This window comes from Peromyscus maniculatus, chromosome 7 (assembly GCF_049852395.1).
Source record: "Peromyscus maniculatus bairdii isolate BWxNUB_F1_BW_parent chromosome 7, HU_Pman_BW_mat_3.1, whole genome shotgun sequence".
In the NCBI taxonomy this organism is placed as follows: domain Eukaryota; kingdom Metazoa; phylum Chordata; class Mammalia; order Rodentia; family Cricetidae; genus Peromyscus; species Peromyscus maniculatus.
In genome coordinates this window covers 43,456,135-43,527,606 of record NC_134858.1, presented here as the reverse complement: position 1 = coordinate 43,527,606, position 71,472 = coordinate 43,456,135, and the positions used below count along the sequence as shown (strand labels likewise).

Here is a 71,472-nt window from a genome sequence, read left to right as displayed (position 1 = left end):
CCTTTCTCTTGGCATAAAAGATGATTTGCTCCTCAAGGCAACTCAGTAAGGATGGCCGTGAGACTGCCACACGGCACCGAGGGAAACGAGTTCAAAGAAAATATTAGTGTCTTACGTGTGACCTCCTGCCTGCCCACCTTCTCCTTCCAGCTACGAGGCACCACTTTCGAGTGTGCAGGATGTGCGATGTGCAGCGCCACAGCACATGGCCGTATGCCACACAGATGCCACCACCTGGAGTTGTGCAGTGCACAACCTGTACGCTTACAGAGTCCCTGCTCACTCGGTGCCAAAGTCCATTTTTACCCACCTGTATTACCAACTCTGGTAATCATAGTCTTTTAAGTAAGAGCTCCTTAGGGTCAGGAAAGATTTCCTCTTTGTATCCACAGAGAGTCAGCACACCGCCTGGCACATAGCAGGTGCACAGTAAATGGCTGCAAGATGAAAGGCTATCGAAGACGAGCATGAATGTGCTCATCAGCTCCCGAATCACCGTGTCTACAGAGGCGCCACTTGAAGCCTGAAATAGGTGGTGGGAAACAAATGAAAGGAAGAACCACTGCTTTGCACAGCTGGCTGCCAACTCACAAAACTCATTAACCCAAGAGGTGGCATTGAAGCAAATACTAATGGGTCCAGGTGTGTCTAGGAAAGTGTGAGATTCCTGCACCGGAGTCTATGGGGGGAGAGTGCAGCCACAGGCTGGGACTCTCTGGAGCACCCATGTATTCCAGCCACGGAACTGGGAGGAACATACAATGTTACTAACCTCTTTAAGTCAGTTTCCTCCCCTGTAAAGTAGAGATCCAGTTACCTACCCATTGTCGATATCGCTATCATTAAACCAAATAATATATGTGAAACACTAGTATAAGTCTAGCGTAGTGTTGGTGTTCAAAAAATGCAGCCATCTCTAGAAACAATAACAAGATTATTAATGAGTGAAATTAAGTTTGCATTTCACTTTTAAAATAGTTCAAAAAAATTGCATCTTATACCAAGAAACCAGGTTTAATGATTCCTTAGACAACTCCCTGATGAAAACTTTGAAAAACTGCCTTTTGGCTTTGAGAATTTTATAGAATAGAACAGTTTGAGTGTGTGTCTTTCTCGTGATGTTCGGCCTGGGCTACCTGAACAAAGAAGCGCCATTATGATAGTCTTGAGTCTCCAGCATGGCCCAGCTTGCAGCATTTCTACCAGAAATTTCCAAAGGCCAGAAGTGTGTCGGGTACTAATGAAATACTCACATAAGACTTCTACAGTCTACAGAGTGTGGGTATATTGTGATAGATGAACAGCAGGAAAATGGAGTCATATTGTGAGAAGCCAGAACTCAGGGAAAACCATCCCCAAATGTCCAGCTTAGTCTTGTTTAAAATCATCTTTCTTATAAACCTTAGAGGCCTGACCTCCCTTGTACAACTTGAAGGACGTAAATACATCTTTTCTGCACCCACAGACTTCAAAGGGAAAAGAAGAGAGAGAAGGAGGGAGGGAGGGGAAGGGAGATAATAGAGAAAGAGGAGAGGAGGTGGGAAGAGGTGGGGAGGTAAGGAGAGAGGGAGAGAAGAGGAAGGAAAAGAAGGCAGATAGAGGGAAGGAGAGATGGGGAAGAGGAAAGAGAACTAAACATGTGAACAATGGAAGGAAGGATGGATGTTAAAAAGGTAGATGGAGGATATGTGGGTGGGATGGATGATGGACAGGCTAAATCACTGTGATATGATTAACACTCTAACAGGCTTGAAAATGGCATCTGGTTCCAAAGTCAGCTCCACCATCACAGGACACTGTGGCACCGAAGAGACTGATCTATCTCTCCGGGCCTTTCTCCCTACTGTAGCGTGGTGTTAACTAAGCCTTATGAGTACCTGCCTCAGAAGACTTACCGTCAGCTTGAAGAGAACAAACACAGGGTGCTCACTTACTCACGAGCAAAGGTCTGCTGAGCTCCTACTGCACGTCAAGTGCTGGTCTGAGCACTGGGACTAGTTGTGAAAGCACAGACACGTCCACTTTCACAGAACATGCGTTCAAACTGCAAGTGTGGAGAAAGCAGAGTGAGACAGCCATTTCACTGACCTTCGGTCTGAGGTCAGCGTTTTTAAAGGGGGAACACTTGACAACTTAAAGTGACAATGGTCATCACACAGACAAGATCATTTGAAAAATAAGACAGGGATAAGGAAGTGAGCTATGGGTTTCTTGGGGGTGCAGGAGCGTTCAGAGAGGAGGAACTGGCCAGTGCAAAGGGCCTGGGGCAGAAACACGCCCAATGTGTCCACAGTACAGGGGAGCACAATCTTCCCCCAGTAGAGAACTGTGAAAATGCTCCTTGAGGGATGACCCCTTCGTAGTCATCATGTAGCCTCCTATAGGCCAGAGGCATGCAACCCTGTCCCCAAAGTCAGTGAAGTCCACAAGCCTCAGACCAGGCCTGACCTGACACCTCCTCCCCATCTTACTCGCCCTGTGGTATCCTTCTCTTTCTCTTCCTTCTCTTCTTCCTCCATGTTCCTTCTCTTTTTCCTCCCCTCCACTTCCTCTTTCTCTTCCTCCGTTTTCCTTCTCTTCTTCCTCTTCTTTCTCCTCACCCATTGTCTTTATTAACACCATCACCGTCAGTAATAGTATTAATCAATAGGCCACTCACAGCATTCATGGGATCTTAGCATCAACTACCTCACTCTGAACAATAACTAAGTCGGGTGCTACCACCATTCAACCCAGAAAGAACCCAGGAGGTGTAGGATCATAAAGCTGGCACCTGGCACAGCAGGGGTGAGTCACTGTAGCCTGACTTCACAGCCACAGTCTTCCCTGTCTGCAACTGCTTCCCTCCTGCCCCCTGGGAGCCATTGTCCTTCTTTATTCTGCTTGTCTGAAAATGTGGGCCACAGAATGCAGAAGAGGAAGAATAAAAAGGCAGAGTGGGAAGGACAGGCAGCCAGGCATGGGTTTGGGCCATGTGTTGGGCCATGACACAAACTGTGTACCGATGCGCATCCAAGTATAAGCATGAGCAAGTAGGTAGACCATAGATAAATAGATGAGAGATAGACAGATAATTATTGATAGTTGGTGGGTAGGTCATAAATACATTATAGATGTATTACAGATTCTAGATAGATTGATTGGTTGATGACAGATGCATAGATGATTGATACATAGATAAATGGGAGATATATAGATTATATATATATATACATTATATCTGTGTACATATCATATACACAGATAGATGATAGATACATAGAAAATCAATAGATAAGTAGATAGAAGATAAATAGATGGTAGAAAAACAACAGGTAGGTATATGATTGACAAATAAATATGTGACAAATAGAAGAAAGACATATGATTGATTGAAGATGAATTGATAGTACATTTGATGTGGGTGTGAATGTTGATCTGGCAGTGACCAAGGTCACCATGGTGGAGAGAGAGGGCAGTCAGGTAGGTAGCATGACAGAGCCTGGCCTTGTCTCTCATTATCTTGCAGATTCTAGAAGATCTTCATTGCCTCATTCTCATCTGGGAAATTAAGGTGAGCACCTCAAGGGGTTGTTCTGGGAATTAAACATGCTCAGAAAGTGTAATGGAAAATCAGCACTTTAAATTATAAAACACGTACACACAACCACCTCATCCTCAGCCCAGACATGGCCACGTAGTGACCAGAGTCTTCAGATTGAACTTTGGCTGGACATGGTGGTGCACAACTATAATCTCAGCATAGGAGGGTCAGGAGTTCAACTGCTTACTGAGTTCCAGACCATCCAGGGCTATAACAAGAAAGAAAGCGTTGATCTATAGACCAAAGGGTTCCCTACCTTTCCTCAGAGGAAAATGGACACCTTAGAAACCTAAAGTCTACCTTTGGAATTAAAGCCAGGCAGCTCTCGGGAGTACCCATGGTTCTCTGATGGTACCTATAAATACCCTATGAGTACAAGCAGCTCTCGGGAGGACCCATGGTTCTCTGATGGCACCTGTGAACACCTCATGAGTACAAGCAGTCTCAGCTGTAGCTAGAGTTTTCTCCAGTCCTGCCTGGCCCACGGTCAGGACAAATCTCTCTCACCCGCCAGTCCCACAGCCACTCAGACCCAACCAAGTAAACACACAGAGACTTATATTGCTTACAAACTGTATGGCTGAGGCAGGCTTCTTGTTATCTAGTTCTTCTATCTTAAATTAATCTTTCTATTAATCTATACTTGTGGCTTACTGGTACTTTACATCCTGCTCCTCATTGTGGCAGCTGGCAGCATCTCCCCCCCCCCCCCCCCCCCCCGCCTTCCTGTTCCCCCAATTCTCCTCTCTGCTAGTCCCACCTATCCTTCCTGCCTGGCTACTGGCCAATCAGTGTTTTATTTACCAATCAATCATAGCAATACATTCACAGCATAGAGAACATCCCACAACACCCAGCTGCTTCTCTCCCCCCCCACCCCCATTCGAGCAAGGAAAGGTTTCTGGGCTTTCTGCCACAGGGCTGGGGACACTACACTGTTCCCATGGGACCTGCAAGGTCTCAAGGGAGTGCCTTGCAAGCAATCCATGTGTCTGGGGGCTGCTTGAGGGCTGAGCCTCTACTTGGTATCCTCTAGTGAGGGGCTCTCACCTCCTTCACAAAGAGGGTGGAGAAATCGGGTGAAGAAAGCATCCCCTTTACACAAAGCTTGTGTTGTGACACTCACCACGGGCTGGCTCCCCACACATAGCCCTATGCCTGGTACACAGCAGACAGGCGATTTTCTTTTCTTTTTTTAAAGTACCAATGAATCTATAGTGTGTGTGTGTGTGTCTACGCATGCTCACACACACATATACATATGCAAGAGGATGCCCAAGGAGATCAGAAGACATCAGATCCTCTATGAGCTGCCCAGTGTGAGTGCTGGGAACTTAACTCCAGTCCTCTGCAAGAGCAGCAAGCACTCCCAGCTGCCCAGCTGTCTATCCGGCCCCAGCCTTGCAGTTTCCATGGAAGGAAGGAAGAAAGATGTCAGAGAAGGAAGGATGGCCATGCTGTGCTTTTCATAAATATAATACCTTGATTCCTTCACCCAGCCAAACAAATTTGCCAACCTCTTGGGGGAAGTGCCCCTGATGTCTTGGTCAAAAGCAGTGTGGGGGTCCACCCAGGGAATTGAGAAAATGACTCACTTCCCCACCCCAGCCATCAGCCCAACCCTTCCTCAGGGCAGTCCCACATCCCCAGGCATTCCTCAAGAAACCCACCCCTGTCAAGTATAAATAGAGCAAACTGCTTTGTAGTGAGAGACTCCATCTGTTAATTAGCAAATAAATCAGCCCCGTCTCACCAATTAAGAAAAGGAATCTTGGCCTGCAAAATGTGGCTTGTTCCCCTCAGTGATAATGAAAGGTGTTTGTCACAGGCTTTGAGGTGACAGTACTGCCTACTTGTACCTCATACAGCACTCTCTCTGTCTGTCTGTCTCTCTGCCCCTGTCTCTGTCTCTTTCTCTCTGGCTGCAGGTATGTTGGGGGAAGGGTCCTCACCTTTCACAGCTCTTCCTATTCTCCGACTTTCCATTCTACCATCAGCATCCCATGTCTTAGGAAGGGACAGTCCTGGAGCCCTTAAACAAAGAGGTAAAGCTGTATGGCTTTCCTGGGGATCCAAAGACCACCTCCATCAAACATTTTGTGTAGAGAATCATGAGAAAGGCAGATCCTGAGGCCCTACACTTGAATCTGAATCTCAGAGAGTAGCATCAGAATGCCATAACTTTGGCCCCCTCCCTAAGAGATTTGTACAGCCTCTCAATCACTGGAGCAAACAACCTGTTTAAATTTTATTTTTTAATTTTTATTTTACATGTATGGATGTTTTGCCTGCATGTGAGTCTTTGCACCATGTGTGTGCAATACCCAGAGAAGTCAGAAGAGGGCATTGAATCCCCTGAAACTGGAGTGACAGATGGTTGTGAACTGCCATGTCAGTGCTGGGAATCAAACCTGGGTCTTCTGGAAGAACAACCCATGCTCTTAACTACTGTTGAGCCACCTCTCTCTCTCTCTCTCTCTCTCTCTCTCTCTCTCTCTCTCTCTCTCTCTCTCTCTCTCTCTCTCTCTCCTTTATTTCTTGTCACTGACCAAAAAAAAAAAAAAAAAAAAAAAAAAGAGTGGAAGGAGGTGCTAGGTTCTAGTATATTACACAAGGCACAAAAGGTCCTGAGGGGAGGGAGGTAATCCTAATTTCATTTTGCAGGTAAAGAGACCAAGGCCCACACTACAGGTTGAATTATGTCCTGCCCCTGACATATATGACGAAGTCCTCATCCCCCGTATCAAGGGCACAGAGGTCCTTGGGTCCATAGAGCACTAGGGAACCAGGACTTGTAAACACATGGGGTCCTCTCCTCAAAGGAGTTACCAGTTTTCCACACAGACTGCTGGGACTGGATCGTTAATGACCTGGTGGCCTTTTTGCTATCTGTAGGGCCAGACCTCTCCCTGATTCCCCGGAATGTTAATCCCAGACTCATCCCTCCCTAGACCATTATCTTTAGCTCCCAGTTAATAGAACCCATCCTTAGTGGGGGATATCACATGTATTTTATAGCTTGCTGACCTCTATGCTTTCTTAGTCAGAGACCTCACTAGATTCTAGGCCTTTCAGCTGTGGAACCCACTTCATGGTCACATGTACTTTGTAAACCAGTTTCTATGTAGTCACACCTTAAGCTTTAATGTGCACCTGCAATTGGAAAGACTGTTGCCTGGAAACTTTTCCCAAATCGTACTGTGTTTTAAATGCACGCTGGTAATGAAGCCTCCTGGCACCAGACTCCCTAAGTCTGATCCAGGTTGACAAAGTCAACCTGAACTGAGTTTTCATTCTCACCTCTTTGCGGTTCGCTTTCCTGACTGAACACTTGCAAGTTCCCCCTCATCCCTGTACCTCAGAATGTGACCTTACTTAGAAGCTCTAGAAAGAGGTCATCAAGTTAAATGGGGTCAGTAGGATGATACTTAGCCATTCCAACTGGTGTTCTCCTAAAAAGGGATACTTGGGCCCAGAGACAAGCATGCACAGAGAGAGGACAATGTGAAGAGACCTAGGGAGAATGCCATAGAAAGATTAAAGTTATAGAATGTCACAAATCAGGAGAGAGATGCCTGCAGCACCTGAAGTTGGAAGAAACAAAGGCAGCTCCCCTTGCCTTGCTCCAGAGAAGTCAGATCGAGCTCCTACCGGCACCTTGACCTCAGACATTGACCCCCCAGAGCTGTGGAATTACATATTTCTGTTGGTCTAAGTCACCTAGCTTGTGTCACTTTGCTATTACAGTCCCAGACAACAGCCTACAAAAAGGACCATGACTTGGTCAAAGTCATGCAGCTAGATGGCAGAGATCAAACATGGGCTCCCTCCTCTTTCCTGGGTCCCACTCATTGGGCTACACTGCCAGATGGGGCAAGCCTGTGCTCCATTTGTATGTGATGGACCAGGCAAGTGACCACCATGAAGAAACCAAAAGGCTAAATGTGGGAACTATGTGAAGTTTCCATGTATTTGTGGCCTCTTCCCCTGTCAGAGCCCAGTTAGCAGTCAGAAAATACACCAGGGCCCCTTCCTACGGACCATTTCAGAAAGGCAACCTATGGTTGGGTTCTTGGGCTGACCAACAAAGCCAGCATTTGTGGGGAACCCAGACTCCAGAGATCTCCCACTTTGGAGCATCCATGAGGTCAGCTCTAAGAAGACAATGGCGAGAACCATTGGAGATGGACTGGGCTGTGCCAAGTTATCTTCTTGCTCACCTCCAACATCCGCTAGCATCTCTATATTCCCATAGGATGCAGGTTGTCTAGCAACAGCCATAGATCATCTCCCAAGCCTCTGGTCTAAAAGCCTAGATGAGATGAGAGAGGGATCCTGGCACCAGGGTAGAGAATCCCACAGGAGCTTGGGAATTCAGCACTCAGAAGCAAAGTGAGATTCCTTAGGTTCTCTTTTTGCTTCACTCATTGGAAAAGGACACACAATACCTTAGTTATCCAAAGATACACTATCAGGCAAAGGCTAAGGGCCTTTTAGGGGCCCCTTCAACCCTAACACACCAGTACAAGAGACACTGCCATCCACTGGAGATCTCTGCCATCAGCTCTGAGGGGAAAGAAGTCATCAGTGTCTCAGAAGGTCCTACCACATGGAAAATCATCCTCCCTTGAGTGACATAGACACAAGAAAGTCATTTGCAATGAGAGGGGAGAGAGAGAGGGAAGAGGGAAAGGAAGCAATCAAATTAATTCTAATGACATTGATAAGGAGATCTGGAAGCCCAGCCAATCGCTCCATTAAACTAATGACTTTGGGTCTTTTCTGTCATCACCTAGGGTCAGTTCCCCCCTCCCTTTCTGTGTCTCATGAGTGCTGACAACAGAAAACAGGAGGTTCAGTGGAGCTGAAACTGATGTCCCAGAGGGGAGACCCTCTGTCCACCCACCAGGTCTTAATGCTCAGTGGCTGGTCCTCTCGATGGGAGAGAAATGAAGCCCATCATGACACCTCAGACAGCAGACACAGATAAGGAGGCAAGGCACCTACTTCGACATCCTTTCCTTTCAGGTCCCACATAGCCCCATCCACATGTGCCATCACATCATATTGTCCCTGGGAGATAGACAGCAAGTGAGCCCTACTAGACACACACATCTGTGGGGGAAGCTTCTTGGGAACTCAGGATGATGGAAAGATACACAATTAATTTCACATAGATGCTCCAGAACTATACCACGTGCCCTGTTCTGTTTGTGTGAGTGTTGGTTTCTATTTTATTATGGTGAGATTCACATATGCTGAAATCAATCATTTCAAATGAAGAATTCAGTGATATTTAGCACATTTACAATGTTGCCCAACCACCTCCTCAGTCTAGTTCAAAACATTTTCATCATCAACAAGAGGAAATTCCATATCCACTCAAGTTACCTCCCCCGACTCCTCCTTCCTCCCAGCACTTGGCAACTATCAGTCACTGTCTTCGTGGGTTTACCTATACTAGGCATGACCATAGGACTGTATGAACTTTGTGCTTGACTTCTTCACTTTTCATGATGTTTTCAAGGTCCATCCACACTGTGTGAACCAGCTCTTCATTCCATTGTAAGGCTGAATAATACGGCATACACTTGCAGACACACATACATCACAGTTTACTTATGAACACATGCATTCAATCCACATTTCAGGTACAAGGCATGGTGGCACACACCTAATGCAAGCACCTGGGAGACAGACAGATCATGAGGTCCAAGTCGGCCTGAGCTTCATAGCAAATTCAAGGTCAGCTCAAGCTATGTAGCAAGACCCTGCCTCAAAATCCAGGACCTGGAGATAGCTCAGTGGTAGCACTTGCCTGGCACACACAGGCTCTAGGTGTAACTGCCAATATCAAAAACTAGATAAACTACTTTTTACCTGACTCAGAGCTCTCAAAATCAGTTTCTTCCATGGGTTTGCCTGACTTCTTTCTGCTTCCTTCTCTGATTCTTCTTCCCAGGTTGGACTTTAGCCCATCTTACACGTTGTGAGTAGATGTGTGTGCGCTACTCAGCACAGCTCCCAGACGACATCCTTTGCTGTCCTGAGCAATAATGGACCCTTTCTCCCATCAGGCATTCAGACTGTCTTCGGGTAAGATAAAGAGGTTTGATAAATAAACCAGACCTATTTCAACACTGGTTTTAGTTTTTCGATTCCAAACTCACAAATTCAGGAGAATTTGGACACAGCTCCTCAGTGTGAGCTCTCCTCTAGTATTTGGTACATTCAGTCTATGGGATGGAGAGGCAAAGCATGTGCATGTGAATCCTCTAAGTCTTAGGGAGAGCCTGTCTTTTAAATTGAAAGGCTCCATCTCTTTCAGTGTGGCCAGGATTTGACTTTGTCTAGTCCATCCTCTCTGGGTACCTGTTCCACGCCAGGCATGACATGTCCGGGAGGAGACAAAGATCACTAGACATTGCCTGACAAATGAGATGCAAGACACAGAGCAGGGACAGCAATAAGATGAGCAGACAGATTCTGAGTCATCAAAGGGTCCGGGAATACAGAGGACAGTTGTCTTCGAGCGGAACAGGGGAGGGAGGGGACTCAGAAGGCATTGCCTTTGAGGTTGGAGTGGGGTGACTAATGTCTGGCCAAGGGGAGAAGGGCTTCCTTAGAAAGACAGAAACACCGAGAAGGCATGGTCTGTACTCCTCCTGCTGAGTCCACAGTAGGAATACTTGGAGAGAGTGTGAAAGGCAATGCTAGAGACGGTCAGGTCACAAAAGAGCTTATGACACCTGTCCTAAGGTATTCACAGGTTTGGGACCTGAGGAGAAGCAGGAGTTGGGAGAACAAAGGCTGGAGACAGAGAGGGCATCGGGAGGCTAGGTCTGTAACAGGGGCCTCTTGACCTCAACCCCATCTAACTCCTATGAAAGACAGTCCCCAAGGGCAGGTGTCTCACTGGAAGGTAGTGAGTATCCCAATAGCATTCATGAGATTAATAAATGAACAGGGAGCTAATGGGGTCTGGGAGGCTAATGCTCTCACACCACCCCTACCTTAGCACCACGCTGGTCTGGACTTGACTTGACTCGGAGCAGGAGTCTCCTGGCTACAGGCTGGAGTCCGGGATGCTCTCTGCCTCCAGTGCCTGTTCATCCCATCTCCTCCCAGACACAGTGGCTGCTGCCCCAGCAGGGTCCTACCAAGCCCATACCTCCTCCCTGGGCTGCCACTTGTCAGCACCAGGCAAGAGAGATGCCAGCTTTGTCCCCACTCTGAAAGCCCATTCGGGGCTCTGGAAGATGAATTATGTTTCATTTATATCAAAGAAGCAATCTTGGAGCCCATTTGTGATCAAATTTGCTGTCAGAGAAACTTTGCTTTATCGCATTACATCTGATATCTCTTGGCTTCTTGTCCTTGAGACTATTAAAGTTTAATGTCAAATTCAAGATGAAATGAAATCTTTGCTGTATCATCTCATCAGGGTCTGAGCATTCCCCCTTCCATCTAAAATTTTTTGACAACTAATTACAATGGGGGTGGAAGAGAGAGACCTGCTCCCCTCTCATTTGCTGAAAACGCCATCATTTGGAGGGGTCGCCAATGAGCACCATGGCTTTTTGAGAACAGAACAAAGAGAGGTGCTTGTCTCCGTTCAGTTCATCTCCTCTGTCCCTTCACCCCAGACTCACATCCCCTGGACTAATGACATCAGTTTTCATTCCTAGCCAAACAGGGCATTCCTGCAAGGGGACACACGGTAAGGATGTAAGAGAACGCACACAGGACCAGGAAGTTGAGGAGAGCTTAGTTCAGCCCCTGCCTGCTACGTGACTGTGAGCAGCTCACTGCTCACGGGGAGCTTCCATTTCCTCAACTGTTAAGCTGGGGTTGCACTAGAATCGCTCTGCCCAGGGTAGAGTGGGGAGGGCGAAAGTCTGTAGCAAATAGAAGCATACATTCTCAACAGAGACTCAGCTTAAAGACTTGAAACACACCACAGGATCATGTCTATAGGTCTAATGTACCATCAGAAGCAACTGATTGCCAAGAACTGTAATTGTCTCTAGGAAAAATATCCATGAACACAGACTTCAGACCAGGACTGTGCTTTCCTCTGGGGAAGAGTCGGTATTTTGATGGAAACCCACCCAGACAGCAAAGGATCGTGGAAAGACCCAACAACTCACAGACCAAAATTTCTAAAAAGCAATGTGTGTGGGTAAGGGAGACACCCAGAAAAAAACAGGAGAAAAGTCTTTAAAAAATATTGATACTTCATTTATTCAATAAATATGTATTATGCATTTCTGTGTGCTCCCATGGTTCTAGTTACTTGAGATTCAGCAGTTAATAAAAAAAAAAAAAGGCAAAAAATTTGGCCTCCTGGAACCCAGGCATTAGAAGGAGGACAAATGGTAAATGTGATTAAGTAATGAATTCATTTGGATTAAAATGTAAATTCCTTTTACTTTTCTTTTTTTCTAAGAACGGACTCACTATGTGGCCAAACCTGGCCTCAAACTCACAATCTCAAGACTCTCCTACCTTCCGCTCCTGAGTGCTGGGGTTACAGATGTGTGTGTCACGGTATCCTGCTGATCCGCAAACTCCTGAGTGCAGTCCAGGCCTGAGGAGGCCACTGAGATGTTCTCCATTCCACTTCCTTGACAAGTCATTTGCACTGAGCAGCCACGTGGGGCTGGTCGATTTGCTCACCTCTCCGAGCCTTGATTTCCCCATCCATAAAGCAAGGACCACTAGAAGGCCTACCTGCCTCTTAGGGTCGCATGAGTTGATGTGTGGCAGACACCTGCGAGTTTACCCAACTGCTGGCCCTAATCATGTCCTTCCGGGAAGCTTTCCAGATGGATCGAGTGTAGACCAGCAGGAGTTAGAATCGGTGCTTGGAGGAGTAGCAGGTCTGTTAGGTGCATTTGCAAGCAGAGCCCAAAGAGAAGGAGAAGGACCCAACTGTCTTTCAAACAGCTACTCTGCTGGAAGCAGTGAGTGAGGAATACCTTGAGTGTGTGTCAGGAAACTTGTGCTGCTGTGACAACATACCCAAGCTGTATGAGAGGCAATGGCTTATTTGGGGTCACTGTTTCAGAAGTCTCAGTCATAATAGGCTCTGTTGATTTGGGGCCTGTAGCAAAATAGAACATGGTGTTGGAGTCACAAGGGAGCACAAGAGTGAGCTGCTTACCTCATGTCAGCTGGGATGCAACTATAGAGGATTCAGGATCTCGACATCCCCTTCGAGGGCTGCCCTCAATGACCCATCCGGGCCTCCCTCTGGGCCCCACTTTCTGAAGGTTCCACCACCTTCCAACAGAGACACAGCTGACTCAGCTTTCAACACCTGGGCTCTCCGGAGGCATTTAAGATCCAAGTCACAGCAGTGTACTATGCCAAGCTAGGCCCCTTCTCCAGGAATGGCTCCTTAGTCTCGTTCATTCACACATCCTGCTGGATAAACCAGCCTCAGACAGCATCCTTCCTGAGATGCAGCCCTGACATTTCACCAGCCAGCTCTACTGTTCCCTCTGGAGGACTTGGAACATCTCAAACGCCACTCTATAATCCCAGGCTCCAAAAGCTGGCAGGCAGGAGTTCTTACCTCGCCCTCCATTCTCCTGGGAAAACGATAATAATCCAATATGTTTGTGGAAGCTTTGTTTGAAATCAGAATAGCTGTGTGTCAGAGCCAATGACTACCTCTGCAGCAGCTCTGTAAAGTACACAGCAGCCTTCCATGAAACAGGGGAGCAAAGTGAGCCCCAAGACAGCCCAGCCCAGCAGCAAAGCCAGGGCACAGATGAATTCGATGGCATACAAATAGCATAATCTTAAGCACACACTATACTGATTCACGGGGTCAGATGTGTTCTTGAGAATCGACAGAATCCTAGAGAAGATTCCTTTTTTTTTTTTTTTTGGACAGAAGCTCTTGAAGGGTACAGATCACTGTGCTCCATTGTCCTTTGAATGACACCTACCTGTGCAAAGGTGACTTAAGCCAAGGAGAATGAGTCTTAACAAACAAACATCTCTGCCAAAGGGATTTAGAGTCACCTAGGAGATACACCTCTGGGTGGGTCTGTAAGGGTGTTTCCAGAGAAATTTAAGGGAAGGGGAAAGACCCCAAATGTTAGTTGCACTATCCCGAGGACATAGGGTCCTGGAGTGTATAAAAAGATAGAAGTGAGTGGAACAACAGCATCCATCTATTTCTGGCTGAATACGATGGGACCAGCTCCCTAATACTCCCACTGCCGTGCCTTACCACCATGAGGGACTGCATCTCTTCAAACCACGGGTGAAACAAATCCTCCTTTCCCTTCCGTTGCTTTCGCTGGGTATTTGGTCCCAGGGATGGGCGATGGGACTCGCACACCCCAGCGCTCACCGCCCTGGCCTTGCTGTCCCTTGCAGGGTGGACGTTGAGAAGTCCCTCCTCCCGGTGCTGTGGCCATTTCCACGGCTGCCACCGTCCTGTGTCCCTTGCTGCCGTTTCGCAGTCTTTGTTTTCCTTGTTGTGAATCTGCTCCAAGATAGTAAATCTGTAATGTTCCGAGAGTAGATTTGATTTCTGGAAAGAGACCAAACTTATTTAGAGCCAAATCTTGCCAATAAGGTAGACAAGTAGTTTATATTAAATTTTTAAGAAAACAGCCTCGTGCCTGGAGCTCAATAAATATTTGTTGACTAACAATGACAACAAAATGAGAATTAAGTACACGGTGTTCGAGTCTAAGGAAAAGAGACTCATTTTATTCTTCAGCTCATAGATCTTCTGAAAACAGTTCCAGCAAAGAAACTCCAGAAGTGGTCTGAAGAGTGGTGGGGTCACTGGAATAAGAGCAGCGTGTCAGGGGAATTCCTCCGGGAAGACAATCCATGGTTAGAATTCAAATCAACAAGCATTTAAAGGGACCCAATTTCACACAAGAGAAGGTGGTTCTAGTCTGTTTGGTATAACTACATACTAAGGAAATTGCTAAAGAGCCGTCAGGCCCTAGGTGGGGGTGGTGAGTGGAGGGGGGGCGAGTGGATTGGGGGGTGTTATGTGTAGGAGAAATGGTAAATACTGAAGACACAGAGAGACACACAGACTGCCAGGGAAAACGGATTGGAGAAGGTGCCTCGGGGAGAGCTCAAGCCTGTTAGCTGGAGGGTAGGAGAGACTGGTGGAGGAGGCGGCTGGGCCCTAAAGCAGAGCCGCCAACTTCTTTATAACATGGCACCCCCAGGAAATGACCCCAACTGGTGGCTCACTAAGACAAATAAACAGTGCAGATGTAGATGGGAAGACTGGCCTGGAGGGCTTTCCAGCAGTCCGAAGCCCACTTGCCACCCCCCAGATGGCCACGACTTCTTCTGCAATTGTATTCCCCACACACCAGCTGAGAAAACCCACGCTGAGGAAGGAGAAGGACTTGGGCAGGTGGGTACAGGGAGGTGCCTCAGGTTCAGGGGTGGGACACACAGGATGGGAGTGTTGGCTCTCTCCTGAGAGCTCATCTCCTCTCTGTAGGACGGAGGAGGAAGGGAAGGGAGTGTGGGTGAGTTGAGACAGGCAGGAACCAGCAAACTGAAGGCCTTGCTGCTGCTGTGCGGCAGAGTCTGAAGTTAATTCCATGGACGACAAAGATCCTTCAGAGTCACTAATAGGGGGCAGAGGGGTATATTTTTAAGTTTTTAAAAACTTCACACTTCTTATGGTTTACTTTTTAAAAAACAGCCATAAATAACAAGCTTGAAACACACAGATCCCCAAAGCTAGAATACAGGCCATTCTCTTGCTTCTAGCTTAGTGGGGTGCCCTGCTTAGAGAAAAAGGCCTGGGTGATTCAGGCATGAGATGAAAACCTCCACCCCAAGTTTTGTAAAGCAGGCTGTGAAACTAAAAAGTGAACAGCAGCCCGGGGCCCCCCCAGGAACAGACAGCAGCCTTCTTCCTTTGCGGGGCTTTCTTCAGCTTGTCAGGGGTCTGAGTAGCCATTGCTGTTGTCTGCCCCGCCTAAATGAGAACAAATACACCCATGGCTTCTGTGTGAGAGGGATGGCAGAACCTTAACACCGGGCTGCCTGCGCGGTGGAGGGGAGGAGTGCTTTTAAGATGGCTGCCGGGCGTTGCTATGGAAATGTAATTCCCGACCAGAAGCAAATCCCATTCAAAAGGCCAAGAATGGCCATGTTAGGTCAAAAACGGAACATGAACTGGGGGAAAAGATTGCTTTTCAGGAGAGCCAGACAATTAATTTAACAGAGGAACCACCCTACAAAGAGGAGAATTACAGTTACCTTACGGGAGGGATCTTTATTCTGTTCGAGTCCAGTTTTTAAAAAGAGTGTACAAGGGCGAAGGCGACAAGAGAATGTCTCCATTTCAGCCGAGAAGAAGTTTACACGGAGGTGGGGAGGGGAAGGGAGAGGTCAGGAGGACGGCTTCTTCCCCGCGGAAGATCTGTCGGAAGATCTGTGAGACCCTGAGCTGGGTGGCTGAGGAGAGTTACAGACCTGTTTTCCAGAGGAGGTGCAGGTCAGGCTCATGTCCGCCGACATTTCTCAGCCTCACCACCATTCTCTTACAACTAATCTACCTCACGTCCTCACGGTACCGCCTCCATCTAGGTACCAGTAAAAAATAATACGAATATGTGTAAGTTTGACCACAGGGGGATGTAGCTGCCCAGACAATTCACAGGCAACGCGTGGAAAATAAACTGGCAGCCCGGCGCGCTCCCTCATGCCCTTCTCCTTAGCGGCTGCTCTCTCTTCCATCCATCACCCGCCAACTCGCGGACCAAAACACATCAAGGGAAGTGAGGATCCAGTCAGCAGATATTAATTGAACTGTTATTAGGCTTGAGACAGTGTGAGGTGCCATGGGGGGGGAAATAAAAAGGTAAAGATTTTATCCCTGCCTTCAAACGGCTTGTCAAAAAGGAATCTCGAATGTCACACACAGAAGAAGCCGGTTGGGGTATCATCAGCCCAGGCGTGGAAAGAGTAATCACTTCCAGGAGTTCTGAGAAGAAGGTCTGCTTCCCCTGCTGGGCTGGCCAGAGAAGGCAAGACCATCAGCAGGGGTTGTTGTTGTTGTTGTTGTTGTTTTGTTTAACTGTAATTCAGAAAAAAAACGACATAAATTTCTCCTTCTAACCATGTTTAAGTGTACAACCCAACAGTATCACATACATGCTTGTCACACAACCCATGTCCAGAACTGAAATCCGAGACTCAATGTCTGTGGAACCAGTCTCCATTTCCCCTCTCTCCACTCTCCGGGTCCCCGCCCCCTCCATTCTACTTTGAATCTCTGTGAATTTAACCTCTCTAAATCCCCCATTGCTGTGGTTTCAACATACACTGTCTCCTAAAGACTCGAGTGCTCCCCTCCCCAACTGGTAGTGGTATAGGGGAAAGTTCTGGAAATGTCTGCAGGTAGAACCTAGCAGGACGAAGTGGGTCACTGGGGAAAGGGGTGAGTGAGCCTTTCAAGAAAGGTTTTTTTCCTTTGGCCTCTTTTTACTTATTTTTTTTTTCTCCTTCTTCCCCTCTTTCTCCCGTCATCCCCTCGCAATTCTGCTTCCCATCATGAGTTACCTCTGGATGGCCCCTCCTCCAGACTCCATCTGCCATGAGGTTCTTCTTCACCACAGGCCCAGAATGAATTAGAGCCAGGGACTAGGGATGGAGCCCTCTGAGACTGTGAGCCCAGATCAACTATGTCAAGCATCCTGTCACAGCAAAGAGAAAGCTGGAAAAGAGCTATCTTTTTGCAAGCTGCTTACTTCGCATATCTATCTTGCTGTAGCATGTTGCTGATTCTCTTCCTTGGGGCTAAGTAAAATGTCACCTTCTGGTTTTCCATCCATCGATCTGTGGACATAAAGGTTGCTCCTACACTTGGTGAACACTGCTGCTGTAAGTTGAGTATGTAAATCTCCCTTCAAAATCCTGTTTTCAGTCCTTATGAAAGTGTCCCCAGCAAGGCAATTGCCGAAACTAGCTGATTCTGATTTTGTGTTTTTGAAGAGTGGTGTTGTTTTCTACACCAGACCTACATTCTGTATTCTTACCAAATGGAACACAAAGGTCATAATTACAAATTTACCAACTCGTCCTCCTCCTTCTCTTCTCTCTCTCCTTTCTTCCCTCCATCCTGAGTATAAAATATTGTCTCACATGGTGTCTTAGTTCGGGTTTCTATTGCTGTGAAGAGACACCATGACCACAGCAACTCTTATAAAGGAAGACATTTAATTGGGGCTGGCTTACAGTTTCAGAGGTTTAATTGATTATCATCATGGCAGGACATGGCCGTGTGCAGGCAGACATGGTGCTGGAGAAGGACTAAGAGCTCCACATCTTGATCCACAGACAGCAGAAAGGGTCTAGGAGCCACAATGGGTATAGCTTGAGCATATGAGACCTCAAAGCCCCCCTCACACTTCCTCCAACAAGGCCACACCTCCTAATAGTGCCACTCCCTATGGACCAAACATTCAAACACACGAGCCTGTGGGGGCCAACCTATTCAAACCACCATTTATGGTTTCAATTTACATTTCTCTGATGATGAATGATGTTGAAGATCTTCTCATATGCTTGTCATCCACTAGTCTACATCATTCAAGAAATGTCTCCGTCTTTTGTTAATTTTTTTAAATTAGGTTATTTAGATTTGTTGTTAACAGACAATGGGCTGAGTTTGAAGACAGAAAAATTATAGTCAGATAGAGATGGGCTTATCAGAAATCAGCTGGCCTAATCAGAATGCTTTAAAGAAGGTGAATGTGGTATGCTGACAGGGTGGGTATGGATTCTTGAAATTGAAAGACCTGTGTCCCATGGTTATTTGTTCAGCATTTCCAGTTGCTGTGGGTCCCAGATCTGCATGCACTGCTCAGCAAAACTGAAGCTCTCCAGTACACAATGACCCCAAGGTGTCCTTGTCTAGTAGTCCCATTTCTACTGCTGTGACAAAACAGTAAAACTGAGGTAACTTATAAAAAAAGCATTTAACTGGGTTTATGGTCCCAACGGGTTAGAATCCAGGGTTGTAGAATGAAGTCACGGAGGTAGGAAAAGCTGACAGCTCACATCTCCAACCACAAACAGGAAACAGAGGGAACTAACTAGCTTAAAATTATATGAGTCTTTTGAAACGTCAAAGCCTTTCCCCAGCGACACACAAGGTCATACTAATCCTTCCCAGACAGTTCTATCAACTAGTAACCAAGTATTCAAACATATGAGCCTATGAGGGCCGTTCTCATTCAAACTACTACACCTGTTACAGTATTCAGCCTGTGTCATTGGAAAGGGTTTTCAGAATCCATGCTCCCTTAAGTGGCAGGTGAAACAGACCTTCACATTTCTAGCTGTATTTCTAATTTACACTGCTGTGCTTTCTTTTGTTTTATCATTATTGGGTGTTTGGGGTTTGGTTTGATTTCATTTTCTGACGCAGAGTCTTTTTGTTTAGCACAGGATATCCTTAAACTCAAAATCTTCCTGCCTCTGTCTCCCAGGCTAGCATGCCCAGCTTCTAGTGTTATTTTGTTATAGCCTAGCAATGATTATCACCTCATGTCCTGCTCACTTCCTTCCAGCTTGCTGTGGCCAGGGCAAGAACCTATGGAGGAAGGAAGCCAACAGAGTAAGCCAGCCTCCATGGCTAGCTCACCTTCCCGTCATCCTCAGATCACTGGGGTTCATGCTGGCTGCCTCAAGAGCTGCCCTTTCAGCTGATGGATTTGACGCTCTTCTGTCTCTACTGGAAGCCACAGAGCCAGATCTGACCGCATTAGAGTCTCCCCTCACAGTCCTGCTCTCATGCCCCCCATCCCCCACCATTTCCATGACCAAACACTTGGCCACACTCATCAAATGGCTTTTGTTGTGTGGGGAAATGTCACCAAGTAGGTGACAAAACAGTATTGCTGCATGGGGCTCCCATTAAAAGACACCGATACAGAGACCACGAGTAAGAAAAGGGCAAGGTGGACACCTCAAAAGTTAATAATGGATGCTTCTGGAACGTAGAAGACAGATGAATTTTTTCCCTTTGTGCTTTTCTGTATTTTCTAAAATTTTTACCATGAATATGTATTGCTTTTGTAATCAGAGGAAAGGACAGTGCATGGTAATTTTTAAAAAGCCTTTGTTGGGCTGCATGCCCACTTGGGCTTGTAGCTTTTGTGGATTTCACACAGAAAATTACAGAGTCCTGCCTCCTCTAAACTCATCTCAAATACAGGGACAGAGCTGTCCAAAGAGTCCAAGACAATCCTGAGGAGCCCTTGACCTCAGACCAGTCCTGAATGGATGTCTTGACTCAGGATGTAAAGAGATGAGGACATGAGGTGAGTATTCTTGGAGACTTGGGGTCACCTTCAGATTGCCCTCAATTCTCTAGAAGGTCTTCAGTCCTCCCAAAGGGGAGAAAGAAAGTACTTGTGCTAAGTACAGGAAGATAGCCAGCCTCGTGGACAAGACTGAGAAAAGCCAAGCGAGGGGCCACCCCAGCAGGGCTCGGGTCCTCACAGCCCCCTCTCCCTGGTGACATCACCACATTTTTGAGGACTGAGTCCCGTGATAGAAACCAGCCTGATCAAACAGCTGGAATGAGTTCAGATGGAGCATTATCTTGATTTGAATCATTGGTACAAAACCTGGCAAACCCTGGGATTCCAGTCTCAGCCGTTCCCCTTCCTCCTCCAGGAGGGAAAGCATCATGGGTCCTGAAGATAACCCCATGTAAACATGTAGCTTCTGAGGCAGTACCACACAAAGGTAGTGATAATGTCCTCTTTCTGCACTGTCCCTCAGAAGATAAGGCACAGCCACTGCCTCTGTCTGTGCAGGAGAGACAAAGTGCTGACCCCCACCGCCCTGCTCATATAGCCTATGATTGGACAGGAGAAGGAAACTGAGGCTCAGAGGAAAAAGCAACAGTGTGCCCAAGGCCATACGTAGTATATATAGCAACTTGAACTGCAGCTCCGAGCTCCAGGCTCCATAACCAGGGGTGTACTCCTGATACCAACTGTCACTTACACGGATTTGTGCACTATTCAGATCTCCAGGGCAGGGAGGTGGACTGCGTTTTGCGATTGTGTCTGAGAACCCAGATCATCCCGAATCCTAGCCCAATGCTTGTGAGTCTCTGCCCGACACAGCCCCGTTGCCACCAAGTAGGCCCATCTTATCACATCACGCCCACTCCTTTACAATCTAAGGCTCTGATGGAGAAATCCCTGATTAGGGTGAGTGGGTCCTGTTTGTCTACCAGCACAATAGGATAACCACGGGAGCATTCTTCATGATGCTTCCCTGTGCTAAAGCATACCTTGGCGAAAATTATAATAGGGCGCCCTCTTCTGGTAGAGAGATGAATACACGAAGCCCCCTCTGCCCAGGCTGTGTGGGCCTTGGTCCCAGGACTGCAGCCCTCACTCGGCTCAAGGAGAGGGTCTCTTGTGCCAGGGATGCAATGGGATTCATGCGCAAAGACCCAGAATACCCCAAAAGCTGCTGCCTCCTGCCCTGCTTCTTAGCCCTCCCTCCGGAGTACACACACACTGTTGTCTCAAGCTCAGCCCTTGTTCTTGCTGATCTGGAAGGCTCTGTCCCCTGGCCTCCACCTCTGTCATTGGTGTGGATTGGATTCCCCCTTCCCCACGCTGGGCTGATGAGGTCTCATTCCCATGGGGAACCAGAGCACTTTGGAGGCCTCTGCCCACCCCCAGCCACCCCCCTTGGAGAGCCTCCTTTATGCTCTATTTTTAGTTTCTTGATTGCAAGTGAGAAGTCAGAATCAGAGAATGCTGGGAAACTGTAGCGATAACCAACCCAGGAAAGGGGACAGCCATGTGGGGAGGGTCGAACGGTTCCAAGAGGCAGAGGAGGCGAATGCGGTCGGTACCCGGGCTATAACTGGGGCGGACAGGGAGGGCAGAAGGTGGGCTAGGCATCCTGTCAGCATGATGATGGATGATGTCAGCAGCCAAGGACAGATGGAATCAAGCCACTGAGCTACAAAGGACCCCTCCAGGCCACCTATTACAATTCCTTCTCTCCACAGGAGGAAACTGAGTCACAGCTGAGGAGGCGGGGCTGCTGTAAGGAATCTTGATTCCTGAGGCTTTGTTTTGCAGGTGTGTGCAACACCAGGCCAGGAAATGTCTTCACAAAGCAGTCCACATTAAAACCAAAGTGCACATCACCTCTGTGCCAATCTGGGCCCAAAGACCAGGCACGGGCCAGATTCATCACACCGCCCGCAGGCTGGACTGTTCTCGAGCTAACTAGAGACAGCTTTTCCCTCACCGCCCTGGGGCTGCGGTGGCCCCTTGGCCTGCACCAAATGCATCATCTCCCTCCTGGAGACAGAAGTGCTTCCCCAACGTGGCGCCGCTGTACTCCCTAAATGAATGAACCTGCAGCTCCAAGCGGTACAATTGGCAGTTATTGCTGGCAGTTTATCAGTATTAACTGATTAGGCCCGAGATGATGGATCCCCTGTCTCAAAAAGCCCGCTGCCCTGCACCACCCCCAGGTAACCCGTGAGACCTGGCTGCTCCAAACTGCCTGGGGACCAGCCTTCACTCTGTTCCCCTCACCCTGAGCTGCCCCCCTCACCCAGCAAAAGAGACATTTAAATAAATAAAACAAAATTCAAATGAGGACACTAAATCTCCCCGGCATTTAATTGATGATCATTATGCTTAGGAACCTAAACTCTTTTAATTTCACTGCGATGCAGAGATGAATTATAGAATTACAGTCGCCAATTATCAATCACGCCTTTGCTAGTGTCTCCTGGCTGCCCAGCCGGCTCCTGCTTCCTCTTGCAGGCCAAGGGTTGAAGAGGCAGGATAATAGCACTGGGAATGTGATTGCGGGAGAGGTCTGCTCTCTCTCTCTCTCTCTCTCTCTCTCTCTCTCTCTCTCTCTCTCTCTCTTTCTCTGTGTGTGTGTGTGTGTCCCTCCCTCTCCTCCCTCTCTCAGTTCTCTTCCCTCCCTCTCCTCTCTTTCTTCTCACTTTTCTCCCCTCCCTCTCTCCCTCCCTCCCTCCCTCCCTCCCTCTCTCCCTCCCTCTCCTCCCTCTCTCACCATTCCTTTCCTAGTGCACCACTTTTCCTAACTTGATTTAAAAAAAAAGAAAGAAAGAAAGAAAAGAACCAGACATTTCAGAAAACAAAAACCTTTTCATTTACAGCCCGGCATTTAATTCATTTTGTTCAGGGGACAGTGTGCCGTGCCCAGCACTGGGCAGAATTCCAATGGCAACTAGTGCCTGACCCTGAGCAGCTGCAGTCAGGCCCGTCTCACCCAGCAGCCTGCAGAGGGAGAGAAGGCGATCTGGTAGACTGGAGAATGCCAGGAGCACCAAGGCTGCAGCCCGAGCGTCCGCCACCCTACGCTGGGGAGCCATGCCCTCTCCTTCCTCTCCTCCTTTACTGTGAAAATAATAATAATAATTTGAATAATAATTTCCACCAAAGCTGGGAGTGATTTGCATTTGTATAGTGCTCTGCAATTTACAAAGTGCTTTCATGTGCATTATCTCATTTGATCCTTCCAATAATCCTGAGAGGTCTGTAGAGCAGGTATTTTTGTTATTCAAACGTTTATTCATTCATTTGACTAACATTTATTGAGTTTCTACTTTATACCAGACCCTGGGGATAGGAAGACCAGAAGAAGAAGAAAAAAAGAAAAATCCAGGAGCCTCTTACCTCAAAGGTACCCAGTCTGTCGGGACAACCCACTAAGTGTACAGAATATTAAAAGGCCCAGGAACAAAGTGTTCCCCTTCGAAGCAGGGAGGCTGAGAACTAAGTGAGCCAGGATAGACCACTTCCGCTGCTTTGAGCTTTGTGGTCCTCTCCCAAGTTATTACATGGTCATCACTAGCCTCATTTCATCTGCTTGTTTAAAGGTACATGTGGGGGGGGGGGGGCTGGAGACCCAGCCCATTGGTAAAGTGCCTGATGTGCCAGCATGAAGACCTGAGTTTGGATACCCATCCCCTACATTAAAAAGGTGGAGTGCCATGGAGGAGGACACCTGATGCTGACTTGTGCCCCACCTCACGCGCGCACACACACACACACACATGCACACACAAGTGCAAGCACACCAGCATCTGTCTATACAACACACAGTAGCTATGTGAATTCATAGCCATCCTTGGGTCCCCTGAAATAAATACACTGGCAAACAATGAAGGTCAGGAGAAAAAAAAAACAACTTGGGGAGCTGCTGACACCTGCAAATCCCTTAAGACCAAGCATATCACACCATATCAAAAAGAAAAAAAAAAAGACAAGGGCTGAGGCTGACAGCCAGACGTCTCATCTCCCAGGCATTCAGTATCTTGGAGTGCCTTCTGAGAGGCCTTTGCTGGGAAGCCTCTGGTCAAGTTTTTGTAGTTGATTGGTTGGTTGTTGTGGTGGGGAGTTTTGTTTGTCTGTTTATTTGTTTTGTTTTGTTAAGACTATGCCTTTTCTCTTACAGGAGCTAAAGGTGGATTTGCCTTGAACCATCCATGACCCTATTGAATTGCCCGTCCCATCCAAGCTTCATTCACAAATAAGAGCCAGCTCTCACGGTCTCCCTCTTGTCTACAGCGGGCTTCTCACTCTCTGCAATCTCTACCAAAAGGACCAGATGCAGGTGGAATTAGGCTTGACCAGGTCACTTAGTTCGGGTTCACTCCAGAGGCCAGGTCCCAGAAGTCCCTAAGCAGATGACCACGGTCTTGGTGGCACTGGAACTTTGCCTCTTCCCACAGAGTTAAATGTGCCCGTGCAGAGGTCCTTCAGGGACCCCTGTCTGGGTCAGAACCCAACACTTTGCCTGGCCAAGGCCAGGACAACTCTATCCTGTCACCAGCTGGCTTCCCTGGCTCTAGGCCACTGGCCTCTAGCCATGGGCCAGGCACCCAGCCATGCTGTGGAGCCAAGCAGCCCTGGCATGGAGCGGTCCTGTAAAAGCTCTCATTGGTCTTGGAAGGTTGAGGTGCAACCTGGACACTGTAGAAATGACGACTCTATCCTTAGGTGGGGAAGACATCCCAGCCTTTCTCCGGCTCTGGTGTCTTCCTTCAAAGTCACATCCCACAGCTGCTCCATCACTGCCTTGTGTTCCAAGGACAGAACAAGTGAAGAAGCCACATTGGCCTGAAGGTCCCGAGGTTTCAATCCTGGTTCTGTTGTGGCACGGGTTGCCCTACCCAGTCCACAGCTTTGATCCTGAAGGAGTACAACACTTAATGGGGCCATTGGTTCTGTGGCATAAACTTCCCACTGATCCTTTAACCTTCCAGAAATGACAGTATCATTTTGCAGGTGAGAGAGAGACAGAGACAGAGACAGACAGAGAGGAGAGACAGAGGGGGGGAGAGACAGACAGAGAGGAGAGAGAGAAGGGAGAGAGGTAAAGAGAGAGAGGAGAGAGAGAGAAGGGAGAGAAAGAGAAGGGAGAGAGAGACAGAGACAGAGAAGAGAGAGAAAGCAATTTTGCTGCGCTCTTCCAGCTGGTGTCCAGCTTTCAAATGGAGCCTCCTCCGGCTCAAAGCCTAGCCCCTTGCAGGCCTTTGGTAACTATGTTCCTCCCTCTCTTTCTCTCTCCTTCCCTCCCTCTTTCCCCTCCCTATTCTCTCTCTTTCTTTCATGTAGTCTACCCTGACCTGGCCTCAAACTCTAAGTAGCCAGGGCTGACTTTAAGCTTCTGATCCTCTTGTGTCGTCCGTCCCCCGTCGTGTGTGTCCCCCCCCCCGTCCCCCCCCCCCCTCCAGACGTATCAGCACTCTGAATGTCTACAGTGCGAGGGATGGAACCCTGTGCGCTGCCAGGTAAGTACCCTGTGGACTGAGCTACATCCCTAGCACCCAGCATCACTTTCTGGCTACTTTGAGGCAGCCAGGTGTTAGGTGCTCCATTGATGCTCACCGGGTTGTTCTCTCACCGTCAGGGAAAGAGGGAGTTGTGAGGCTAAGTGCCCTGTCCTGGGACAGAAGCAGAGCACGAAGATGCTGTTGCTGCTTGTGACCCTCCTCTCAAGCCCGGTCTCGCTGGGATGAATAAAAGGAGGGTGTTTCTTAACAGCCATGCCTCCAAGTTTGGGATAAAGGGTAAAAAAATCTTGCTGGAGAAGAAAGCAGGAGAGGAGGAAGCGGAGGAAGAGAGTCAGGGAGAAACATGAAGGTCAGGTGGTCTTAATCTCTATCAGCCTCAGCCTCTCCTAGAAGACATCTGCAGACCTATTAGGCCCACACCTTGCCCCTCTCACTCAGAAGAAACAATGGCCACCCTTCTCTCCAGAACCTCTCTTCCCCCGACCCCCCCAGGGCCAAACAGCAATTCATAATAATATTTGCTTCTAGCTGGGCTAATAAAACGGCCTCACTGCAGTCCCTGTCACACGGCCAGTGAGCGGTATGGATGTCTCTGGCCACAGGAAGACGTAACCTGGGCCCTGTTCTCCCAGCCCAGCAACAGGATAATGTCCTGAGGTCCCCCTTCTGGAGTGCAGGGTGGTAGCAGGTGCTGAGCAAGGGCAGGGTAGCCACCTAAGGGCGCTACCGACCTCCTGTCTCGTGTGCAGCCAGCTTCAGAGGTGACAGACGAGCTCCCAACCCAATCCCCTTCTTCCCCAGGCCCCCTCCTTCCCACCTATCTTTCTGGCCCAGACCCCCGTATCTTCCTCGGAGCTTCAAATAGCTGTGTCTCCGAAATGTGAAGTGCCGCTTCCTCCTAATTACAAAACTAACCACTGACAACACGTGCCCGCCGCCGCCGCCGCCGTCGTTCCTCCGAGCTAACAGCCCCATTAGGACAGATCTGTTAGCGCCCTTGCCCCCTCCGTATATTTTATGAAGCCGCCTCAAAAGTACTCAGTGCCTGGTCCTCCCCTCCTCCTTCCCCTTCTCTTTTAAGGCGATGGCTTTGTGAAAGCAGAAGGGGGGAAAATAAAGCTTTTTACTAAAATGTCACTCTGGAAAGGGGGTGGGGGTGGGGGGGCTTCCTAATAGGCCATCAGAGGCTTGCTTTTTTTTTTTTTTTTTTAAGTGTGATAAATTTGACCCGTCTTAAAAAGACAGCCAGTGTTGCTTATCAGCCATGATTTGACCAGATAGCCGTTTCAAAAAAAACAGACACTGGTCTTTTTATAATAAATGAAAGCAATAAAATCAAGAGCTGGGCCAGAACTATAATTAAGAATCAAGCCCAGAGAATGGGGGTGTGTGTGTCAGAGGAAAGCAGGGAAGTGTTTGGGCAGGCTGCCATGGGCACCATTGTTGGGGGGTCACCACAAGGAGGCACTGGGGGGCCCACGCCGTGGGAAGGGAAGGGTGACTCTTCTACCCCTTCTCTCTCCTAATGGTCTTGAGAGAGCCCCATTTCTGGACAGATGGACCCAGGGGTTGCAAGGAGGGACTCAATGCCCGCCCCAAAGCCCAAATCCAGTGTCGATTTGAAATTCAGCCGGGAGACCTCTTCCTTACCCTGCCTGCACACAATAAACACCCCCGTCTCGCTACCCCTGAAGAGTGCCTGTGTAACACAGTCTCCAGCTCAAGTCGCTGCTTTGCATTTCCTTTTGGCTTTATTAAAACTGATTTTCTATTTGCACTATAAAAACTGATCTGATTAAATTTCCATTTTTCCCCAAAGAAAAGACTCCCTCTCCCGCCTCCCCCGTCTCTCCATGCCCTCCTCTTGGTCCTCTATCCCATTAGCCCTCTCCACCTTTTTTTTTTTTAACCCCAAACAAATAATTCTTGATTATCCTCCCTCCTCATCCCCCACTGGGTCCCCAGCAGTTTCCATGGGGATGGCACTCCCAGGGAAGGGGGAAAGCGGAGCTCACCCAGTGAAGCCGAAAAGAGGAGCCGCTCATTGGGGGGATGCACAGTGAAAGGGGTGTTTCTTGGGGCCTCTCATACTCCATGTGGCTGTGAGACTGCATGACACATCCAGTGTGGCCCTGAGTCTGACTTGTCCCTCTGACAAAGCCAAGGCTGTGGGTTCAGTACTCTGGAGGGCCACTGAGCTGACTCCTTGTGTTCAGGACCCCTCACTCACCACCATTCAGGGCAGGGAATGGGCCAAGAATACAATTAAGATCACAGATCCCCTACTCAACCCGTGAGTTAAAGACCTTAGCCTTCAAGTTCCTGTTTCTTCCCTGTGACAATGACTCATTGATGTCGGGGGAGTCAGTGCAGAACACACACAAAGTCCCTGTGCTGTGTGCCCCCACCCACCGCCAAAGGAGGCTCCATCTCAGGGAGGACAAGTCATTGGGTCACTGAAAGAGGCCCTTGCGGGGTGAGTGTAGGATCCTGCTTGCTAACTACTGCACCACACAGCCTCAAGACAAGAACATGCTGTGAGGAATCAAGCATCCACCCAGAGGCCCACCACAGAAGAGCCGGGGAAGCAGAGGATTGGCTGAGAGGGCCAGCTGCAGAAGCAGCCCCCATCCGTCCTTCTAAGGGCCGCCACCCTTCAGAGCTCCTCGACCCAACCCGTGTATTCCCCTGCCTCAGCCCTGCCGGTCCCCTTGGCGCTCCTGCCCTTAAAGCTGCATCCCCACCCCTCCCCTCCATGCAGCTGAGGTGGGTTGGCATTTTAACAAGACTTTTCTAAATATTCAGGGAAAACAAAAAGTAAATAATGACAGGAAATATAAATGGCAGGCACAAACTTATTTCCCACTGCACCAGAGCATCTTAGCACTATCAGTAGTTAATTGTGAGGGATGAGTGAGTGAGTGACGACTGACTGACTGACTGACTGACTGACAGACTCACTCACTCACTCACTCACTCACTCACTCACTCACTCACTCACTCCTCACTCTCTGACCAACTGACAACCTGACTCACTCACTGACAGACTCAATCTCTTCTTCACCATCTGAACGACTGAGTGACTCCCTCACTGAATAGTTTGCCTGTTAACGAAAACCAAAATAGGGACTGCCTCAGTTGCCTACCTAGCTGGGGCCAGTCACTTGGCACTGAACTCCGGTGTGAGAGTCCACCTGGCCCGCTCAGACAGGTAGGATGGCAAGTGTGACTCATGGTGGAAGTCCCCAGACGCCCCGTGTCCACACCCTCAGGGGAGGCTGGCCTTCTCACAGATGCCCGAATGCCTTCCCTACACAGCAGTCGTGCTGTGCATGCAAGGATTCCCACCTATTCCTAACTCCCCATCCACGGTTACCATCGCCTCTCGGCTTGAGCCAAGGTCTCTGGGGTCAATAGAAAGGAACATGAAGGTGGTCAGACCGGGCGCCAGAGCACGGAAGGCCAGGATGTCCACAGGCCCTGTGCAGTTGCATGCCACGCTCCAGAACCTTCCATCATTTCTCCAGAAGTGCCTCTCCTCCCTTTCTGTGGGCTAGCCTGGCTGACCTGCTCTTCTCTGGGTAGAGCAAGCTCCCACCCACTCATTGCTCTATGTTCCCTGATGTGCCCTCTCCCCAACCCATCTTCTGCTTGCTGTCCAAAGCCACTGCCTCCTCCTCCTTCTCCTCTTCCTCCTCCTCCTCCTCCTCTTCCTCCTCTTCCTCCTTCTCCTCCTCTTCCTCTTCCTCCTCCTCCTCCTGTTCCTCCTCCTCCTCTTCCTCCTCCTCCTCTTCCTCTTCCTCCTGTTCCTTCTCCTCCTGTTCCTCCTCCTCTTCTTTCTACTCTTCTTCTTCCTCCTCCTCTTTTTCCTCCTCTTCCTCCTCCTCTTCCTCCTCCTCTTCCTCCTCCTCTTCCTCCTCCTCCTCCTCTTCCTCCTCCTCTTCTTCCTCCTCCTCCTCTTCCTCCTCCTCTTCTTCCTCCTATTCCTCCTCCTCCTCTTCCTCCTCCTCCTCCTCTTCCTCCTCCTCCTCCTCCTTTTCCTCCCCCTCCTCTTCCTCCTCAGGAGTGAGTTCCGGAAGGCTTCCTTGTCCCCTGCCCCTGTCTCTGCCCCACAGTATCTGGCCTTGCTGTATCGGCCCCACCCACTGAGTCAATTTCCCTGCCCCCGGGCCTTTCCCACCATCACAGTCAGCCTGTAGGGCAGAGACTATGTCTTTTATGGTTGCATTCTCTCCAGACCTCTCCATTTAGCACAGTGCTGTGTTGACTCTAAGTGCACCCACACTTGTATATGCATGCGTAATAACCATTCATGCTGATGGGGTGCAGGGCTATATTTCAACATGTGTACTGATCAAATTAGGCCCATTAGCATTTCAGTCTAATTATCATTTTTTTTTTTTTTTATGCTTGGAGCCTTTCGGCTCCTCTCTCCCGTTTTGTTTTGTTTTGTTTGATTGTTTGGGTGATGCTGGGGCTTAAACCCACATGCTATCTTCTAGTTCTTAATAGAATATCAAAGATTATGACTTACCACATCCCCCCGCCATTCAAGTCTTTTTGCCTGTTTTTTTGAGACAAGGCATCATGTAGCCCAGGCTGACTTTGAACTTACTATGTTATGGAAGATAACCTTCAACTTCTGATCGTCCCGCCTCGGCCTCCAGAGTGCTGGGATTGCAGGCCTGTGTCACTGTAGCCACAGGTTTATGTGGTGCTGAGGATGGGACCCCAAGCCTCACGCATGCTAGGCAAATGCTCTGGGAACTGAACTCCGGCCCCAGGCATCTGCTCCACAATTTTTTGACAGACAAAAACAAAACAAAACAAAAAATGTGCTTTGAATTCAGTCACATGAGAAGACTGGAGAGGGAGGAAGAGAGGGAAGGAAAGGAGGGAGAGAGAGGAGGAAGGAGAGAGGGGGGATAAAAGCAGGTTGGGGTGGATAGGGCAGCCGTGGTTTGTGAGACAAGGCTCTGAATTTGGTTCTAGACGGTTTACAGCGACAGCGAGGCACTTAAGGAGAGATGTCCTGCAGGCTGCTGGATTTATGAGGCTAGAGTCCAGCAAGAGGTCAGGGCTGGAAATGAGCATCTGAGCATCTTGGAGAAAGATGGGCAAGAGAGAAGAGCTACAAATGAGCTCCTGCAGGAAGTGAATAGAGCACCAGAGGAGGCTGCCCCCCCCCCAGGAGGCCTCAGGGAGCGCGGAGGCGGGGCAGCCAGTGTGGGTGTCCACTGACACCGAGTTAGTGGGCCTGGGAAGCAAAGTCAGGGAGAAGGGAAGGGACTCGGGGCTGTGCACACACAAGGTAGAGGAGGCTGAGCCCAGTCAGCTCACCAGCGGACTTTCACCCTTTCAACAGCATTCAACACTGTCTGGAAACAGTGCGAACAGGTCCTCCCCAAATTCTGCCTGGTCCTGGACTGCTGGTCTACTGGTCCTTACCTATTTACCTTCCCCCTTCTCCCTGACTGCCATCTGCCACCATTGCAACCACAGAGCAGCAGAGATTAAAAGCCCAGACGAAAAGAGAGGGGTTCATCATTACTTGTTCTATTTCCACAAATGCCCCACCCCCCAGAGGGATTGTAACCCTCTGAAAGTCCCAACGCTACGAAATGGGAACCCAGGCCAGATGCCTGCCAGGCATCCACAACCCCAAACTGGCACTCCCTGATTTCTATCACTGTCCCTCTGCAGAGACAGCAGAGGGAGACTGACCTGCCCAGGATTCACAGCGGGGCCAGATTCAGGCCAGAATGGGACAGAATGTCCTGTCTATAGTATAGTCTTCCCTCTTACTGCTGGTCCCGAAGCCAGTCTCCTGCGGGCTCGTGACACACGTCAGAGCAGGCAGGCACAAGCTCACATATCCAGACTGCAGGCAGAGGGCCTAGGGGGATGCTTCAGTCAGTAAAGTGCTTGTGAGATCTGCATTCAAGCCCCATAACACACATAAAAAAGCCACAGGTGGTGGCCCATGATCATAATCCAGGAGCCAGGAAGAGGGAGACAGGCAGATCTCTGTGGCTCACTGGCCTGACAGTTTAGCCTAATCCACGGGTCCCAGGCCAATAAGAGACTTTATCTTCAAAACCGAAGCAAATGCCACCTGAGGAAAGACACCTGAGATTGTCCTCTGGCCTATACACACACAAACACACACACTCACATACACACACACAAACACACACACACACACACACACACACACACACACACACACACACACACACACACACACTCTAGTGCAGGCAGAGATCTAATGCCTCAAACCCTGACTGCTTCCTTCATCTGTAACCCCTGGCTCAGACTGCCCCCGAGGACAGGCTCTTTAAGGGCGACACTCTCTGCTCTGAGAGCAGCAGCTGTGAACCTGTCTTCATCCACACCTAAAATCTGGGCCTTTCCAAAGAGACAATTACATGCCCTCACCCGGCCCAGCCCCCCTGGAGCTGCTGGCTGCTTAGAAACCCCTGGCCCTCCTTGTCCTGAAGCTGCCAATTTCCTCATCAGTATTTTATTTGTCTGTTTTGCTCATTTTTAAGCTGGTGGCAATTGCTATTTAAATTGTTTTGTAAAGTGTCTTTGCATTTACAATGCCGGCTGTCAGCAGCCCCACAATAGGAAATGAGATTTGGCATCAAAGGCAAAGACGCTACTAAAATACATTTTAATAAATATGTAAATCAATTAATCAATCACCCATCCAGGGAGCTTCGGGAATGCAGAGGGCTGAGAGGGAGGAGCTGGAGGATGGTGTGGTCCAAGGGAGCAAAGGAGGCTCACCAGCACTGAGCACATGATGGGCAGCCGGCCACCCTTGAGCTCTTAACCTCTGGGTTCCCTCCTTCACCCCCAAAGCTACCTAAATGGGCACCCCCGGGCTGGAACTAGGAACCCATGGAGGTGCTAACAAAAACTCCAAGCCTGAGAGTAAGAAACAAATGCTTTCGTAGAAACCAACAACAACAACAATGTGTCTCCCCGTCCAGTGCTGTTTCCAAGAGAAGCCTGAGGTTAGAAGGCATTTGCAGGGCTTGGGTCTGCAAGCTGGACCAGCCTGGGGGATCAGCATCAGGAAGAAGAAACGACCAGCTGCTCTTTTTTCCTGAAGCAGCATCAAAGGAGAGGCATTTAAACTGTCACACAAATTGGGAAGGGATATACTGTCCCCTCAGAGACAGCTCTGGGAAGGGATGTACTGTTCCCCTCAGAGATAACTCTGGGAAGGGATGTACTGTCCCCTCAGAGACAGCTCTGGGAAGGGTTGTACTGTCCCCTCAGAGATAACTCTGGGAAGGGATGTACTGTCCCCTCAGAGACAGCTCTGGGAAGGGTTGTACTGTCCCCTCAGAGACAGCTCTGGGAAGGGTTGTACTGTCCCCTCAGAGACAGCTCTGGCGAGAAAGTAAGACCCCCAAGGACAGTACTGAGGATAGGCAAAGAGGGCCACAGGTCTCAAGGATTGGGTGTGAGTGTGAGTGTGCTGGGGGAGGGGCTGTGCATGTGCACATATGTGTAAAAGTTAGAGGACAACCTTAAGGCAGGGTCTCTCGGGGGCTGGAGAGATGCCTCAGTGGTGGAGATCACCTGAGCTCAGTTCATAGTGCCCACGTGATATCTCACACAAACAACCTACAACTCCAGTTCCAGGGAATCCAACACCTTCTTCTGACTTCCATGGGTTCCTGCATGTACATGGTGCACATACATGTACCCAGGCACACACACATAAAAAAATAAAATAAACAAATAAATAAAGTCAAGTATTGAAAGACGGGTTCCTCATAGGGCTGACTGGTCAGTGACTCTAGGAACTTGTCTGTCCCTGTGACCCCAGGCTTGAGATTCTATCACACATCACTATGCTTGGTATTGTGTTTTGGGGATTAAACTCAATTCTTACACTTGCAAGGCAAGCATTTTCCCAACCCAACCAACTTCCAAGCTCTATCAAGGCTTTCTGAAGCAGGGGCTCGAACACACTGTGTCTACAAGTGGGAGCTTGGCCAGGCCGCTGGCCACAAAGTTACAGATTCTCAGAGGAGAGGCTAAATCTGGCCCACACAGCCTGAGCTGGAGCTGGTATATGTCTTGAGCCTGAGCATAGGGTTTTTGGAAAGTGTGCCTGAGCCCTGGTAAGGTGTCACGTGACTTTCCATGTGACCTTTGATAAGTCACTTTCCCTTCCTGCTGACATTCACCAGACAGTACAGAGTCTGGACAAAAACGAACTCTGAACTAGACACTCTCCAGCCTCCCTTCCCCAGCACTGTGGGGGCAGATCCATCGACCCCCCCATCACAGCTGCTGGACCTTGCATAGCTCCCAGCTAAGTTAGCCCAACCCTGATGGGGAAGGAACCAGCCGTCTGGAGTGTGACAGCAGGGAGGACCTACCCAAGGGGACTCAATACCTTCAGGTGTTGAAATTAGGCCCCGAGACCTAGGAGACCTAGCTCATGTTAGGATACTAGCCTAGCATGCACAAAACTAGGAGTTCAATCCCCGGTACCAAAAAGAGAAAAGGAAAAGAGAACCAGGCTGTGGGGAAAATGATGAAAATCCACAGATAAGACCCTTAGTCTCCCACCCTCTCCTCTGCTCACACTCCACCCTGCCCCAACCTTCTCCTCCAGAAGAGCTAAGTCCGATTAAAGACACATCTAGACCCCAAATTACCTCGTTTTAAAAACTGATGCCACCTGGACCAGAAGGCAAATGTTCTCATCAGGTCTGAGTACACATGTACAGCCAACCTCAAATGCCTAGGCAGAGCTATGGGCTAGGTTTCACAAGCACACATTAACATGTGGCCTCGGCTATGAGTGTATCCATGTGTGAGTCTTTTGTTCAATATGTTCCCGCTCAGGCAGGTCCCTCTGAGGTGCATGTGCCTTGGTGGATCCCTGTGAAGTATGAGCGGTATAACAAGTCAAGAAACGTACACACGTCACCATATGGCCAGCAGGAGCTTGTGGACTATCATGGCCGAGATCTTTCTTACTGTCCAGGAGAGTCGGGTCACAGCACTGCCATATGGCTGCAGTGCAAACCACCCCCCAGTCATGTCTGTCCTTCCAGACACCACTAAAGTAGAGACTGAATGAAGCCCTGAACTCCCCCACCCCTCCCCCTACTCCTTCAGCCATAGACCATGTGTGCCAGCTCCCTGCACACATAGATGTGTTAGGGAGGGCATTTCTAAATCAGTGGGCTGTACTGTCCTGCTGTGAGGCCCAGAGAGAAAGGTAAATTTATTCTCTCTCCCTCCTCCCCCCTTTCATAAGCCTTCTGCCTTTGCCCATCAAAACTCAAGGTTCTCCATATTTTATATTCCTGAACTCACAGCGGCCTCAGGGCACTCAGGCCTTTAGCTTCATATTGAGAATTATGCCACTGTCTCCTGGTTCTGCATTCTTCAGAGCTGGACTGTGGCATGCTGATACCTGCTCTGTCTTTCAGCTTACAGATAGATTATCATGGGAGCCAAGTTCTCAAATACATATACGTACACATCATATATGTGTCATACATACACATATCCTATTATATAAATACATATACATGTACACACACACATTACACGTATATATAGCCTGCTGAATATCCTGTTAGTTCTCCTTCTCAAGTGATCGGAAGTTATCTTCTGTGGCACAGGCATCATTTCTTCCGAAATACACTACAGGTGTATCAATGCCACAGTGTGCCCACCCGGGCTTCGGAGGCCCTGACCCAACTTCTGCAGCCAGCTCAAGACTGGCAGACTCTCAGGCCAAGATGGCCATATCTAACGACTGCCCGGTTGTCAAGCTGACTGTCTCCACACAGCCCGAAGCATGCCATCCCTTGCTTCTTGCTCCCTGTGACCACAGTGTCTCCACCCGGAGGGCAACACCATTTCTGGGGAGACTTCTGAACTACTAACTTTATTAAGATTGATTTGGCCTGCCCGCCATTCTGACAGGTCCAAAAGCAAACACGGTAGGCCATGGGGGAGATTTGGTCATAATTACCATCTTTAATTACTGCTAAAACATCAATTGCTCTTGTTCAATTAGCAGTGCGGTTTCAGGCATGGCAAACTTTGCAACACAAAATAAGCTGAAAATTGATTTCTGAACACTTAATGCAGATCTGAAATTGCTAACCTGATAAGGTTGTCATAGAAGAGCCAACGTGGCCAAGGAGGAACTTTGCAGGGCCTGTAATTGCCTCGGTAGGAAGATTAATAACGTGTATACTTACATCTTGTTCATCAAGTAGGAGGTATTCGTGGGGGAACCAGGAGAGGTGGATCTGTGGAGCAGGAAGGCAGAGGGAGGGTGTTAACAAGGAGACTGGCAATTAGGCAAGAGAGAGCAGCAGCCTGCACCCAATGGTCCGTGAACGAGGACACGGCCCTCCGGGATGGCACACAGGAGGGGCGACTGCCTGGGCCGACTGCCAGCGAAAAAAGACCAATGTGAAGCAGGTGGGTTCTGCCTTAAGTGAGTCCCAGGCACCTCCAATCCCTCTCCAAGCCCTGAAAAGGGAGCTCCAAGGTCAAACCCATGCAAGCTTCTTGGCAAGGGAAAGGTAGGATGTGATGGATGGGGAGCAGCAGCTGGACCCCAGGATGCCATGGCTGCTCTGCTACTGTGCTCACCATCCCTTGTTCTGACGCCTGGGTCTTCCTGCCATGGGGCTGAGTGGACTGCCGAGTGTGTCATGGAAGAGTGAACAAGGAAGCATCTTATGAGCTACCAAGTGTTCCATGCAGTGCACAACTGCGAGCCTCATTATCATTGTTATGCCAGGCCTGTGGGGGGTGTGGGGAACAGGGAGAGTCTGAATAGCTTTGGAAAAGACCCTTCCCTCCTCTGATTCCTGTCATTTAGGTGGAGGGAAATGAAGAAAACATTCCATTTTAAGTTTATGAAACTAACATCAACTGAGCACTGATATGTGCCAGGAATGAAGAAAAGCACTGGAGAGGTGAGGGTAAATAGATGAAAAGATAGATGAATAGATACAGAAGGAGAAAGAGAAAGGAGGAGGAGAGATTATAAAGATGATAGGTGAATAGATAGATAGATAGATAACAGTTGATCATTGATAATATGTATATATGACTAGAAAGATGGATGAAAAGAGATAGAGAAGATGCATAGACAGAGGTAGAGAAAGAGAGAGATAGAGAATCAGCTTGACTATGTCAACATCAATAGGTGATAAGCAGCAGATAAGAGAAACAGAACTGATGGGGTTAAGTTACTGACCCCAAAGTCAGAGCTGAACCTCAAACCCAGACCTCTCTGATGTTAGAGACAGTACACTCAAGCTCTGATCTCTGCCCAGAAGCATCCTTTGAACTCCTTGGTGCCTGTCACTGGCCTGTGCTGAGCCTGGGGCAGACATGAGCAGGATCACAAACATCTTTGTCCTGCAGACATAGAAACAGACACTCATCCAACCAACCAGGCCATGAGCGTGGCCTGCAAACCAACCCAGATGCATGTCCAGACCATGAATGAGACATACTTACTAACGCTGGCATTTTTGGATCCAGATTGTCACCAGGCCCTTGTCTCCTTAGGTACAAACACAGCATTGCAGATCCAAATTTTATTGAGTATCTACTGGCCCAACCCAAGCCCAGGGAAAGAGAGAGGATGGCTTTCCAGACATTTACCCTCTAGATGAACAGAGATGGGAGAAGCTTACAGGTATGAGCCCTCAATACCAACAGAGCAGTCAGAAAGGCTGCCCAGAAGAGGCGATATCTGAGCAGGTTTTGCAGATGGCCGGGAGCTAGCCAGGCAGACTCCCAGAAGGCTATATTCCACTTGGCATCTCTATAACCAAATGCACAAGGCTGCAAGCTGCCCTCCGACCTCCACATGCACACCGTGGCCTGTACACACTTCCACATACGCACACAAGCCCATGTAAAATAAGTGAATGAATGTTTAAAAAAATTAAACTAAAAAGATACATGGATAGAGATACCGAGGAAATAGTTACTAGTGTAGTTTGGGTAGGAAGAAAGTGTGGGAAGTCGAGGTACCTAAAAGTTACAGAAGAATCCAGAACAAAGTCTACCTTTGATAAAGTTATCGCAGATGTCTGAGCTGAGGCCAAAAGGCCAGGGAAGGTCTGTGAAGGTCAACTGAGTACAAAAGGAGGCTGAGAGCAGGGTTGGGGAGCAGAGTCAGGTGACGGGCCATTTGTTAGAAACAGTGAGGACAAGAATGCAGTCTGCCAGTGGCAGCCATCCTGGGCCTGTCCTGACATGACCGAGACAGGGAGAGTGCAGCGTGAGGAGTCACACTGAAAGTCACCTTTGCCAGAGGCAGTCCATCTAGGAAGTGGAATGGGGAAGGGCTTGTCTGTGGCGACCATTGCCAGTTGTCCAGTGAGATGGAAACCATGATAGACCTCACACTGATGTCATCGTAAGGGAAGCCCTGGGGGCTGGAATACAACCCAGGCCCATGACCTCCTGTCCCAGTCCAAAATGTCATACAAACAGCTGACCCCAGAAATTTTCCCCTCATCTAATGATAAATCAATGATCACAAAAGAACCATCATAGGGCAGGAGGTACAACAGCTCATGGGCTAGAGAGAACCTGAGTTCAGCTCCCAACACCCATACCCAGTGGCTCACAATTGCCTGTACCTCCTATTCCAAGGGATCTGTCACCCTCCTCTGCAGGCACTGTACCCAATAAACACAAGTCCTCACACATACATAATCAAAAATATTTTTTTTAAAGAAGAGGCTAGCTCAGGGAAAGAACAGTTATCTTGCATATTTAGAGCCTGTGGTGGTTTGGATGAGAATGGCCCCTAGAGGCTCATATATTTGAACGTTTGGTCCCAAGTTGGTAGAACTATTTAGGAAGGATTAGGAGGTGTGGCCTTGTTGGAGGAGGTGTGTCACTGTGGGGTGGACTTTAAGGTTTCAAAAGCCCAAGCTAGGCCCAGTCTCTCTCTCTTTTTTTTTTCTCCTCCCATGCTCCCTGTCATGATGGCCATGGACTCACCCTATGAAACTGTGTATAAGCAAGCTCTCAGAATGTTTTATTTCATAAGTTGCCTTGGTCATGGAGTCTCTTCATAGCAACAGAAAAGCAACTACAACAGAGTCCTAGACTCAATCCCCAGAACTGCAAATAAACACGTATTTCTAAAAGAGAGAAAGACGAAGAATAAATAGTTCTTGAACATTCTTGACAAGGAGGAGAATGTTGACATAGAGAAGATGAACATAATACCGCGGGAATTTTAAGAACCCAGCAAAATAATTACTTCCATAAACCAAGAGTACAAAAAAGGATATAAATGTACCTTTAAATTCAAAAGATGAGCACATGACATATATCATAAGATGGCACTTTTCAGAAAAAAAAAAGTACAAGAAAAAAATGTATAGAAAACCAACAGAGAGAATAGGGGAAGACAGAGGACAGATTTGGAAAAGGCAAGAGAAATTAGTAGGAATGCATAAGAAGTTAAGAGAGAGAGGCTAGAGGATGGCTGGGTGGGCAAGAGCAGTTGCTCTGCAAGCATGAAGATGTGAGTTCAAATCCCCAGCACCCACCTAAAACCTAGGCATGGCCATATATATAAAAGCAAGCACCTAGGACTCCAGTACTATGGAGACTAGAAACAAGAGAGTTGCTGGAGCTTGCTCCAGATCCAGGGAGGGACTCTGTTTCAAGAGAGTAAGTCAAAGAACGATAGAGCAGGGCATTCAGTATTTTCCTTCTACCTGTGCATACATGTGCACATACACACACACACACACACACACACACACACACACACACAAGAAAGAAAATGATAGTTTTGAAAAGCAGACAATCCTACACACAATTTACAGCCCTGCAGAAAAAGCACACATTTAAAAATAATTTATTATCACTTTCCAAAAACAAGAAAGAACAGAATCACAGACTGAAGAGGACTATTGTGTCCCAGGAAAACACTGGCATGAAATGATCACATCTCATAATGGAACAAACTTCAAAGACAAAGAATCCTTTGGACAGACAAGATCAAATAGTTTTATACATGGGAGGGAGGTAAAAAAAAATTAAGGTCACCTTAGAAGGCTCCACATCATGATACAAGGCAAAGGAATAAAAAGTGTAATCTAAGAATGCTGTACCCAGGCAAACTAGCACAAGGTCAGCTCCAGTAGACATGCAATAATGTGAGAACACCAATCTATGAGCTCGAAGAAACATAAGGGGTAAATTCAAGATGCTGAAGGATGAATGCAAGAAAACAGCCTAAGAAGAAGAGCACATTAAATCAGCAGAACTGTAAGTCAGGCTACCTCTACATCAGGGCAGAAATGGCAGCCACAGGACCAAATGCAATGGTGACAACCTAATCAGGCAAAAATGCTACAGCTGATAAAAATGGGTTGGGGATAGACAGGCAGTGGTGATAGTGCACACCTTTGATCCCAGCACTGGGGAGACAGAGGCAAGCGGATCTCTGTGAGTTCAAGATCAGCCTGGTCTACCGAGTGAGTTACAGGACAGTCAGGCCAACACAGAGAAACCCTGTCTAGAAAAACCAAAAAATAAAAACATTAAAAAAAAATTTTTTTAAATGGGTGGGTGGCTAGCAACATTTTTGTTTAGAAATAATTGTTTGGGGACATTTGAAATGAGTCAAGTAAGCGATAGAAGTGTACACCCTTTAAAATGAAGAAAAACACAATGACAATGCAATCAATTAAAAGAAAATGGTGAGGGGAAGTTAAAAATACAGTAATTTACTCTCAGAAAGGAGCCAAGAGGTATTAAGAAAAAGAGATGTATAGACAGAAATGGATGGAAATATAGACATAGATACTACCAGGGGAAATTCAAGCCTTGCAAATGAGTAGAAGAAATGCATATATAAACCTCAAGCAGATCAAGTAGAAAATGGAATAAAAGATTGAAAAACAATGAGGCAGCAATAAAACCAGAAAATATAACACAAAACTCGATTTGAACCAAAAAAAATAGCAAAAACCAAACATGGCTGTTATATTAATTTACATGAATTTTATCAGCAAAAAAAATTTACTCTCATTCTGGGTCAGAATTAAGCTAAAATTTCTTCTAGATCTTAAATGTACAATTACTTTGAGAGACTGGTTGTACATAAGTGAACAAAAACAGCATACACATACAAAAAAATCAAGAAACACAATTTTTCAGGAGCTGGAAGACTGAACTTGGGATGGGTAGGGAGCTGGTAGTCAGTGAGCACTTAATGGCCAAGAATTTTCATGCTTTAAATAGTGGCACATGAACATATTTAAAGTAACAGCTCAGGAAACTCAAGGAGAAATTGGGACACAATAGAAGTCAAGGGTTATCACCGCTGACCACCTGACCAGGGCAGAAGTAAACAAAAAATAATTAATAGAAGGGTGTGTGTATTAGAATAACTTTATGAATACATATGTCCTAGTCGGGGTTACTGCTATGACGAAACACCATGACCAAAACCAAGTTGGGGAGGAAAGGGTTTATTGACTTATGCTTCCACATCATAGTCCATCACTGAAGAAAGAAACCAGAACAGGAACTTAAGCAGGGCAGAAACCTGGAGGCAGGAGCTGTCTTAGTTAGGGTTTTAATGCTAATGAGACACCATGACCACGGCAAGTCCTATGAAAGAAAACATTTAATTGGAGGTGGCTTCCAGTTCAGAGATTTAGTCCATTATTGTCATGGTGGGAAGCATGGCAGCACACAGGCTGACCTGGTGCTGAAGAGGCAGCTGAGAGTTCTACATCTGGACCTGCGCCAGCAGGAAGAGAATGCCACACTGGGCCTGGCTTGGCCATGGGAGGCTACAAAGTCAGCCCCCAGTAACACACTTCCTCTGACAACACCACACCTGCTCCAACAAGGCCACACTTCCTAATAGCAGTACCCCTCCCTATGATTCCATGGGACCAATTACATTCAAACCACCACAGGAGCTGATGCAGAGGCCATGGAGGGGTGCTGCTTACTGGCTTGCTCCTCATGGCTTGCTCAGCCTGCTTTCTTACAGAACCCAGGACCACCAACCCAGGGATGGCCCCGCCAATAATAGACTGGATCCTCCCACATCAATCGCTAATTAAGAAAATGTTCTACAGGCTGGCCTCAGCTTGATCTGATGGAGGTATTTCTCAACTGAGGCTCCCTCCTCTCTGATGACTCTAGCTTGTGTCAAATTGACATAGAACTAGCCAGGACAACACATGTATGTGTGTATGTGTGTGTGTGTGTGTGTGTGTGTGAGAGAGAGAGAGAGAGAGAGAGAGAGAGAGAGAGAGAGAGAGAGAGAGAGAGAGAAAGTATGTGTGTGTGTGTGTGTGTGTGTGTGTGTGTGTGTGTGTGTGAGAGAGAGAGAGAGAGAGAGAGAGAGAGAGAGAGAGAGAGAGAGAGAGAGAGAGAGAGAGAGAGAGAGAGTATTCAGCTCAAAAGCCCTCAAAATAGGAAATTCAAACTCTGAAACCCTTCGGCTACAAAGAAAACCTCAGTGTACTCCAAACAAGAAACTTAGAGGGACCATATTCTGAGGGTGTAATGTAATAAAAATAGAAGCTTGAAATAAAACCTTTTCACTCAGAACTTTTCATTCTCTCCTGCAAACAGCACTTGGAAAAAAGGAAATCAAAACTGAAATTTGAAAATGCTTTTAAAACAACCCTGGTAAAAATATTTTCTGTCAGAACCTCCGCTAAAAGAGTAAAATTACAAAGTAAGGCTAAAATAAATGAAGACAGATAAGCAGTGAACTCAAGAAGGTAGAAAATAAGACAACAGACTGAAGCTACAAAATTAAGAAGAAAGCCCTGGTTCCTTGGATGCTGGGTTAAAAGAGAGGGTTACATAATTAACACACAATACAAAAGGTGATTACATGCTTTCTTCAGTCAATAAAATAGATAACTAATAACTATTCGCTAATCTCGTCCAGCCAACGACAGATAACAGAACCATCTCTAAATAATAAAGCGTTTGGGGGGTAAACAAGTGTAGAAGTGATAGAAAGTGAAACAGGACGTGACGTTACTGAAACCAAGAACAGCTGGCAAAATGCTCGAGCCCTCCCTGGAAGAGCCCGAGGCCCAGATGCGACACCATGGAAGAATTCTAACCAGGTCCTAAGAAACGAAGAATCCTGGTGCTGTGTAAACTCCTTCAGTGTGCACTGAAGGGTGGGGACAAGGAGACTAACCTTTTAACAACTGAAAGTAGCGTAAAGTGGGTATGAGGACTCACACCTGTAATTTCTGCACTGGGGAAACTGAGGCAGGAGGCTCATGGATTCAAGGTTACCTTTGGCTGCAGCCCAAGTTCAAGGCTAGTCTCAGCTACATCGTGAGACTCTGCCTGTGAACAAACATGAAGTTGAGAAGAGGGAGAGGAGAGAAGGAAGAGGAGGAAGAGGAAGAGGAGGAAGAAGAGGAGGAGGGGAAGAGAAGAAACTGTGCCTTACGTCTGCAACCGCACCACTCAGGAGGCTGAGGAAGCAAGATCAAGGGTTCAAAGTTATCGTTGCGTTCAAGATCATAGCTCAGGGTACAGGAGACCGTGTCTCGAGGAAAAGAAATGGGGGGGGGGGGAGCTGGGGAGATGGCTCAGTGAGCGAGAGCTCTGCAAGTATGAGGACCTGAGTTCAAATCTCCACTGTGCGAGTTAAAAGTCGGACATGGTTGTGTAGATGTAACCAACTGTCTTATTAAATAAGAAACACAGAACCAATGTAAAAGAGAAAGCCAAGAGGTCAGAGCTCAGAGCTAAAATCTCACCCTTCCTCCTGTGGTGGTCTCAGCTTCCCGAAAGAGAGCTGTTTCCCTGTGTGTAAGTCATTTCATAGTCATTGGTTGTAAACCCAAACACATGACTGCCTCATCACTGTCTGTATGTACAGCCCTCCAGGTCTTAAAGGCATATGCCTCCAATGCTGGCTGTATCCCTGAACACACAGAGATCTATGGGATTAAAGGCGTGTGCCGCCACCGCCACACTCTGTCTATGGCTCTAATAGCTCTGACCCCCGAGCAACTTTATTTATTAACATACAATCAAAATCACATTTCAGTACAATTAGAATACCACCACATGGTTGTATGTGCCTCTAGCCCCAGCACTAAAGGTCGGAGCTTGCTGGTCCGCCAGCACAGCCAAGCGGGGAAGCTTCTAGTTCAGTGAGTGAGCCTCTCTCCAAGCAGGAAGGTGGAAGGTCATCAAGATACCCAACCTCACCATCCAGCCTCAGCATACACCCACAGACTCACACGCATGCACACGCACACACAATATATGAAAGAGCAACACAATAGTAACATCAAAATATAACAACACACAAAAGAAAGACAATCTAATACCATTTATGACTACCGCAACAAAACATTCTAGAAAATGAAACTAACAGTACATGAAAAAAAATAGCCAAATTAAATTTCTCCAGCAATTCAAGAACAGTTATATATTTAAGCCATCTAGAGATTCAGCACAGCGATAGATCAAATGAGGAGATTCAGAGGCCATCTCATGGGCACTGGATGGACATTTGAGAAACTCACACACAAACTGGACTTTGTAAAGCCACTTATGAAGTGGCAGTGAGTGATGGAAAGGACTGAAGATATTCTGTGCAATAACTGCCACAATGTTTAATGCAAAACGATCGTTTGACATTATCCCAATGTTGATACACAGCATTTTTCAACACGTACGATTGTTTACTTGGAAAACATAATACTATCAACTTTTTGATGTTATACATGACAACAAGGTTTACTAAGTTGGCTGATTATAAAGTAAACACACAAATATATTTATATTTAAAAAAAAATAGCTGGAGGCTAGGGACACGGCTCGGTGTATCCAGTACTTGCCATGCAAGTGTGAGGACCAGAGTTCGGATCCCCAGAACCCGTGCAGAGCTAGGCATGGTGGCACACTTTTGTAATCCCTGCATCCCCACAGCAGGCATGATGGGAGCAGGAAGCAGGAGCCATTCCAGCTCAAGAATCAGCTATCCTCAATAACAAAATAAATCTTAATGCTCTGGTCTCATTTTCCACCAGTCAACTGCCATAAGGAAGTTCAATACCCCGTGTAGGGGGGAGAAATAGAGATTCAAGTTCTCTCTTCGTTGGTGGAAAAAGAATTTGATTATTTCCATGGAGTTCTCTATTACTAGCTGGATATTTGACTCTTGGCAGGTTTCTTCCACTGAGTCTCAATTATATAGACTCTCTCTCCCTTCTGCCCTCCCTCCCTTCCCCCCTTTCTCTCTCCCTTCCTCCCTCCCTTTCTCTCCCCCCTCCTCTCTTTCTGAATTATTTTCACATCAAAAGCGATGGTACATGCATGTGGTAAACACGGATGCCCCTCGAAGCTTAGCCAAACACCATGGCCTGTGGCTAACACCACACAGAATGTTCTAGCTACAGTTGATGTTGCTCAGAGACTCTGCTGTCTGGCTCCATTCCTTCCAGAGTGGGAAGAAGATCTGGGGTGTTCCAGAGACCCATTCATGCCTTAGAGAGGCAGAGACCCAATCCTATCACCACAAGTCCAAGACTTGACTCCCCAGAAAACCTCAGCCTGGGCTTGCCAGTATGTGGGGCAAGGAGATCAATCCCTGGTCTAAGGATTGACAACCACATGCAATGGACATCCAAACCATACTCACTGACCAAGACGCCCAAACTGCCTGCTTCCAGTTCTACCCCCAACTCATGGACCAATGTTAGCTGAACTCTATGATCCCATCCTAGGTGGGGCACTGAGAGATGCGTTCATAGGAGGAGGTTCTAGGGAAATGGTCTCTAGCTAGTCCCTGCTGCCACAGCTCCCCTGCGGCCGTATCAGTCACCTAAGGACTTTCTCCCTTTCTTGTCACCCCACCTGTGTGTGACGCCAACACTCAAAAAGGCAATAAGAGCAAGAGCAAGAGAGAGGAGGCTTAGCTGGAAAAAGAAAAAAGTTAGCCTGTCTTCTGTTCTCAGCAGTCAGTTAAAAACAAAGGTAATTACAGCACACACACATACACACACACACACACACACACACACACACACACACGCACGCACGCACGCACGCACGCATGTATGTATGTATGTATGTATGTATGTATGTATGTATATCAAGTACTAGGAAATTAGTCTACCTAAAAATGCAAACAATTTTTTTTTTTTTTTTTTTTTTTTTTTTTTTTTTTTTTTTTGGTTTTTCGAGACAAGGTTTCTCTGTGTAGCTTTGCGCCTTTCCTGGAGCTCACTTGGTAGCCCAGGCTGGCCTCGAACTCACAGAGATCCGCCTGGCTCTGCCTCCCGAGTGCTGGGATTAAAGGCGTGCGCCACCACGCCCGGCAAAATGCAAACAATTTTTAAAAATATAAATTATTAAAAAGTAAGGCTGAAGAAAATTCATAGAAAAAGCAATCACCAAATTAATTTGTGAACTTAGTATAATTCGAATGAAATTCCTGGATGATTTTTGAAGTTAGTTTTCAGTTTATGAATCTGAGTGCTTTTTCTGTATATCATTTTTTCCCTCCTCAGGGACTTGCTTATTCAAGTGTTTGCTTTCTGGGTTGTTCTTGATTTATTGAACACTTTATTAGAGTTGCAAATTTCTTCTTCTCATGCACACTAAAGTCGCCAGCTTTATTGATTAGCCTTTGGATCTTCTGTGTCGGCCCAAGGCCTGTGTGCTAAAACCTTCATCTGCACCTGTGCTGTCCTCAGGAGGAAGCAACTCTTGGGAGAGGGGGCTAGAGGAAGGCAGTTAGGTCACTGGGGGAACTGGAGACCACTGTGTCCTGAAGGGAATACTGGGATACCAGGACCCCCCTCCTCCGCTTCCAGGCCAGTATGAGGTGAACCAGTCTTTCCTCCCAAGGGTCTCCGCCAGGATGCCCTGCATCTCACCGCCAAAGGCCCTAAAGCAATGAGGCCACATGACCATGGACCAAAACCTATAAAACTGTGAGCCAATAGAAATCTCTTTCTTCCTCGCAGGTTTGGTTTCTCTCAGGTCTTGTTACAAGGACAAAAAGCTCACCTTCTCTTAAAATTCTGGCTACAACCAGAAGCTCAAGCGCTTGCCTCCCAGCACAATCAAGCCTGCCGGCTTATGTGCATGTTCTTCTTGTATTACTAAGGTTGGAAACAGAGGTCAGACTTTTGTTCTTCTTTTTCCAATACTTTTACATTTACCTATTAGTGTGCGCGTGCACAGAGAGGTTCAACGACAGCTTTCAGAAGTGGATTCTCTGTTCCTGCCATGTGAGTTCTAGAAGTCAGACTCCTGCTGTCAGGCTTGGCAGCAAGCACCTCTCTCCCTCAGAGCCATCTGACTGTCCCTTCCTCTACTTTTCTATCACTTATCCACAGGAAATGTGCTGGTCTGTGATGTAGGACACATTATCTGAGTGGTGTCTTCCTTCTCCTGCTCCAGAGCTGTCCAGTTTCCCGGCCTCTTTTATATGTAACAAAGTGGATGATTCTGTATTGTCTTCACAGCTGGCATCACAATTGCTCTTAGGGGAGAACTGTCACCGCTGGGAAGATGATCTTGACAAGTGTGGAATAAGAGTGAACCTTCTGGGGCTGGAGAGATGGCTCAGAGGGTTAAGAGCACTGACTGCTCTTCCAGAGGTCCTGAGTTCAATTCCCAGCACCCACATGGTGACTCACAACCATCTGTAATGAGACCTGGCGCCCTCTTCTGTGTACATAATAAATAAATAAATGAATCTTAAAAAAAAAAAAAAGGGGTGAACCTTCTGAAGGCCTCAGTGGCAGTGGCACCAAAAGCTGGGGTGAAGGGAAACCCCTCCTCCCCCTCTCCACGTGGGACTCAGAGGGAACCTGTTGTTGTCCATGTAAAAGGGAGGACAGCAGAGAATGAAAATCAAGAGGAAAGGGGAATCGCCGGAAAAGCGGCAAGAGAGTCAAGAAGTGTGTTGGAGACCACTGCAGAGCCTGGAGAGGTGGCACCTGCGTAGATTTCAAAAGATGATGCTTAGCCAGGCATGGCGACCCAGGTCCGTAATCCCAGTATACAGGAGGCTGAGTGAGGCAGAAGGACCACACAGTAAGTTCCAGGTTAGCCTGGGCTGTGCAGTGAGAATGTCTTTTTGTTTTTAAATAATGTTTGCTGTAAAAAGTAAATCTTTGTATTTCAGCAACATGAAGCGGTCTCTGCCTCTATAACACTCTTGCCCCAAATTCCTTGGGTAGGTGGATTTTTGCTTTCAGCTGCAATATCTTGGAGGATTAGCAAATTCCACAATAGAAGAATGCTGCATACCTATAATCTAGAACTCGAGAGATTAATCAAAAGGATCAGGAGCTCAAGGCAAGCCTCAGCTACACAGTGAGTTCTAAGGCCAGCCTGGGCTATGTGAGATATTGTCAATTAATTAATTAAATGTAAGAAGGAAAACCACAAAGGAGTAGTTATTTTAAAAGGAGAAACATGCCTTTATGAGCTACTAGAATGAGTCTGGACCATGACAAGTGCTTTGGTTAGGCTAGGCAATATTTTGCTACAGAAACAAAAGCCGCTGGGCAGTGGTGATGCATGCCTTTAATCCCAGGACTCAGGAGGCAGAGGCAGGTGGATCTCTGTGAGTTCGAGGCCAGCCTGGGCTACAGAGTGAGTTCCAGGAAAGGTGACAAAACTACACAGAGAAACCCTGTCTCAGAAAGGAAGAAAGAAAGAAAGAAGGAAGGAAGGAAGGAAGGAAGGAAGGAAGGAAGGAAGGAAGGAAGGAAGGAAGGAAGGAAGGAAGGAAGGAAGAAGAAACAAAAGCCACCAAATACAATCAACTGAAACACCAGAGACTTGTTCTTCACACGTGTTCCATGTCCATCATGGGTGCTGGAAGACTCTGTGGTTTTCTCACTGTTCCGCAGGTTCCAGCTGGCAGCATCCTACCTGGCCAGGAGCAGCATGGGTTGTCACGGCAGGGAAGAGGACACGGCGTATTACACACCAGCTCGGAGAGCATCCTCCGCGAAGGGACAACAGGTATCGCTTGCACTCACATTTCTCTGTCTGAATTGAGGAGTCACACAGGCGTGTCTGACTCCAAGTGGACAGGGAAATGCAAGCCTACCACTTCAGTGAAAGAAAGAACCGAGTGTGGACACTCTAATGACAGCTGCAATTATTATTATTTTTTTTTTTAGGAAACTATAATACTGACATGGGCACTAACCAATATCAGCCAACGGAACAAAAGTGGGAGCCCAGGAGTCTTTGTATAAAGTTCACACGGGTGAGAGGGTATTTCCGATGGCATATGGAATGCGGGTGAGTTCATCGGGCACTGGTGGAAAACATAGTTTACTCAATGAAAACGAAATTTACCATACAGATTTTTTTTTTTTTTTTTTTTTTTTTTTTTTTTTTTTTTTTTTTAGGTTTTTTTCGAGGCAGGGTTTCTCTGTGTAGCTTTGTGCCTTTTCCTGGAACTCACTTGGTAGTCCAGGCTGGCCTCGAACCCACAGAGATCCGCCTGCCTCTGCCTTCCGAGTGCTGGGATTAAAGGTGTGTGCCACCACCGCCCGGCTACCATACAGATTTTAATAAAGCACCGTATGTCTCTCTTTCTAGCATGTAAAACTTGAACTATCCTAGAACAATTAGGCCCCCAAATATGGTCTGCAAAACTATAAAGCTAATGAAAGAGAATGTAAAAGGTAGCTATGTGACCTTATTATTAGATGACTTCTTTAATAAGACCCCAAAAGGCACAAACTACAAGACAAAAAAGAAATGATGTATTTGACTAGAATAAATCCAAAGCTCTTCTGTTCCCAGAAGGACACTACAGAGTCAGCCGACAGCTAGGTGACCCCGTGAAACCCACGACTAAAACAAAGACATGTGGAGACAGTATATTTTAAGAACTCTTTGAAATCAGCAAGAAAAACACAGCCGAGGAAGGGCAAAAACGATGACCAGTGATTTATGTAAGGTGGGACTCACAGCAGGTCCGTGAAAAGGACATTTGTACAATCACACAGTAATCAGAGCTGAGCGAAGAGAGCGAAGGGCAGCCTGAAGACCATCACATGGCCGCCATGCCAACAAGTGTTGGAAAAGATGCCGAGGAGACAGAAGCCCACAGAGACGGCAGGGGAGGGACCCTGGCAGAGGCGACCCCAACAGCTACCTGTTGCTCTAAGTGAAACCAACCAAGGCCCAACAGATCTTCCGGGACCCACAACCTCGGATTAACTTCTTCATACCACCCAGGAGAACTTAGATTGCAAACTGTCCCTCCAAGGAATTCCAGGAAGCATGAATGTCTATCCACATAGAGGAACAAAAGCAGCATTTGGTAGACGCTCAGGGCAAAACAGCCTATGGCAGCCAGCAGTAAGAAGATGGACAGATTTAGTGACATCAGTTAATAATGTAAGTGAGTTGAGAGAAAAATATTAGGAAGAGATTTTTTAAAAAACATACAAATGAATATACACATCTATAAATACATACCTGGATCTGTTTCTTAAATCTTGAACTTTCAAAATGGAGAGATGTACATTTTGCTGTTTATGAGTTACCCAGATCACAGCACTATGTTGTAACAGCCCACTCACTGGACACCACCGAGCACTGAAAAGCTCTAATCAAATCCAGGGCCTTGGCCACTCTGCCCTCAGTCCCTATACCTGTTGACTGTAACTAGAAACACTTTTAGATATGTCTAAACATGGAAACTCTAGATCCTCATGTAACCTGGAGTGTTTCCTCCTTCAGTGGGTGGGGCAGTTGAGTCAGGCTGACACTTCACTTCAGTACAGTGTTAGAAAGGGCTGTCTCTACGGATCACAGTCCCTGGTGGCCTGGGCAGCTGTCTATCCCAATATGCATCCTCCTCCTTCCTAATGTCCCCGTCAGAGGAGCTGTGACCCTCCTAGACAAGCCCAGAGGCCCACCTATGTTCTTCAGGGGCCATCTGGGATTAGATAAACAAAGAGAAAGCCATGATGTGTATACTTGAGCCCCTGGGGAGGAGTGCCTGGACCTGAGGTCAGGGTCATCTGTTGCCAGGGCCAGCGGCAGCCACAGCCCCCAGACTAAGGGGTTTCTGAGTACCCTTCCCAATTCTGGAAGTTCCCATTCCCAACCCCAGGCTGACCTCTCCTGGCCAGACCCTGCCAAGCAGTTTGGAAAGAGAAAGGATGAGACACCCTGCATTCATGTCCCTCCCACCTCCCTCCAAGCACACACACACACACACACACACACTGCCTTCACCTGCAAAGAAAGGAAAGAATGAGACAAAGAAGAAATAAGGAGTCTGCAGGTCCCCACCCTCCAGCCGCCCTGTTCCCCTAGACTCCAGCTGTCAGCCAAAAACCACAAAGCCTTTTCGCTCACAACCCAAAGGGAGAGAAAAGACGAATGGAAAAAGAAGAGGAGGCAGCAGCAGCCGATTTCAAAAGGCGGGCTAATTTGTGCAGCCCCGACAGCCGCATTTGCATAATGAAATGTGCAGAGGATGTTTGGCTCATGTATTTTTTAGAGGGTTTAACTTTAATTTTATTTAGCCTAAGAAGGGCATGTCACTCAAACTCCGCTGGTCATTTATAAAAATATTTCAATTGTGTTTCCAAGGAGCTGTCTTTCTGGCCTAAGTGGCTGGTGCCGGAGGTTGTGAATGCTAATGCAGAGGTCGGGAGATCGATAGGGGAGGGAGAGAAAGAGAGAGGGAGATGGGAGGGGCAGAGATGCTAAGAAAGAGGCAGTGAAGAGACAGTGAGGAGAACGCGCTGGACGCGAAGGAAGAGCATGAGGGACAGCTTGGTGCAGCCGGACAATGCTCTCAAGGGAAGCAGTCCCTGTAAACAGTCACCCAAGACACCTCAGACGTTGGGATGGTCGTTCCCAATGGGCCATGCTCTACCTACTCAGATCTCAGGTGGGCCCAGCCCTTCCAGTCCTCTGGAGTTTTAGATACTTTGTTTCCAGCTTTCTGCTGGCTTTGCTACTCTGATCTCCCACAGGTTTCCCCGCAAAGCCAGCCTCAGACCAAGCTGTCTTCTCATCGCCCGATCCTTCGCAAGAAACCCTTTTCCCCCATCTGTCATTCCGAATCCCACTCTGGGCACTTTGCACTGGACACGCAAGGGGAAGGCAGGGCCCTCACTGACTCTGCAGACTTCTTTCCACCAGCCCCTCAACTCCCTGCCCCCCCCCCAAACTCCCCAACCACCTTACACAGAAAGCTTGTGGCTTCAAACTCCATTACAACACCTAGTAAGGAGGGGGCGGGGAGAAGGAGGGAGGTGGGGACAGAGACTCCCTCCCTCCTCCTCAGGGCCCCAAAATACTTCTAAAAGACCCACAGAGTCTCAGTTTGTGATGGGCAGCTTTAGACAATGAGGCCAAAGATAGGAGAAACCCTGGCAGAGGAGGCTTGGACCTCCCGGGTTCCCTCCTGGCTGCAGCGGGCTATTTATTCACTGCACAAAGCCTGGGCTCCCTGGGGTTCTTCTCTTAATCTCAAAGGCTGGGAAAGAAGCTTCCAGGCTCATGCAAAACTGCTTGACGTCCTTACTCAGCCCCCTCTGAACAGCTGTCCACACTGCCTCCAGCTTTCATCCTGACCCGTGGACGCAGCCTCCGGGTCAGGCTTTCTGAGTCTGGGGAGACCTCCCAAGGTCTCAGTCTCGGAGCTCACAATAGGTAAGCCACCTGGCTGTGAAGCTGAGGGCCTCACTACACCACTCCACACAGGCCAGCAAGATGCCTCAGCCGATAAGAACACTGACCGCTAACTCTAAGGACCTGAATTCAAGGACTCCCAGTCCTGTATGGTAGAAGGAGAGAGAGAAATGACTCCCTCAAGTTGTCCTCTGACCTCCACACATGCTCTGTGAAGAAAACACACACACATACACAATCAATAAATGAAATTTAAATATTTTATAAATTAAACTTACACCCAGCTGGATTGGCTAGGACTGTTAGCACAAATCCAAGCGTTCATGGACTGGACAGAGGGCTATGTGGAATAGGGAAGAGTGGTTCGTAGAGAGATAGCTGAGGGACAGGACATTGGGAACTGGACCCATCTGGGTTCTAATTGGCTTGTGCTAACCTGAGCAAATGTCTTACCCTCTCTGGTCCTCAGCTTCCTCATCTATGAGGGGGAAGAGGGTGGTATCCACCTATCAGAATGCTGCAATCCACGGACATCATGCATTCTAATAAGCAGCTCCAGGGCACAAGGGTAAGTGTGCTGGCTGGCTGGCACATCTCCTAGGAGAGACCCTGGGGCAAAGTGCCCATTTTGAACACCTTAAAGGACAGTTGTGGAGAAGGCAAGGCAAAGCCAGAAGAGCGCTTTGCTTAGTAAACAACCACCAATTTATTTATTTATTCAATATTATCTATTATAGACATATATGTATATATAAATAAATATATAAATAAACACAATGTTATATTATTAATGAGAGTGCCTTGAGAAAAATTGTTCAATCAGAGACTTCTGGGAGTCAAGGGAGTCGATGCTACCTACGCAACATTGTCTTTGGAGGCTAAGACTGGAGTCCAAACAGGGGTCCTGAAGTGCCCCACATCCCATTGTGAGTCCCTGCAGAGTCGAGATGGAACTCTTCCTCCCAATACCTGGCTTCCTCGCCTTCCCTTTGGTGAACAACACTAATGGTTTTAGGTGGATGTAAGAACCCACCCCACAGATCCTCAGTCCCTTGCTTAGGAAGGGGCCCCCAGAGCTGGCTTCCAGCTCACTCGTCCTCTATGTGTAGATGGAGGGGATGGGACAGCTGAGACCAGCCTGGGGATGGGAGAAGAGCCAGGGGAGGGGGCTGGCTCTGGCCACCGCAGCCCCACGGGAGGTGCCTGCATGTGGCCAGCCAGGCTTGGCAGCCAGAGCACACTAATCCTGCTGTCAGCCAGGCCGGGCGCCGGATTAGGAAATGTCACGTTTCAAAGGAAATTATTTCCATTTTCTCCCCAGGAAAGGAAAAGGCAGAAAGACAAGCAAACTCCCAGGGTCGTGTACTGGGAGACAGGCCAGCATATGGGCACCTCGCCTCCCTCTCGAGCCCCTCTGCAGATGCCCAGAAGTGACTGCGTCCGCCTCCGCCGAGTTCACCCCGGCCAAGGACAAATGGATTTCACGGTTTATCAAGAGAGGAAGGGGCGTGCCACTGCTCACTAGCCTTGACCCACCTTTGATCTCTGCTTTTCCTGCTCATTATGTCACAGCTTCCCCGGAGGACACACACCCCCTCCCCCATCTGCAGGCTGGGAGGCAGCCTCCTGGGATCTGCAAGCCTGAGAGAGAAGCTACCCTTGACCTTCAGGGAGGTGCTGAAAGCTCTGCCCTTGGCCTGGCCCGGAGACCCAGCCTCTTATCTGGAGCCCCACATGCTATAGGCAAGCCAGGAAAGCTGAAGACAAAAATAATAGAACTTCCCACTCCAGACGTCTCTCGGCTGTGGCTTTGCCGCGTCTCAGTTTTTTTCTCCTGCCTCGTTGGAGACAACAGTAAACACTTCCTCTCACCGCCACTGCAAATAGTGGTGCTTCTTAATTACAAAAGTAATGTCACAATATTCCCAATTAATTAATTCTAATCTGGCCCAGAAGAGAGGTCCCGCATACGGTCACCCCTGTACGCTTCTGGAGCCGGGGACCAGCCTGACAGATACTGTGACTGAAATGTATTTGTATGGAGTTATCAGATACTATCTGCAATCAGTCTATTACCATATACTCAAGCTTCCACATTCTTTCATATTAAATGAATTTTCATATCACATTTCCCAACAAGCACTGCTTCAAGTCAACCCTTATTTATTTAATAATGCCATGCAAATATTCTATTATATTTCAATGAAATGTGTCAAAAACTATTACCTTGGGCTGGCTTTGGAGTGGGAAGGGAATTCGCTGGATGGGAGGTAAGGAAATGTCCCTCTGTGTCTGCTCAGGGCCGAGGCAGTCCTTGACCCTCCATTACCATGCTTCTCTGCCCTTAGCCTTCCCCAGTCCCAGCCTCCTGAAGACTCATGAGAGGAAGGAGCCCTCCCCAACTGCAACAACCCCCTGCCCCAAGACCAAGGCTGGCTTTGTGTTCCTATATATGACCTGTGGCAATCTCTCAGTGCCCAGAAGGCCTCATGCTTTGGTTAGTGATCCACTGTTTTTGAGAAAGGGGTCCTATATCCCCGTTATAGACTGCAGAATCCTATAGACCACTGCAGCCTGTTCATTGTTCATGTATGTTCCAGGCAATGAGTTTCTGCACTTGTATGACATGCTACACCTTCTGGGGTACCCATTTACAAGCAATACCCAAGCAACTTTCAGGCAAAAAAAAAAAAAAAAATGCCCTCCCTAGCCCTCACCCATTGTCTGCACATATAGCTTTCCTTCATTTGTTTGGGTTTGTTTGTTTGTTTGTTTGTAATGGGGTCTCATTGTAGGTCAAGCTTGCCTTGAACTGGCTATGTGGTCAAGAATGACCTTGCATTTCTGATCACCCTGTCTCTACTTCTGGAGTGCTTGAGTCCAGGCAAGCACCAGCTGGGTATGGAAGCCAGCTTCCCATGTGCTAGACAAGTACACTTCCTGACACAGGCTCAGGGCTAATGATGGCCAGAGGCTCCTACCCCAGCTACATTGCTAGCAAGTGGCAGAATACACCTTTATCCCAGACTCTTGACCCCAGAGTGGCAATGATTTCCTGCCATTGGGCTATCAGGTGACATGGTCATGAAAGGCATCCTGACAGCTGGACCTGGTGACCGTATGGACAGCATCTGGTTCTGCAACAACTTCACCAAGTATCTCCTGGGTTCCGTGCCCTGTCCCACAGGGATCTGCTGATCCCCCATCCCTGGTGAAGTCTAGCAGGGAGCTTGTTCCCAGTGTCTCCAGCCCCACTGCTTAGAGAGTTTGGAATACATTGTGGGAGGACTGACTGACTTCTCAGGAGCCAAAGCTCCTCATGGTTCTTCTTGTTGACCGTCCCATTTATAGACAGATTTTTTTGGGGGGCTGCCAGCTCACAAAAAAATGACAAGGAGACTTATTATTAATTACAAAAACCCAGCCTGTAGCTTAGGCTTGTTTCTAACTAGCTCTTATAACTTAAATTAACAAATTTCTATTTCTTTACACGCTGTCACATGGCTCGTGGCTTTTACATCTCCTTCTGCATATCTTGCTCTCTCAGTGTCTTGCTGCCGACTCTACCTTTCTTCTTCCCTGAGACCTATATGCCCCCAGACATCCTGCCTAACCTCTTGCTGCCTAGCTATTGGCCATTCGGCTCTTTATTAAACCAATCACAGTGCTGCACATTTCACATAATGTAAAGGAATATTCTGCACCACCCATCCATAAAGCAATATGAGTTCCGAGGACTAAGGTGGTATGCACATCTCCTCCCAGTCTCTGTTTTGAACTTGTGATAGCTTCAAAGTGGGGAAATAATATCTCATATGAAAAATCCCCCAAGTTTCTGGGGAGATAGATGATAGATGTAAGCTCTGGACCATGCAGAGGAGAATTAACTTGTTTGGATGGTCCCCAGCAGGTACCTCGGGTAAAGAGCCCCTTAGTGATCTTTCCCCCGTTACCCCCTAGGATCTGTGACACCTTCCCAAGCCCCTTTATCTTCATCTCTTCATCAGAACCTCTGTCCCTTGAGTGAGAAGGATAAGGAGGGCGCATGCCAAGTCACACACAGGGAAGTAAAACTGACTGATAAGAGGAAGAAGCCCATTGTCCTGATGGAGGGCTCCTCCACTCTGTCCCCACCCCATGGTGGCAGGACAAGACCTCAGAGCTGGACTTGGCTCCCAAGCTAGCAGTGGTGTGACAGTCCCAGCTCATGGATTTCCTGCCAAATCAATGACTAGCAGGAACTTTCTAGAACACAGCTAGCTTCCATCCCTCCAAACCTACTGCTTCCAAGTAGGCTTCCTGCATGTGCCACAATTACACCATACCTCAGCTCTACTAGGTAGATGTCCTGACCCCTTAGTGAAGGAACTGAGATGACATATTTCTTGGTTGACAAACTGAGAGTCTAACCTGGATCAGTCTGCCCCAGGTGGGCTATTTTCCCTGCCTCAGGATAAGGAGGCAGGGGCTGCCTCAAGCCAGGGCATTTACATGTTAAGAGCCCACTCATAAACAAAAGCTGGATTCTGAAACCCTGACAGATCTCCACTCATTCACTCATCTCACAGGCCTTCTCCACCAGGCCCAGACTTGGGCACTAGACTCACCAGACCTGATCCAAGCTTGGCCTTCTGCAGCTGACATTCAGTCTCTGGTTTGTCCAGAGGCTGTGTGAGTCCTGGCTCTGAGCCCAGGGTGGCTGCCACTCAGCACCTACAGTCAGATCAGAAACCAGAGAGGAGCCAGGCAACCAACAGCCTACCCACCTCTCATGCCTCTCTCCCTGGCTGCTGAGATTCCAAGAAAGTCAGCGGCTCCTCACAGCAGAAAAGAATTCAAAGTAGTGAGGGATAACCAGACGCAGATAGGTTTAGTGATGGGAAACCATCCCAGAGAGCCTTTAGGTAGCCAATACTCAAGCCTCGTGTGTGTCAGGGATGGAGGGGTGTGTGTGTGTGTGTGTGTGTATGTGTGTGTGTGTGTGTGTGTGTGTGTGTGTATCTCTGTGTATGTCTATGTGTGTGTATCTGTGTGTCTGTGGTCTGTATGTCTTGTGCATGTACTTCCAGAAAAAGAAAGAATACCTCATCCAATCTTAAGCATCCTGAGGACAAAGACACCACGACAGTTGGGCACCCTACCCACCCACAGTCACGGGTTTAGATTTCTCGGTCGAGGGAGTGGACTCATCAATAGAGTATCTGCCTGGTTAACTGTCTGTGAGTACAGACCTCCTGCAGCCCCTCAAGGGGACATCAGGTACCTCCTTCCTGCTTCTAATCACTCACCATGACAGATTGACAGAAGAGCCCCCACCACAGAAAACTGCCTCTGGGCACAAGTACAAAACATCAAACATTTAGAGAAAATCATCCAAGAACAGTTGGCACCATGAGTAAACTGCTTTAAACACACAGCTATAAGCAATCGCTTTACAGCGCTGGCATGGCTGGGTCCTGGCATCAGATAACCTGCTCAGCAGCCTCCTCCACTACCCTCCTAGGCTCTCCCGGCCACCAGCACCCTCTCCTCTGGCCTCCTGCCTCCTTACTTCCCTCCTGAACCTGCCCCCCTCATCCCACCCCAGGAACCCGCAACAGTAGAGAAGCCCCTATTTTGGAATCCACTGTCCTGAAACTCACCCCTCACATGCCCCAGCTGGAGGCTGGGATAAAAGATGTTTCCCAGGACTCGGCCTGTGACCAGTGCATGGATTCCCTGGAGGCCTTTACAAAGCCCAGTCTCCATTTGTGAGGTGCAGAAAAGGCCCCATGTTGGCAGGTGAAGGAGTTGAGCCTTGAGAGAAAACTATTTCCTCCAAACCTGGGAGCCACATGCAATCTCTCAGTCCATGCTTGAATCTCTCCTCACTGGGCTCCTTAGGGCTTGGGGCACAGGATCAGAGAAGGTCAAGTGTAGCTTCAGAAGGGGTCCAGGAGGCTGCCAGGTTTAGAAGACGATGCCTGGCTGTCCTGTTCTGTCATGAACCACCCGAACCATACCTTCTTCCCGGGAACACACCTTTGGTCTAGTCCAGGCAGGAGGCCTGAGTCTGGCCAGAAGCCGAGTCCAAGCTCAGCTTCCCCCTGCTGCAGTGCTCCCAGGAGCTGAGTCCAAGCTCAGCTTCCCCCTGCTGTAGTGCTCCCAAGAGCCGAGTCCAAGCTCAGCTTCCCCCTGCTGCAGTGCTCCCAGGAGCTGAGTCCAAGCTCAGCTTCCCCCTGCTGCAGTGCTCCCAGGAGCTGAGTCCAAGCTCAGCTTCTCTCTGCTGCAGTGCTCAGGGAGCTTTGATCAGCTGACACTCTCTGCCCCCCTGCAGTTCCACACCCCAGACTCAGGAGGGAGCAGCTGCCCTGAGGTAATTGCCTCTCCTCTGTGTGGGACCAAGCCCGGCCTGTCTAGGTCGCCACTCACCCCAGTCCCTCATAGATGCTGGAGAGACCTTCATCTCACTTGTAAAGTACATAGTGACCCTTCCTACACGTCTCCACCTCATTTGATTCTGGTGGCCATGAGGTTGGCACTCATAACCCCCTTTTACAAATGAGAGGAACAAGAACATAGGGAGGTTAAATGAATCTTATGGGTGGTGAATAGTTAAGAAATGACGGAAACAGAACTTGAATCCAAGCATTCTGACCCAGGGATCAATAGGACATCTATGACCAAGTTACTAGGCAAGTCAAGTATCTATGGACCCCACTCTTAAACCTTTGAGACCCCTCCTGAAAGCTGAATAAACAGGTGTCCTTGTCACTTGCCTGGTGACATGGTCCTGCCTGGGCTCTGGGTCACTTAATGTACCATCTCTCTCACTGAATAGTTCACTCAGACCTTGAACTTCTGATCCTCCTGCCTCCACCTCCTGAATGCTGGTAATACAGGCATGTGTCACCACACCTGACTCACGCTGCTCTGGGGATCAAACCCAGGGCTTTATGCACATTAGGCAAGAACTCTACCACCCGAGCCACATCCCAGTCCTGATGGCTTGTTCTTTCACTTAACAATTTGTCAAGTGAAAGGGAAGGAAGCAGAGCAAGGGAAGGGAAAAGAAGAGGAGAAAAGGTAGACCGTTGGCTTGGCCGAGGGTTTAGTCTTTCCAGGTTAGGAGACAGGAGCAACGGGGCAGAGCATCTGAGGAAGCAAGAGTGGCGATCACAGTTCATTGGACGTGTGAACTTGGCTGGGTCTTTGGGTACCCAGATATATCCACCATCATTCTGGACATCGGGGGGACATTTCTGGATGAAATAACCATTGTGTTGGAGACTATACACAGCAGAGCGTTCTCTCTGCTGTGAGTGGGTTCCGTCAAACCACCAGAAGGCCTGACTCATACTAAAGAGTCGACCTTTCAGTGAGAAAAGGAGAACTCCTCTTGCCTGACGGCCTTCATACTGGGACATCGGGCCTTTCTGGCCTCAGACTTGAACTTGAATACTGAAATTCTTGAGTCCTGGGCCTGTTGGCTTTCATATTGGAATTTATACCATCAGCTCTCCTGCATCTCCAGTCTACAAGTGACAGGTCTGGGGACTTCCCGACTTACATAGTCACATGATCTAATTCTTTATGATACATTTGTGATGAATGTGCCTATTATACTACACATTAGTTTGGTTCTTTGGTGAGTCTTTACTAGCACAGTGACCAAATGACAGTCCAGAGGACTTAAACAGGATGGGAAAGGAAGTAAGTACCTGAGGGGCCTATCAGTTACTTTCCTAGGTACTGTGACAAAGAGAGCAACTTAAAGGAGAAGGAACTTAGTTTGACTTACAGTCCCAGACCATCAGGACCAGGAAGGCATGGCCATGGGAGCACGTCACAGAGGCTCCCCCTACTTTGGGGACCAGGAACCAGAGAGTCTGGCCAGAATCAGAAATAGTTGTCACTTTCAAGGCTTGCCCCCAGTGACCCCCTTCTGTCAGGCCACAGTCCCAAAGGTTCAACAGCATCCCATGGTGTCACTAACTGAGAAATAAGTATTTGAACACATGATCCCGTGGGGAACATTCATATTCAAATCCTAAGGTAAAGAAATCAAGGGGACCCCTGCCCGACGTGAGAATGACCAACATACTTCTTAGAAGAAACAGAACAGAAGTTCTATAGAGTGTTGTGTTTGACTGTAGGATTTCAGGAACAATTCTAGACAACAAGACCTCAATGTCACTTTAGGAATGGCTGCCTAAAGTGGCGCGACGCTGACCTATGCTTGAGGAGCTGAGTGGACAGATTGGATGAGGACTTTGGATGAGTCTTCCATGTGGTCCCAGAGCTCTGGCATATGGACAAAGGACACAACAGATGCCATGTGTTCAGTGGACGAGGACGCGTGACCAAAAGACCAGTGGGTGACCACAGCAAGGAAGGAAAAAGAAAGCTAGAGCCAAACAGCACCAGCCTCTGGGGGGAACTCGTTGTTAATGGGCCCAGACTTGGCTTTGAAGTGTAAGGAGACTGCCAACTCTACCCAGCCCGAGGCATGCAGTCGGGAGAAACAGTGTGGACAAAGAAAGCCATTTCCACCGCCAGAGTCAGGAACTTCCAGGGAAAATGTGGGGGACTCTAAGAAGACCTAGGTATCGTGGGCTGGGGGTTCCAGAATACAATGGTAATGGTTTATGAGGAGGGGAAGCATAAAGGGGTGCATCAGTATGAGGCCCTGTGAAGAAGTATTGCCTGGCGGGGGAGAAAGGGAAGATGACGGCAGAGATGGCCTCTCAGGTACTATGACAGAACCAATACCGTTCATTTACCAGATTTCATGTCGTCCACCTCTCCCTGGGCACACAGGTACCACCAAATTTTCTAATCGCCCTTGCAGTATCGTGGGGGTGCTGTCTGGATCATGGCTGACACATGTGAGCAGAGGTGGTCTGTGCCACTTCCCAGCTTGGCAAAGGTGCCATGTGTTCTTAGATATGACAGCACCATGAGACAGAGAGGGCAAGGATCCCCACACCAATCCTGAAGTAGAGCTTCCATGGAGAGTCCCCCTGACCTGCATCCGACGGCAGAGCCGCTGGAACTGGAGCTGATACAGCGGCACAGCCTGCCCGTGTGACAACCTGAGATGCATGAGTGAGAGCCTTGGTGGGACTCGGATGGGCACAAGGTTGCCATGGGAGCCAATTCTCTGCTGACTGAGCTAGCAGAAGAGGGAGGACGGTAGAGGGAAGAAGGAAAAATAAGAAGGCTGGAAGGCTCAGACATGATTGGAAGGACTCGGCCCTCGCAGGGCTGGCCAGGCTCCAGCTTCACCTGCCCACTTCTAAACATGGGACTGACCCACGGGCTCCTCCACCTCCAGAGATTACTGAAAAATTAGAAAGTTAAAAAAAAAGTGTTGGGGGGTGGGGGATTTGTGGTTCTCAGTCTACCACAAGCTGCTGTGGGAACAGGGACATTTAGCCATGTCTCCATCCCTCCGAGATAATCAGTTTATTCTTTATTCATGCCATGATCACACACTGAGCCATGAATATATCCCAGACCCTTTGCCCAGTGCTAGAATTACCAGCAAGCAAGGCAGTCCCGCCCTCTGACTGATGTAGTCCCCCCAAAAGGGAAAGCACTGATGGGAAACACAATGCTGTTAGATGTTCTTGCTGGAACGTTCAGGTGCCGGACCGTATTTGCCTGGAGTTCCCCAAAGCCAGGGGCTCTGGCTTGGTTTCTAAGCTCCTTGGATGCCTCTGTGTTGAAGGCTTGGTCCTGTCGGGAAGCGGTGAAGCCTCCAGCACAGTCGGCGATGTGGGACAAAGATGCGTCACTGAGGGCGAACCCTGAGGGGGATTTCGAGATCCCGGTCCGTCTCTCTCTTGCATCTCGGCCACCATAAGGGGTGCTATCCTTCTCTACCACACTAGACCTCCTGTTATACTGTGCCTGCTGCCACAGGCCCAAATAAGCAAAGCCCCTGACCAGCAACTACAGCCTCTGGAGCCATTAAACTTTGTCTCCGAAGTTGACTTTCTCGGATATTTTGTCAGAATGATGGAAAGCGAACCTGCGGCCCTTTCTCAGGGGAAGTATCCTCTTCTCTGGTCCCTGCTAGGATGGGTTAGGATGAAAAGACGTGATGTCTCTCAGCTGGGAGCAGGCTCTCCTAACATGCCTAGCATGCGCAAAGCCTTGGGTTTGGTCCTAGCACGGCACGACACTGGCCCCAGCGTTAAGGGGACAGGCAAAGGATCAAGAGTTACAGGCTGTCTTCAACTCTACAGAAGTTTGAAGGCAGTCTGGGCCACCTGAGACCTTGTTGCAAAAAAATAAGAGGACAGGGGTGGGGGCGGGGCTTTGAATGCTAGGCTGCTGATGGGTCAAGTCTGCTTGTGGCCAAGTCGACTTTAACCTGCATCGCTGTCCCTCTCAGAGGTAAACTGAGGATCCAGGAGAGGGACAGTACAGTAGCAAAAGTTTACAAACGACAGAGTCTGCCCTGGGGGACCCTAACTGGGTCTGGAGCTACTGCTGAAGCCCTCTGGGGTCCCATCTCATCCCCACCCACCTCCCCTCCTTTCCTGCCAGGGCCATCTGCACAGCCTCCCTCCCTCTCACCTCCTCCTGCCCCACATCCCCTCCCAATCACTCTCCCTGCTCCTCAGGCTCCCTCAGCCTCTGCCTCCTTTTCTCTCTCCTGCCTGTCTCAGCCTCTCAGCATCCCCTCTTCTGCAATCAAATCAACAAGTCCTTATTGAGTACGAGCCCTGCTTTCTCGGCCTTGCCCTGGCCAGGTCCCCGGCCGCTGCCCTGTAACCACCTCCGCTCCCCAGGAACCAGCCCCCATCAGGCTGTCAGTCAGCAACAGGACCAGGGGGCAAGGAACCAAATGTGTCCCTCACCCAGATTCCAAAAAAACCAGTCAGCAGGCCTCCTCTCCCTGAGCTCCGCCTCCCTCCAGGCAGCCCAGGGAGCTTGCATTATTTAGAGAAATTATTTAGCATTCTGCTTCTGTCATTCTTGCCATGGCATCAGGCCCTGATATGTGATAAAAATATCAACGTTAAATCGACTCTGACAACTGCTGTTTACTTGCAATGTCGCTGGAGCTGGGACCTGAGTTGACAGCTCCTGCAGGACCCGAAGTGCCAGCGGCGGCGGCGGCGGCGGCGGCGGCGGCGGCGGCGACAGCAGTTCTTGTGGAAAACTCTCGGGCTCCCAGTGCTTGGTGGCTGAGAGGGGTAGCCTTGGGGGACCTGTGCCTCAACCACCCCACCCCGGGTCAACTCCACTTTCCTTAAATCCCTTACTCTAGAAAGTATTGGTTTGGGGCCCCCATAGAAAGTTCTGGCAAAACCACTACTGAGGCCCGAGAACACACACGGCCTCTGTGAGTACCAGGTCACACAAGGACATTTGTTCAAGCTCATCATGCCCGTTCTGGCAGATGCAAATCACATCCTCGCATTACAGATTTGAATGCTGAGGCTGGACAGGGGAAAAAGTTGAGCAGTTTTCCACAGTAGCAAGCAGGGAGCCTAGGGCAGGCCTGGGGGGCTGGGGGGGGGGGTCTGTCTACCTCCAGCCCATGGTACCACAATAATGAACCGACAGATGGCATCCAGTGTGCAGGGACCTGGTTCCATCCTGAGCCACTGAGCAGGGCTGAGAAGGGTCTCTGAAGGCAGATAAAGACACAGCTGTCTCCCTGGTATCTCATTACTGGCCTCGGTGGCCAAGCCATGGCCCCGGGAGATGGAGAGTGTGCAGCCTGACCTCCTGTAAGGGTGCAGGATGAGAGGCACCTCTTACACCCCAGATCTGTGCCTCCAAGGCTAGGTGTGTTCCCGTCAGCAAATCTAGGGGGGAAGAGTAGCCTTGAGCTGCAGGAATAGAGGGAAGAAAGACCCTAATAACAGCAGAAGAGACACAGGAAACAGCTGTGCTTTCCCAGGACACTCGGGTGGCCACAGGCCTGCTTGAGTGCCTCCTTTCCTGGGGACAGAACCGAAGTCTGAGCACTTAAAGACTACAGCAAATGGATGCTAGTGGACCCAGGCTAGAGGGTGGTGATGGCCTCCAGCAGGTGTCTCCAAAATATAGATGGTGGTCCTGGGAAGAGAGGTGGTTCTTGAGAAGAGGACTTAAGGTTCCAGACAGTACAAAGTCAAAGGTGGGCATGTGCTGGGCATGCTAGTACATGCTAATACATGTTAGTACATGCATAATCCCAGCCAGCATTCAGAGGCCAAGACAGGATGATTATGAGTTCAAAGTCGGACTGGCTACATAGCAACCTCCCCACTGACCCTCCCAAAAAATCCAAGGACTTGAGATGTAGTCCAGTGGCAGAGCATGCAAAAGTCCTTGAGTTCAAATCCCAGCACCACAAGGGGGGTGGGGGAAGAAGTCATATGGAGGGGGCTTCCAGCTCAGGCTACTGAGGCAGAGCTGTTTCCTTGAGACTCAAATGTCCAAGTTAAAGATGCCAAGAATGCCACCTGACTCACTGCTGAGTGTCCTGCTTTAGAGAAATTTAGAACAGAAGTGTGGCCAGGATGACAAAGAACTTCGAGTCACCCCATGGGAGAAACATGGTAGAAACTGGAGCCATCCGATCTATAGGGAACTTGCGGGATCCAACACTGAAGGAGCTGCTAGCAATGTCTTGGCCTTTGGGGTCTTTGCAGTGAGCGGGTTCTCACACAACAGTTAGGCTGACAGACACGGCTCAGCAATATGCCATGACGCTTTCCTGCCAGGGCTCACACAGACCGTCACTCCCATCTGCATAGCTCAAAGGGGGAAAGGGATGGACAAAAGTGCCCATGTCTGGAACTGACCAGCCCCAGGACTCTGACTACCCACCTGCAGCGGAGCTCATAAAATATGCTTAATTTTAGGACTCTGGGGAAGCTCACGGGCAGGAGGAGTGAGCTCCCTGTCACTGGCGGCATGTGAGTGATGACTGAGTCGGGGTTCGGGGGAGAAAAGCTGCTATAGGAAGGTTCAAATATTAGAAAGCAACCCGGTCGCTTTCACCTCTGATATTCAAGTTTCTGGGCCTCTTCCAGAGCAAGCCAGAGGTCAGGCTGCTCCACACAGGCCACAGGTGCCTGGGCTCCAGTGAGGCGTCCTGCCTGCTCTGTGAAGAACTGGGGAGGCCTGTTTGGCCTCTCACAGCAGGGCTTCTGTGAGTCCTCTCACTGCGCTATGGGAGACCCAGACGACCCTGGGCTGCCACTGTCCCATTAGCCCCCCCACCCCTGCCTAGGATAAAACCTCCAAATGGACTCATGAAAATCACCCAAACTGAGTTCATCTGAGCAGCAGAAGGGAGGATGGGTGCCATTAATTATCCCTGAGATGATCCTCAAGCATCATCCCCCAAATACAGCAGTGCACTCTGGGTACACTGTGGCAATTAGCTGTGGGATATTTGGACACTGCCAAAATAAAGCGCCTGTTCTCTACATAGAGGGTTTATGAGGCATATGAGGCTCATATGAGGCATATGAGAAGAGAGCTTCCGGGTGGTCCTGCAAGGTTGTCCCAGCATGGCTGATAAAGGGCAGGGACTGGGGAGTCACAAATAGCTGACCTCTGCTTGTTGTCTGTGTGGCCTCAAGCCAGCTATTTGACGTCTCTGAGCCTCTATACCTTTAGCTGGGGTGTAGCTCAGAGGCAGAGCCGTTGTTCAGCATGGTTCAACCCTGAGTTCTATTCTTAACATTGCAGAAGCAAATCTCATAAGCTTTTTAGAAGGATTTCCTATGACAACAGGTAACACTGGCTTGGACACCCTTTGAGGCCCAGGGAAGTCACTGTACATGGGAAGCTTCCTTCTCTCTCTCTAACAGTTTGTCTCCAGGCTCTTATGACTAACACTCCAGGACTTAAATACTCACATCAAAGCCTGCCGTGTCCAAGACAAGCCAACTCCAAAAGTAGGACCTTGGCGTGGTGATCATGCCCCTCCATCAAACCCAGACACCACCCCTGCAAATGCCCATCGACTCCCTGCCTTGAAATCCCACAAGACCCTGGAATCATTAGCTTTTGATTCATGAAGCACTTCAATATCCCTAGGCATGTGCCTTCTACCCGTGCCTTGTGCTAAAGACAGCTCACTTCTAGGAAGATAAACCGCCTCCAATTGTCTCTTTCTCCCCTACAATATTGACCACGATGGAGTGAGGCTGGGTCTCATCTGCAAACAGCTAGCACGTGGCCAGCTGCTCTGTAAGTGTCAGCAAGGACAGAGGGAGAGAGAGTCAGGCTGGGAGTGGAGCTCAGCGCTAGAGCACTTGCTTGGTGTGCAGAAGGCACCAGCTTCCATTTCCAACACCATACAAACAGGGAGGGTTCCTCTGGTTCCAGGTCAGGGACTAGGAAGGCCAGTCAAAGGGCCAGACGGGACGGGCACACCAGATGGCATCATGACTCTGCTTTACCGAGTATGACAGTTAACACTGCCTGTCAATTTGTCGAGCTCTAGAGTCAACTAGGAGACAAACCTCTAAGCATATCTGTGAGGGAGTTTCTAAACTGAGTTAGTTGAGGTAGAAAGGTACACCCTAATTTCAAGCGGCATGCTGGTGTCCCAGAATGAACCAAAAAGAGAATGCTGAACTATAGTTGGAAGATTCTCTATGTCCTGACCTGTCGGTGGTCAGAACAAATCTTTCCCACTCCCGTCCCCCAAGTAAACATATAGAGGCTTATATTAATTATAACTGCATGGCCATGGCTCAAGCTTTTTGCTAGCTAGCTCTTATATTTTAAATTAGCCCATAACTATTCATCTATGTACCGCCACATGTTCTGTGGCTTTACCTGTGCCCCATTACATGTTGCTCCTTGGGCGGCTCCCTGGCATCTCTCCCTGCCTTCTTCCTGTCTCTCTCTCTTTGAATTTCCTGCCTGCCTCTAAGCTGCCTTACCATAGGCCAAACATCTTTACTTATCAACCAATCAGATCAATACATATTCGCAGCATACAGAAAGACATTCCCCCATCACTGAACATCAGCATTCATCTCTCCCAGCTTCCTGACTGAGGATGTAATATGACCAGCTGCTATGCTGTCCCTGTCACGATGGTTGTACCCCCAAATTGTAAGTCGAAATAAACCCTTCTTTAAGTGGCTTTTCTCAGGCATTTGTCACAGCCATGAGAAAAATAATCATTGCAAGGACCCACCTGCCACTTCTAGCCTACCCCTAGTTGAAGCTAGAGGCCTGAGCACTCTCTCTCTCTCTCTCTCTCTCTCTCTCTCTCTCTCTCTCTCTCTCTCTCTCTCTCTCTCTCTCTCTCTCCCTCCCTCCCTCCCTCTCCCTCCCTCTCCCTCCCCCTCTCCCTCTCCCTCCCTCCCTCCCCAAAGTGGATGTTCTCCAAGCATCCTATGCCATGTGTGCTGGCCCCACCCGCCCTCTGCACCCTTCCCTGATGCCCCACAAAGCCCACCTCTCTGGGTTCTGCCCACCTAGCTCCCTTGCTCTCTGTGTCCCTGGGAGTTCAGCATAGGAGACCGAAGTAAGAAACTGGAAGGTGGAAAAATGGGAACGGCTGGGCTGTATCGCCTGCCCTAGCTTCGTTTCTGTTGCCGTGATGGAATACTCTGATGAGAAGCAACGCAGGGGAGCAAGTGTTGATTTTTAGCTCCCAGTTGCAGGCTACAGTCCATCCTAACAGCGTTCATCCATCCTAGCAACGTTCAAGGCGGCAGGAACTTGAATAGCAAGAGCAGAGAGGAAATGAAGCCACCTACACTTACTCATGTCCAGCCCACATTCTCTTTCTTATACTGACTGGTGCCGCCCACAGAGGGCTGGTTCTTCCCAAATCAGTTCAGGTAAACAAGACAATCATCCACAGACCTGTCCATAGGCCTACCTAATCTAGATAATCCCGTATCAAGGCTCTCTTCCCAGCTGATCCTAGATTGTGTTAAACTGACCATTACAACTACCACACCACACTACACCACCCTACTCTGAGCTCTCTACAGAAGTTGAAAGCCCTACAGCCACAGCCATTTCTCCCCAGCTTCTCGGGCTTGGCTGGTAAGCCCCTCCCCATTTTCTAAGGCCCAGGTTACTTCTCCACCCTTGCTGGTTTTCTTTCTCCTGCCCACATCTCTGCAAAGAGCCCTCTGTCCCTAACAAGAACTACCTGCTCTCCCATTAAGTCTGCAGTAAGTGCTCGCTCCCAGTGATGTCACAGTGCCCAAATCAGATGGGGATACATGCGTAGAGATGGGGCAGGGTTCAAAGTGCTGGGGGGAAGGGTCTTCGTGGGTGCACTGGGCACTGTTGGTCCCTCAAAAAAAAAGCCCAAGGAACTAGGCAGCATTTCGTTTCGTTTGCTTATGTATACATCCAGAGACAAACTTTCTCCACCAGGAACTTCTTGGATTTTTGGCCTCTTCAGAAGTTTGGGGAAATATCTGACTTGCCTACTGGAGTCTTCAAAAGTCCCCAGTCCAACTCACCAAGAGCTGTAGGTGTGGTTGCCAGCAACATCACCATTTCTCCCAAGGGGCCATTGGCTTGGAGGAGGGCCAAGGGAGCAGAGGCCCAAACAATATTCATCATCGTCTGCTACCAGATGGGACAGGTGTCAGCAGACAGGCTAAAGTCACAGGTGCTAAGGAGAGGATTCACCTGAGTCCTCTGTTTCACAGTACAGCTCTACCAAAGAACTGTGGAAAGGACTGCTATGGCTCAGAGAGGAACTGTCTGGATTAATTTCTAATACTTGCTGGCATCAGTAATCTGGTTATTAAAAAGAAGAAATAATAAAATAACAAGCGGAACCCACACCAGCTGAGGATGCCCCCTCCCCCTAAGCAAGTACACACACACACACACACACACACACACACACACACACACACACACTCACACACACATATGCATACACAGGCATACAGGTACACACACATATGAACACACACACATACATACACGTATGTGTGCACATACACAGCTGCTGTCTAGGAAAGTCCACAAGGACAGCAATGACTACTAGGACCCCTGACTGTCAAGGGTGGAGGAGAGATCAAGGGGAGGGCTATTTATTTAGCCTCAAAAGAGAATTATTTACAAGAGATGACCAACCTAAATAAAGCAATCTAGAGCCAAACTGCAGGGGAGGGGATCCTGTGCCACTGAAAATGAATATTAAGTAAGTTAAAATGCACCCAAAATGATTCCAGAATCTAATTGAATGTTGTCATGTAGATCTCACATTTGAATATAAGCAGATTATAAATTGTACTCCAAAGACTTCAAAACCCACATATTGCCATCAGGCAAGCTGACTTCCAGCAGGAAAGGTTACAGAAAGGCCATCTGACAGTCAACACACTTATAAGGAGCCTACTGAGCACTGAACACAGACTCTAGGACATCAAGTTGAGTAGCTGTGGCCACTTCCCTAAGCCCTGTCAGATGCAGGAGCAGCAGCCAGTAGCTGTGTGCACTAGCAGGGTGCCATTAAGGTCTGGAGCAGGGGACAGCACCTCTGTGTACCAAACCAAAGGGACAATCAAGATGGTCACCCAGGGAAGGGCTTCTAAACGGAGATGTGCTAAAAGCATCCCAGGCATAGATGCTGCTCCAGTGGGAAAGGGTCGAGCACATCCAAAGAGCAGCAAATGACCCTGTTAGACCAAAGCACCATGGGAGGGGAGCCAGGGGAGCCATGGGAGCTAAGCCAGTGGGGTCTAGATCACCATGGCTTTTGAAGGCCAGGCTGAAATGTTCAGATGTCTAAAAACAAGTGCCAATCTGGCAAGACCATGAAACATTAAATCCATGGTTTTGAGGGTGGTGTGTGTGTGTGTGTGTGTGTGTGTGTGTGTGTGTGTGTGTGTGTGTGTGTGTATGTGTGTGTGTGTTTTGGAATCTGATATATAGAGACCAGGCTGGCCTCAAGTTTGTAGTGAGCCTCCTGCCTCTATCTCCTGAATGCTGGGATTATAGGTATAAGCCATCACACCCTGCCCTAAATCCATGTTTCAGAAAGACACATTAGGAGAACAAAGCCTGCTGCTGTCCAGACTGCAGGGTCCTGAAGGGCAGTGAGAGCCAAGGATTCCTTGGGATCCCTTCTCCACTTGGACAGATGTATTGACCAAAGATGAGAACTCATGAGACAAGCCACAGAAGGTCACAGTTTCAGGGGTCCCAGAGGGAAACCATGCCCTCCTTTCCTATCAGTGGCCTGAACCAGGTAAAGCTGATAGGTAAAGAGACAACCCAATTGAGTGGGTTTCTAGGTCATAGAAACTTGTGGCTGGCCCAAGGTGTGGTGTGTGGCTGTCTGCTCTGGAAGAGACAGGGGATGGAAAGAACAGGAGGAGAAGCAGGCAGTGCTCATGATAAACATACAAGTCCGAACCTGTCTGTCCCAGGAAAAGGTCAAGCCTTGAGGCACTTAATAGACAGTGGGTTCTTTGTCGCTTGACTCCAGAGAGAAGTAAACTGGAAGACAGGCACATGGCTCTGTGGGACAAACAGCGGAAGGGGAAACAGCCGGAACTGTGTCTAGGAGCTCCTAGAAATGAGAGTCATGAAGGGGCCAGAGAAGCACCCCTTGCTGGTGCCTGTGCTCACAGGCAAGAAGGACCTGGGATGGGAGATCAAGGAAGCCTAGAACATGACTTCGCTGTCAGCTGGACTGGTTTTAGAATAACCATGAAGACACACCTCTGAGTGTGCCTGTGGGGATGTTTCCAGAAAGGTTTAGCTGAGGAGAGAAGATCCAATCCGAATGCCAGTGTCACCGTCCCATGGGCTGGAGCCCTGGGCTGAATAAAAAGGAGAAAGCAAGCTGAGCACCAGCATTGTCTCTCTCTGCTTCCTGGCTGCAGATGCAACATGACTCCCTGCCTCATGCTCCTGCCTCCATGCCTACCAACCGTGATGGACCACACTCTCAAACCATGGACCAAAATAAACCCTCTCTTCTTTCTATTGTGTTTGATGGGTGTTTTGTCACAACAGGAAGCACGTTAGCACACCACTTTGAGTGTGCTCTTGGTGTGCACAGGAGGGAGGGGCCTTTGTCTCCAGGTGTTTGTACAGACTTCTACCATCAGGCCTGCAGACAGAGAGACAACCTTTAGGAATCCAGGCTGAAAATGAATGTGGTGGGGAGGAGTCCAGTAGGATCATCAGCACCTCTGGGGAGGCAGTTTCCTCAAAGGAAGTCCAAATACATCATCAAAAGAAAAAGTCAGCAGCAGCAACCCTTGACCAAAAACCATCAGAATCAAGAGACTGTACAACACATCATCTATGTCTAATCGCTGATGATTGTACAACACATTATCTACAATGTCTAATTGCTGATGAAAAAATCACAATAGGGAAAGTCATAAGATAGTGACCC

General features: G+C 48.5%; 1 protein-coding gene across 3 annotated transcripts; it reads right to left on the bottom strand.

The window, feature by feature from the left end:
* Nucleotides 1-11,851: 11,851 nt before the first annotated feature.
* On the bottom strand, nucleotides 11,852-58,763 carry LOC121830825 (uncharacterized). 3 transcript variants are annotated; one of them, XR_013052730.1, is made up of 5 exons: nucleotides 57,767-58,763; nucleotides 35,578-35,725; nucleotides 16,067-16,176; nucleotides 13,830-14,135; nucleotides 11,852-12,689 (listed from the first exon to the last, which is right to left on the bottom strand). XR_013052730.1 is itself a non-coding variant. In XM_076576202.1 (3 exons), the coding sequence occupies exons 1-3, from the start codon at nucleotides 16,109-16,111 to the stop codon at nucleotides 12,663-12,665; spliced, it is 378 nt and encodes a 125-aa protein (XP_076432317.1). In that variant the 5' UTR covers nucleotides 16,112-16,855; the 3' UTR covers nucleotides 11,852-12,662. The 3 variants fall into 3 exon arrangements, 1 of the variants encoding a protein (XP_076432317.1); XR_013052731.1 differs by lacking the exon at nucleotides 57,767-58,763 and having other exon boundaries at nucleotides 35,675-36,464; XM_076576202.1 differs by lacking the exons at nucleotides 35,578-35,725; nucleotides 57,767-58,763 and having other exon boundaries at nucleotides 16,067-16,855.
* Nucleotides 58,764-71,472: the final 12,709 nt, after the last annotated feature.

What these genes read in the sequence shown, in the direction of transcription:
- LOC121830825 (XM_076576202.1), bottom strand. Translation starts at nt 16,111, where the DNA reads ATGTCGGCGGACATGAGCCTGACCTGCACCTCCTCTGGAAAACAG. An exon ending in GCACCTCCTCTGGAAAACAG is followed by an intron (nt 14,136 to 16,066) that starts GTCTGTAACTCT and finishes GTCTCTTTCCAG; the next exon opens with AAATCAAATCTACTCTCGGA. An exon ending in AGATGCAGTCCCTCATGGTG is followed by an intron (nt 12,690 to 13,829) that starts GTAAGGCACGGC and finishes ATTTTGCTACAG; the next exon opens with GCCCCAAATCAACAGAGCCT.